General features: G+C 42.2%; 1 protein-coding gene across 1 annotated transcript; it reads left to right on the top strand.

Annotated features, from left to right (window-relative positions):
• Positions 1–22,823: 22,823 nt before the first annotated feature.
• On the top strand, positions 22,824–61,701 carry PNP (purine nucleoside phosphorylase). Its single transcript, XM_070726805.1, has 6 exons — positions 22,824–22,942; positions 51,715–51,884; positions 52,299–52,402; positions 52,800–52,975; positions 57,049–57,239; positions 58,854–61,701. The coding sequence occupies exons 1-6, from the start codon at positions 22,920–22,922 to the stop codon at positions 59,069–59,071; spliced, it is 882 nt and encodes a 293-aa protein (XP_070582906.1). The 5' UTR covers positions 22,824–22,919; the 3' UTR covers positions 59,072–61,701.
• Positions 61,702–72,089: the final 10,388 nt, after the last annotated feature.

The raw sequence follows: 72,089 nt of genomic DNA, 5'->3' as shown, positions 1-72,089 counted from the left end.
TTATTTAGCAACAACGAGATAACAATTTTAGCCCCCTTTTTGGTTGCCGTGTTATTCACGGAATATTGAGAGTTACCTCTATTGTAGTCTCGGTTAGCGGTGGGGTAATTCCTTTGACCCGAGTTGCGGAACGGTCTCCTTTCTCGCGATTGGGGGGGGTGGTTTTGGGGTCGCTGGTATTGTTGTGTGGCAAAAGTTTCTTCTGGTGCCGTTGCCCTGCATGCGATGGCGATGTGGCCTCTCCGGTTGCAACGGCGGCAAGTGGTGTCGCGGAACGGGCATCGATGGCGCTGGTGATTTCCCCGGCAGCCCGCGCAGGGGGCTGGATGAGTAGCTCTAGGGTGTCTCGGTTGGTCTTGCAGGAGGAGGCAGTCGTCCCCGTTGCTAGTTAGCTGGCCGCGGACGTCTGTTCCCATGGCGTTGGGAGACTCGGCGTCGATTTTGGCAATGGTTTCTCGCCTTCCGTGCTCTTTTAATTCTCTTGCCGCTGCGTCGGCTGCTTCCGCGGTTTGCGCTAATTTGATTACGGTTTGTAGAGTCGGCTCGTCTTCGGTGAGGAGTTTACTTCTCACTGTGTGGTTCTTCATGCCGAAAATCAAGGCGTCGGTGAGGCGAGCTTCCGGATCTTGAAACTTGCATTGAGCGAGTACCGTTCGAAGCCGCGTTGTGAATTGGCTTATCGACTCGGTTTCTCTCTGAGCCATCATGTGAAATTGATGTCGGTAAACCACGGCTGGTCTGGTTGGTTTAAAATGGCTCGCTAGTTTCTGTTGAAGGACGTCCCACGCTGTGGCTCTTGCTTGTTCTGGTTCGGTGAGAGTTTGGGCAAGTCTACGGATCTCTGCGCCGCAGTAGTTTAGAAAAATAGCCCGTCTGCGATCGGCTCCGGCGTCCTGCATTCCCGCCGCCTCGAGGAATATCTCGAAGGTGGCCATGTACTCGTCCCAAGTCATTTTCTCGGCATCGAAAAGTTCTGGAGCCTGGCCGATCTGGATTTTGTCCATGTTGCACGCGAAGTTCTTCCGTTCGTTCGTCGCCAGTGAAGTAGACCCAGAGACAGGGTTTGAGCAATCGGTACTTTTATTCAGCTCAGAGAATAAGTGACAGCTCAGCAAGGCAAAGTGACGATTCAGCGAGTACCGACTGGCTCTGCAGGGAGAAGCCGCTTCTTTTATACTTTTGCGGTTCCCGCCAAAGCGAGAGCCGGCCGCGTCTGAGCCAATCAGGAGCGACTTCCTGCTTGGGCTCAGACAGCGCTGGAAAAGAGGAACGAACTATTTACAGCGTTACAAGGTAGCCATTCCAGGATACAACAGTATTGAATGCTGAACTGAAGTCCACAAAGAGGACCCTGGCGTAGGTCATTGGAGATTCAAGATGTTGAAGGTTGTAGTGTAGAGCCATATTAACAGCATCATCTGTTGATCTATTTGCTCGGTATGCAAATTGCAGGGGGTCTAACAGTGGATCCGTGATGGCTTTCAAATGGAACATCACTAGCCTTTCAAAGGTTTTCATAACTACAGATGTTAGAGCAACTGGTCTGTAGTCATTCAGTTCCTTGATGGAGGGCTTCTTTGGCACTGGGATGATAGTCGAGCATTTGAAGCAGGAAGGAACATAGCACAACTCTAGTGATTTGTTGAAGATTTGGGTGAAGATGGGGGCCAATTGTTCAGCACAGACTTTTAAGCAAGAAGGAGTTATCTTGTCTGGGCCTGGTGCTTTTCCAGGCTTCTGTCTGAGAAATAGATCTTTCACTTCCTTTTCTGTGATCACTAGGGGTTGTAAACACAATGGGATGGTTCAGTTGTAGAAGATTTAGCTGTTGTTGGTGTGTCTGGGATGGAGGTTGTGCACATAAGTGGTTGAGGTTTCTTTTCAAACCTTTTCAATAGATTTTTTTCTTTTCAAACCTTTTCAATAGATTTAAACTAAATGTCAACCGCTCTAAACTAGACTGCAAAAAATAGGACTTCAGCAATAGAATAATCAACACCTGGAATGTACTACCTGACTGTGGTTTCTACTCCCAACCCCAAAACTTTTAACCTCAGATTGTCTGCAATTGATCTCTCCCCCTTTCTAAGAGGTCTGTAAGGGACATGCATAAGCACACTATTATGCCTACCCTTCCTGTCCTATTGTCTTCTATCATTACTTTTCTAATATTTTATTTATATAAATTACCATGCTATAATTGTTTGACAAATATAAATAAATATTTAGCTACTTTTAAAATGTGCTGACTTTGGCTCCCAGAATTTCCCCCAATCATTGGTGAAAATTACTGGGGAATTCTGGAAGTTGAAACCCACCTGTTTGGCCCAGTTTCAGAAATTCTGGGATTAAATGGAGGATCGGTAGGATTTAACTATAATTGGTTAAATTGCAATTAAAAGGTTGGTAGGAATTAATTTATGATTGGTTAAACTGCAATTAATTAGGTTGGTAGAATGTAACTTTACCATTGATGAAAATTATCATCCACACCCTCCTAGAAAAATGAAGAGAGCAATGACACGCGTGCCACAGTACAGTACAGCCAGTACAGTGATGGAGGACCTATGACACGCGTGCCACAGTACAGTACAGCCAGTACAGTGATGGAGGACCTATGACAGGCGTGCCACAGTACAGTACAGCCAGTACAGTGATGGAGGACCTATGACAGGCGTGCCACAGTACAGTACAGCCAGTACAGTGATGGAGGACCTATGACACGCGTGCCACAGTACAGTACAGCCAGTACAGTGATGGAGGACCTATGACACGCGTGCCACAGTACAGTACAGCCAGTACAGTGATGGAGGACCTATGACACGCGTGCCACAGTACAGTACAGCCAGTACAGTGATGGAGGACCTATGACATGCGTGCCACAGTACAGTACAGCCAGTACAGTGATGGAGGACCTATGACACGCGTGCCACAGGTGACACGCAGAGCCATATCTGAAGGTACGCGAGCCATTGCCCCATGTCAGCTCCAGTGCCTGATTTTTGGCCGTTTTAGCTCTCCTTGGGCTTTGGAAAAGCTGCTAGTATATCGACTGTGTATAGTAATGGATAGTGATACGGTATTTTTAATCAGGAGGAAAGGGTTTTCCCAGCTCTTTCTGAACCATAGCAATATTGATTGGAAGTAGCATGATACTTTATATTTCAATTAGTGCTACATAGTCCTTAATCTTTATCCACATACCGGAGGCTTTACTCCTTTCTGTGGTATTAAATAATTGGCATGTTTGGCCTCAACATTCATAAATTGGCAAGAGGGTGACACTAATTTGCAGAGAAGCTGTCACCAATTTTGACTTCTCTATTTATTTGGGTCATGTGTTCTTAATAGAGACAAAATTGTTAACCTTACACGTTTATCAGAACATGCAGGAAATGTAGGAAAGAAAAAAACCATGCATTTTAATTGGAGAAGGGTTTTCTGTGATCACGGGAATGAGAGACTAGGCCAGCTATCAATACCGTGGTGTTCTCCTAAATGTACGAGATGACAGCTCCCAACCAGGCTGAGGAAGTTTTGTGTGACTCATTAGCCTTAATCCTAATCTCGGACCAGTTGGAGTTTTATCTGATAATCCCAGACAATTATCTATCCCTATTTCACATGACTCATTAAATAGACATTTTTGTTATAATAATAATAATAATAATAATAATTATTATTATTATTATTATTATTATTATTATTATTATTATTATTTATTGGATTTGTATGCTGTCCCTCTCCGCAGACTCGGGGCGGCTAACAACAGCAGTAAAACAGTACAACAAAATCCAATACTAAAAAAGCAGTTAAAAACCCATTATATAAAAACCAATCATACATACAAACATACCATACATAAAATTGTGAAGGCCTAGGGGGAAAGTGTATCTTAGTTCCCCCATGCCTGGCGGCAGAGGTGGGTTTTAAGCAGCTTACGAAAGGCAAGGAGGGTGGGGGCAATTCTAATCTCTGGGGGGAGTTGGTTCCAGAGGGTCGGGGCTGCCACAGAGAAGGCTCTTCCTCTGGGTCCCGCCAAGCAACATTGTTTGGTTGATGGGACCCGGAGAAGACCCACTTTGTGGGACCTAACTGGTTGCTGGGATTCGTGCGGCAGAAGGCCCGGTGCCATGGAGGTAGTCCTTGATTTACAACAGCTTATACAGGTAGTCCTTGATTTACAACAGCTCATTTAGTGACCATTTAGAGCAGGGATGTCAAATTTGATTTCATTGAAGGCTGCATCATAGTTGTGTTTAACTTGGGGGGGGGGCTGGGGGCATGGCCAGGGGGAGCATGGCCAACTCAACATCATGTCGGGGTGCCTGTGATGGCCCAAGTGCTCTGCTAATGAAAATAGGCTCCCAAGCTCCATTTTCGGCTGCGACAGCTTCCTGCAACCCTCTACCACTAAAAAACAGAGCTCAGAAAGGCTGCCCACAGCCCTCCTGAGCTCTATTTTCTATGGCAGAGGCACCACAGCAGTATCGGGTTCCTACCAATATGGATGAGGATGCCACATAGAAAATTTACAACTATGTCGTCTCCGAACTGATTTAACCGTTGTTCATAAAATCATACATCATAATATACTCCCTGTCAGTGACTACTTCATCTTTCACAACAACAACAACACAAGAGCACATAATAGATACAAACTGAATGTAAATCACTCCAAACTTGACTGCAGAAAATACGATTTCAGCAATAGCAACAGTGCAGTCAGGCAGTAGGGAAAGCAAGTAGGATGCTTGGCTGCATAGCTAGAGGTATAACAAGCAGGAAGAGGGAGATTATGATCCCGCTATATAGAATGCTGGTGAGACCACATTTGGAATACTGTGTTCAGTTCTGGAGACCTCACCTACAAAAAGATATTGACAAAATTGAACGGGTCCAAAGACGGGCTACAAGAATGGTGGAAGGTCTTAAGTATAAAGCGTATCAGGAAAGACTTAATGAACTCAATCTATATAGTCTGGAGGACAGAAGGAAAAGGGGGGACATGATCGAAACATTTAAATATATTAAAGGGTTAAATAAGGTCCAGGAGGGAAGTGTTTTTAATAGGAAAGTGAACACAAGAACAAGGGGACACAATCTGAGGTTAGTTGGGGGAAAGATCAAAAGCAACATGAGAAAATATTATTTTACTGAAAGAGTAGTAGATCCTTGGAACAAACTTCCAGCAGACGTGGTTGGGAAATCCACAGTAACTGAATTTAAACATGCCTGGGATAAACATATATCCATCCTAAGATAAAATACAGAAAATAGTATAAGGGCAGACTAGATGGACCATGGGGTCTTTTTCTGCCGTCAGACTTCTATGTTTCTATGTTTCTAGAGTGGTCACCGCCTGGAACTCATTACCTGTCTTGGTTGTTGCTTCCCCCAACCCCAAAATCTTCAACCTTATATTATCTACAATTGACCTCTCCCCTTTAGATTAGATTTATTGGATTTATATGTCGCCCCTCTCCGTAGACCCTTTCCTAAGAGGTCTGTAAGGGGCGTGCATAAGTGCACTTTTGTGCCTACTGTCTTATTATCCTTTCTATTACTACGTTCTACTTATGTTATGTTATGTTAATATGTGCTATAATACTATACTTGTTTGACAAATAAATAAATAGACAATAGACACACTGGTAGTTGTTGCTACCTACGTTACTGCTGCACTGTGCATGCAGCTTTAGATCTCTGGCATGTTTGCATGTGTGTCCCAGCGCAATTTTGCTTCTGCTCATGTACAGGAAGCAAAATCTCCCCGCATGTGTGTACGAGATTTCTGTGAATTTTTTTTTCTTTTGCACATGCACAGAAGCAAAAAAAACGCAGAAATCTCTCTCTCACGTTCCCTCATGAGAATTTGCTTCCTGCGCATGCGCAGAAGCAAAATCTTGCTGGGACGCACACGCCCGCACGCCAAAGACTTAAAGCTGCACACGCAGTGCACTAGTAGCGGTGGTAGCCGCAACCCCCTCCTGCCCCACAGGCCAGTTCTTCGCTGTTTCCAGGACTGCCTGACAAGCCAGATCTAAGCAGGCCACGGGCCGGATATGGCCCGCCGGCATTGAGTTGCACACCCTTGATTTAGAGTTACAATGGCACTGAAAAAAGTGGCGATCATTTTGCACACTTAATGACCATTGTGGCATCCAATCAAAATTCAGATGCTTGGCAACTGACTCATATTTTTGACGGCTGCAGTGTCCCTAACGAAACTAGACTTACAATCCTGGGTCTTGAAAGCTTAGAACTACGACGCCTTAAACATGATTTAAATATTGCCCACAAGATCATATGTTGCAATGTCCTGCCTATCAAAGACTACTTCAGCTTCAACCACAACAACACAAGAGCACAGAACAGATTCAAGCTTAATTTTAACCACTCCAAACTTGACTGTAAAAAATATGACTTCAGTAATCGTGTTGTTGAAGCATGGAACTCATTACCTGACTCCATAGTATCATCCCCTAACCCCCAACATTTTACCCTTAGACTATCCACGATTGACCTCTCCAGATTCGTAAGAGGTCAGTAAGGGGCGTACATAAGCGCACTAGAGTGCCTTCCATCCCCCGTCCTATAGTGTCTCCTATATCTCGTATTTCTTTTCTACTATATCCTCTATAACAGTGTTTTTCAACCAGTGTGCCGCGGCCCACTAGTGTGCCACGAGACATGATCAGGTGTGCCGCGAAGCTCAGAGAGAGAAAGAAAGCAAGAGAGAGAGAAAGCAAGAGAGAAAGAAAGCAAGAGAGAGAGAGAAAGAGAGGGAAGGAAGGAGAGAGAGAGAAAGGCATAGAGGGAGGAAGGGAGGGAGAGAGAAAGAGAGCAAAAAAGAGAGGAAGGAAGGAAGAGAAAGAAAGGGATGGGGAGAGAGAGAAAGAAAGAGGAAGGAAGGGCGAGAAAGAGGGAGGGAGAGAGAAATAAAGCAAAAGGGAGGAAGAGAGAGAGAATTTTTTTGTCCAAACTGTTTTTTAGCTCCCCCCCCCCCCTGCTCAATGTGCCCCAGGGTTTCATAAATGTAAAAAATGTGCAGCGGCACAAAAAAGGTTGAAATTCACTGCTCTATAACATTCATTGGGTATTATTGTGTATTGGACAAAGTAAGTAAGTAAGTAAGTAAGTAAGTAAGTAAGTAAGTAAGTAAGTATGTATGTATGTATGTATGTATGTATATATATATATATATATATATATATATATATATATATATATATATATATATATATGTTAAAATCCGACATAAGAAAAACATATATATATATACATACATACACACACACACACACACACATTACTGGGGAAATGCAAGTCATACTGCATATAAATTGTTCTTGTAAGTCATGAAGAAGAAATGGTTCTACTCCTTAAATAGGCCCCTTGTTTAGAGAACAGTTTGAAATGCCATTTGCCTTGAGATTTATGGAAACTAATTATATAACTGTTCGAGAGAAGAGGGAGCACATGGCCCCATTAAAAGAGCCTGTCTAAAAAAGACCCATGATTTGCATTATTTCTTTTAACATGATAGAAGAAAATAATTACATGGATCAGGAATACCAGCTGCACATAATTTAAATCAAATTGAGTTACATTTTAATGAAAATTGAATATATATATATATTTAAATCCCTGATTTTACCTGCTTTTTGAAATACTGTATGGTACTGTGTTCTAAAAAACCATTCTTGATTTATTAATTGACATGATGTGCTTAGAAGCAACAGAAGACAAATGGTTTAAACCTTTAATGCTCTCTAGTTAAACTGAATCAAAAAGTTTAGGTCCCTTTGCTAGGGATTCTGGGAGTAATAATATGGGATACCTGTCTGAGGCAAATATTTTTTATAAATAAAGTTCAGGTTTTCTTTTTCCCATATTCTTTCTCTACCTTCAGCAAGATTTTGAAGATGCTGGTAGATTTTGTTTCTCTTCTTAACAATTTCCTTGCTATATCCATTATATCAAGAGTAAGCAATTAATTTCCCCAAGGGGTGGCATGAGAAACTAAGACTGGTTTGGAAGGCCGAATCAATAAACTGAGTTTAATTCTATTCAGCATTAGCATAGTTTTATCGCTTTATAAAGAGCAGTACATTCAAGAAAAAACAAATCTTTTCCAGCCCTATCTAAATGTTTTAACATTTAGCATTAATCATAATGTGGGTGCAACAATTACTTGTGGTCATTCAAAAGAAAAATAAACTCATTGGCCTTGGAAAAAAAAAAGGAAAACCTGAAAATTGTCTATGTTTATTCCCATCCTGCACCTACCTCAATGGACAGAGGAACCTCTTGTACAGGAAGCTTACAGATTCCTATATAAATCTGCAGGCCAACTTCCAACTTCCATCTAGAACATGTAATCAGATTAATATTTATCATGGCAATTAAAAAACAGGATCCACAAACACTGGCTGGCAGTCAAACCGCCATGATCCCAAATCCTTAATCTCTACCCACAGGTCAGTTGGAGCAACACAAAACTCAAAACCATGCTACCATCCACCATGCTCAGGAATTAATTGAACACATTGCACTCCACAAACAATTCCATTAACAGTCACATGGGGTCAAAGTCAGGATTTTGCATTATCCTTGGTCTGGAATGGGTGGGAATCAAGATTTTGCATTGTTGTTGTTGTTGTTATTATTATTATCATCATTATCATTATTATTATTTATATTTGTATGCTGCCCTTCTCTAAAGACTCAGGGCGGCTCACAGAATACAAAAAACAGCATGACAACAAATCTAATAATTAAAATTACTACTAAAAATCCCATATATATTAAAATCAGTCAACCAACTCATTCACAACCATACATTACATCTCACAGACAGGGGAAGGGGGCTTGATCTAATTGCCCCATGCCTGGCGACATAAATGAGTCTTGAGACTCTTGAAAAAGGTGAGGGGGGGCAGTGCGGATCTGATTCCAGAGGCTGCCACAAAGAAGGCTCTTCCCCTGAGCTCCGCCAGACGACATTGTCTGACTGACAAGACCCAGAGAAGGCCAACTCTGTGGGACCTAATCAGTCGCTGGGATTCATGCGGCAGAAGACGGTCCCGTAAGTAATCTGGTCCGATGCCATGTAGGGCTTTATAGGTCATCACCAACACTTCGTATTATGATTGTTCATAGTAAGAACCAATAAAAGAAATTTTTCAAGATTTACTGTTTGCTGGGAAGATGAGTAACTAAAAGTCTACATTTAGTGTACATCTGACTTTGGGGATATTTCTTTTCTTTTTTTAAAATTTCTTTATTGAGTTTTCACTTATAGTTCAAATCACACATTATTCTGTTTTACAGATTATAAACCATCTCTTTTAAAATTCTTATAATAAATTTTTACCTGTTACATTCCATTATATACATTATATTTCATACTTTATATTCTAATATTTATTACATTCAATAACTGGTAAATAAAACTTTTTACAAGGTAGCTGTAGATTGTTTCCATTGTACTGTTGCTTCTTATTATATTGTTTCTATATTCTCTTTTGAACCCATCCATGCCATTTTTGCCGTGTTCGTTTTGATTCCGTGATTTTGTTTCCCTTAATTGAGTTAGTGAGTTCGTCCATCTCCACGCATGCATATATATCTTATCTACATTTAGTGTACATCTGACTTTGGGGATATTTCTTCATAATCAAACAAAAGCAAATTTTCTGTGCAGTTCACACCCCTTGCTCGCTGAATCTGAGTGTCAAAAAAACAAAGCCCTCATTTTGTAATTTAACACCTGTGCTAGTGCCCCCCCTCCCAGTGCCTTCCTCTCGGCTTGGAACTGAATTAGATGGATATTTCTTCCAACACTATATCAGTCTATGCCACATACAAAACTTTCACCAGACCAATCCTTGAATACAGCATCTGTCTAGAACCCACACCACATTTTGGACATAAGCACTCTAGAAAATGTCCAGAGATACTTTATTAGAAGATCCCTTCATTTCTCTGCTTGCAACAGAATACCCTACACAACTAGATTTACAATCCTAGGTTTAGAAAGCTTAGAACTACATCACCTTAAACACGACCTACGCATAGCCCATAAAATCATCTGCTACAACGTCCTTCCTGGCAACGACTTCTTCAGCTTCAACCACAACACTCAAGCACACAGCAGATACAAACTTAAAGTAAACTGCTTCAAACTCGAGTGCAGGAAATACGACTTTAGTAACAAAGTAGTTGATGCATGGAACTCACTACCAGATCCTGTAGTATCATCATCTAACCCCCCAAAACCTAAGAGGTCAGTAAGGGGCATACATAAGGGCACCAGAGTGCCTTCCGTCCCCTGTCCTAATGTTTCTCTTTTATTAGTATCATGTATATAAATATTATTATATCTTTGTATACCACAAATACATACTGTACTTGACAAAACAAATATATAAAAATAAATAAACTGTTTCCCAACTTGGGCAGCAGGATGATATCTCGAATTTCCCAACCTGCATGGCTGGACTCGAAATCCAGACTATCAAGGTTGAGAAAAGATGGTCCAGCCACTCTACACATCTAATAAACTGAACCATTATTCCAGGATCCAATCTGAGTCTGTCACCAGGACCCGAGTTTTTATTCTTGCAAACTTTCAGATTCATGCTGGAACCCATCCTGCTCTCTCTCCAAAATAAGAGACCATGGAGGGGCTTGGAAAAATTAAAACTCTGGTCTGTAGAGATTCTCAGTCCTTCTGATTATGATTGTCCCAAAGGTTCTGTCAGGGTTCCAGAAAACATCCCCAACTTAATAAAACTCCGAGGCTTGAAGTTCCCCAAAGATCCAATTTATTAGAGATGTTATGTTGGCACATCTGTGGAAACTGAATCTGAAAACTTCCAGAGTTTCCCCACCCAGTTGAAAGTTCACATTTCTGCCCTACACCCATAACTGCATCACAAGGTCCGACCAAATCTTCACATTCAGCTGGATACAATCTCCAGGCAATCCCAAGCAGGTGCGGGCAAAAAATGTCCTTGAATGTTGTAATGACTAAGTTTCTATTGCTCCAACAAAAACCCCCCACTCTCAATTTATCAGGCTAAAATCTCTGGCAGTTAGGAAGCAAAAAAAAAAGGGGGGGGAATTCTTCCAAAACTGACAAGTGCTTTTTCTGAAGGCAACTGGACGTTCTCCTCTCATCCATGAAGCTTCTTCAGCTCTGACCTGACAGTGGGGAATGGAAGGATTCACATTCCTTGCAGACAGCTAGTCATTTGCATAATTTTAGAAGGTTGTTGAAGCATTTGGAGGTTTATCTCTATCTTCATAGTCACCTGAATACTAGTGCTCTTAGTCCCTCAGTCTCCTTCCTTTCCCCACTATCCTATCAGAGCTGAAGAAGCTACCTTGATGAGAAGCAACACGTCTTCCAAAAAACCAAGGGGTGGACTGCCCTCCGAACACAGGGGGGGAATGCAGTGGGGTAGCAAAAATGGAGCTCCACCCCAGAGCACTCAATGTAGGGCAACCTGCATAAGCCATGCCCACAGTAAAAAGTTTGGTAGTCCTTCACTGAACAAAAAGTCCAGTTGCCTTCAGAAAAAGAGTAAACTGCTGTAGGTGTTGGGTGTGTTACTTAACTCTCTCTGGTTTTACCAATTTTAGGTAAACCTCTGGCCCCAGTGACCAACTCAGATTAGATTCTGCAACATTATCCTGGAACGTGTGTATTTGCCTTCATTCACAAACCCTTACTGACCAAAGCTTATGCCTTTTAAGATTTGGAGAAAGTGCTGTCAAACTCCTGATTTTGGGGTCCCTTCATAGTTTCATTACAAAGAAGGAACATAAACTCCATCAGCCCTCTTACAGATTAACAGAGTAGGAAGGGATATCGAAGGTCATCTAGTCCAGTGTTTCCCAACCTTGGCAACTTGAAGATATTTGGACTTCAACTCCCAGAATTCCCCAGCCAGCGAATGCTGGCTGGGGAATTCTGGGAGTTGAAGTCCAGGTATCTTCAAGTTGCCAAGGTTGGGAAACACTGATCTAGTCCAACCCTCTGCCCAAACAGGAGACCCTACACCATATCTGTCAAATGGCAGTCCAATCTCTTATTGAAAGCTTCCAGTGATGAAGCTCCCACGACTTCTAAGGGCAAGCTGCTCCATTGACTGACTATTCTCATCCTCAGAAAATTTCTAATTTCCAGGTTGAATCTCCCCATGATCTATTTCATTCATTATTCCTTGACTGGTTTTCAGGTGCCTTGGAAAATAGCTTGAACCCATCCTCTCTGTGGCAGCCCCTCAAATATTGGAACATTGCTATCAGGTCTCCCCTGGTCCTTCTCTTCACTAGACTAGCCATGCCCAGTTACTGCAACAGTTCATCATATGTTTTAGCCAGGGGTGGGTTGCTACCGATGAAGTAGGTGACTGCTCACCAGTAGTGGCTACCAGATTGCATTAGTTAGTTAGTTAGTTGGTTGGTTAGTTAGTTAGTTGTTTGTTTACCTGCCTGCCTGCCTGTCTGTTTGTCGGTTTGTGTTGAAAAGGACCTTGCAGATCATCAAGTCCAACCCCCTGCTCAAGCAGGAAATCCTACACCTTCCCAGCCAGATGGCAGTCCAATCTCCTCTTGAATATGTCCAGAGTTGGGACGTTCACAACTTCGGCTGGCAGGCCGTTCCACTGGTTGATCACTCTGACCATCAGGAAGTTCTTCCGTATTTCTAGTTGGAATCTCTCCTTGGCCAGCTTCCATCTGTTGTTCCTCATCTGGCCTTGTGGTGCCCTGGAAAACAGTGTGACCCCCTCCTCTCTGTAGCAACCCCTTAAGTACCTGTATACAGTAATGGGCAGCCAAAATATTTACTGCCACACTGTGGATGTGGCTTATTTTGTGGGTGTGGCTTAATGACCATGTGACTGGGTAGGAGTGGCTTGCCGGCCATGTGACCAGGTGGGAGTGGCTTCCGGCCATGTGACCAGGTGGGAGTAGCTTGAACAATCATCATTGTTCAAGTGAACTGTTAAGTCCTCGACTTACAACCTTACCAGTGTCGCTCGCTGGGGTGACAATTTGCTTCACATTTCCTGTGCTCTCCTTCCTGGGTCGCCCCCCTGCCTCAGGCTGGGTAGATAGGCAAACGGGTGCTGCCAGAAGCATCAATGCTGCCAGCACCACTTCCACCCAGGCCTTTTGCTTGCACTTCAGGAGGGAGGTGATTGAGTGAGGCTGGAGGGGAGCCAAGAAGGAGGAAAGAGGAAAAAAGCAAGGAGTGCAGCAGCAGCAGGGAAAAAAAGGAGAGCCGAGCTGAGCCCAGTAATCCAGGAAGTGACAACCGCCAATCAGCTGGAGCTATGCACACATCTTCATTTCCGCCGGTGGAATTGCATTCCACCCCGTCCTGCTTGCTGCCCGTCCTTGTCTGTATACTGCTATCATGTCCCCCCTGGCCCTTCTTTTCACTAGACTATCCATGCCCAGTTCCTGCAACTTCTCTTCGTATGTCTTGGTTTCTAGTCCCTTTCTGTACCCTTTCCACAGTTTCTATGTCTCTTTTGAAGTGTGGTGACCAAAACTGAATGCAATACTCCAGGTGTGGTCTTATCAGGGCATTATAGAATCATATTAATACCTTCCTGGTCTTGGAGTGTATCCCCCAGATGATGCAGCTTAAAAATTTGTTGGCCTTTTTTTAGCCACTGCTGCACATTGCTGGCTCATATTTAGCTGGTTATCCACAAGAGTCTGAGATCTCTTTCACAGTCACTACTGCTAAGTGAGGTTCCTCCCAGTCAGTATGTGTGTCTAGGGTTTTTTCCCCTAGGTGAAGGACTTTGCTTTTCTTTTTGCGCACTCCGGTGCCAGCCTTCGGGTGCCACTATGTTTTTTCTTTAATTTTTTGTATTTTTTTATTCCGTGCATGCACAGAAGCAAAATCTTGAAAGAAGATGCTCGTGTACATGATTACAGTGAGTTTTTGCTTCTGCACATGCACGGAAGTAAAAAAAAAGTCACCAAAATCTCTCTCACACGTGCATCCCCTGACAAGATTTTGGCACATTTTTGCTTCCCCACGCATGCGTGGAAGCAAAACCACACTGGGGCGCATACAGATGCATGCGTGTAGCGCACGCACATAAGACTTAACATTTATTTATTTTATTTATTTATTGGATTTTTATGCTGCCCCTCTCTGTAGACTCGGGGCGGCTAACAACATGCTGCATGCGCAACGCATCGGTAGCAGGAGGTAGGAGCAATCCGCACGTTTTTAGCCTCCGGTCTCCTAATCATTTTTGTTGCTCTTCTCTGTACTTTTTCAACATATTTTTTATAGAGTGGTGAGCAAAATTGGATGCAGTATTCTAGGTGTGGTCTTACTAAAGCTTTATAGAGTGGTATTAGTACCTCTCTTGATCCCTGTGGAGTTGCATAGTAGAAATGTCAAGTATTTTGCAAATGTACAAACGGAATAAGATAAGAGGTTTGACCAGGCTGGTTCTTTGCAACATGTCTGCAACAACGTTTGTGTCAGCAGTCCAGAGTCAATCCAGGTAGCAATATTCCCTTTGAACCCAAATGTCAGAGAGCTCTTGCCACCATGGCACAAGGTTATTGGCTTAGCAGCCTAGTTAACATGAAACGCCCTCCAAGTGCCTCCCCAGGGACATATTGGACGCAATCAGGCAACGTGACATTGTTTGCTCTTTGGAAAGACAAGTGTGCACATGGGCCTTTTGTGTATAACCCAAGCCGTTCTTTTCCTTCCCTGCCTCCGATCCCCTATCATTTATTGACTTAGGTTCCTCACTGTAATAAAATAAATATCAAACTGAATAAGGCAGCTGAGGGTGCAATCTTGCTGACTGCGATCTAGCTGATAAGGGGATCATCAAACTTTGATTGAATTGCAAGTTTATGGTCAGTTTTTTCCTGGGGAAGCTCCATCTGTTCCATCCTGCCCTGCCCCATCTTCAAACTAGCCCCATACTTCTAATCGTCAATTTAGGACAATGTGTTTAGTGACCAACATTACAACAGCTCTGAAAAAAGTGACTAGGAGAAGAGGAAGGTTTTTTTAAAAAACATTAGAATGTTGTGATTTTAGAAATGTTTTTAAAGAAAATGTTTTATAATTGGGGGGGGGGAGTATTTTTTCCCTTTAAAGAATCTGAAAGAATACAGTGAATTTTTTTAATACAAGGGTGATAATTTATAAAGATTATTAAGTGTACATGGAAAGGCATATTATTTCAACAGCAAGGAATTATTATTTATTAGATTTGTATGCCGCCCCGAGTCTTCGGAGAGGGGCGGCATACAAATCTAACAAATAATAATAATAATAATAATAACAATAATAATAAAGGAAGGTAAAGCAGAAATTGTTAAATGGATTGCTTTATTAAAAAAGAATATATTTGTTTTTTATTTGGATATCAATTCTGGATTTTGCGCTTGTAATGAAAAAACGAAACAGGTAGTTACATAAATGGCTAGTTATATATTACTGTGCAAAAGTAAAAAGTTTAGGTTGTGATGTTATCTTGTAATGTGCTAAAAAGAGTCAAACACAATGGCTTTTTCTTCTTCTTATACTTCATATTTTCTTCTCCCCTTCTTTTTCCTTCCCTTCCTTTCCTACTTTTATTTTTCTTTCTATTTCATACATTGATAAAACAATAGAAACCATATTAGAAAAAAGTGACTAATGACCATATTTGCCCAAGATGTGGGCATCAATGACCATCCCAAACAAAGCCCATTGAGAAGCTATCAATAAAATTGCAAGCTTCAGTCACACTAATGTCTCACATATTGACTGATTCATATAACAACCACAGTGAGGGCGAGGTTGTAAGTCCATCATGGTCTTGCTTAACAACCACATCACTTAGTGCTGGCCCCTGTCTCAAATAATTTGCAAGCCTGCTTTTGTTCCATTGTACATTTTCTTGATAATAACAACAATAACAAAAATGTCAAATACAGCCTAAACATTTGGCTGGCAAACTCTATCGGAGATGACAATAAATGATAAGAAGCCTGAAAAAAACTTGCAGCCTAATTTTGCTTTGTTATAATCTTGCTATAGAAATTTGTGTGTGTCCCAGCATACCAGTTGGGGAATTCAGGGAGCTGAAATAGACACAATCTAAAATTGTTGAGGTTGAACACTGTTCTAGAACCATAGAGTTCCAGTAGCCCTTGCATTGCCTGCTTCCTAACCTGGCCTTCCTGGGAGGACTGACACCACTCCTCCTTGAACTCTGCTGCCCTGCCCTACCTACCGTTTTCAAGAGGCGGTTCCTCCTTAGCTTGTCCACACACGTCAGAAAGTTCAGTGTGACTGACAGCAGGGTTGTCCTGAATGCTCATTTCGTTGACCCATGTTGGAAGACTAGTCCTCCAACTCATGATGTATCTTGAGATATCGTGCAAGATCATGGTAGAGTCCTTGGGAGGCTGGAATGAGTCAGTATCATATATTATTCATCAGGACTAGTCTGACTGCTAATCAGTTGATAAAACCACACATCCCATTATCTACTGATTCAAATCTGACATATTTGGTAGCTTTGTATTCTGTCCTGGATGTGTGTGATAGACACCAGTGATCCAATCAGCTAAAATGAAGCCCTCAGGTAATCTTTAATTGCAGGCAGGTAGCTATTTATTTATTTATTTATTTATTTGTTTGTTTGTTTATTCCAATACACAATGAGGGTTTTAGTGGGTATATATCTATATACACATAATAAAATACATGATGAAGGTTATAGAGGAGATACTCATAGTAAAATATATCTAAGAAATAATAGAAAAGAAGATATAGTAATAGAACATATCAATGAAAGAATAGAAGGAGATATAGGAATAGAAGAAAGGTATAGGAGATATAGGAGAGATTATATATGTGTGTGTGTATATATATGTATGTATGTATGTATGTATGTATGTATGTATGTATATATATATAAAATAAATAAATAAAATGTTTTTAGCTGAAATTTTAAAATTAAGGGAGACTAGGATGGTACCATTTCGGCCTTGTTCAGGCTTCATCAGCTAGCCACACCCTTCCTTACTGGGATTCGATCTGGCAGCTTCTGCCTTATAAGGCAGAGAATTAACAGTTGAGCCACCAGACCTGATCCCTCCAGCTCTGTACCAGGGAGGGGCTATATGTTTTTTTGGTTTTTTTGGTAGATTTTCATGGGTACAGGTACCACACCCAGCCACCAGTATTTATAGAAGGAAGGCAGCTCAGGTATTGCTGTGTTCGCCCTAGAACAAGGACACAAACACCAGCCTGAAGATGACGAGTGGGACCTCGTCGAAACGTCGCCAGAAATTTCCAAATCCTACACGGGAAGAAACCCGAATATACCAAGACCTCATATATATACATATATATATATATATATATGTGTGTGTGTATATATACATATATATAGACTACAGGAGATACGGTAAATAAAAACTTACAACATCTACAACATCTTACATTGGTTTGATTTTTCCTTTGGTTATTGAGCCTGGGTTGCAACTCAACCTTGTTTTGGGCAATTGCCAGTACGCTGGGCTCTTAAGAATGGACTATACCAGTGTTGACAAACCTTTTAGGTATCGAGAGCTGGAAACCAGAAGAGCAATTCCTGAGCTGAGCTTCCAATTTCCGACATGAACATGTGCATCAAATCACTTGCATATGTAAAAGCCATGCATGGTGGAAAATGGAAGCTCAGCTTCTCATGCATATGCATGCCAGCGAACTGCTCTGGTTTCCGACACTCCCACACGTGCAAAGACATCTCAGAACTTGGAAGAGCAATGGGTGACAGTTGGTGTACCCGAAGACATGGCTCTATGTGCCACTTCCGGCACACATGCTATAGGTTCAGAATTGCCTGGCCTGGTTGGTTTTAATGGCCCATTCTTCCAAATAGTGCCCAGCTAGATGATGGCATCTAATCAACTGTAGCTGGCAATGCAAAGCTAAACAGGGTTGGATTAGGTTAGAAATTATCAAGATCACTAGAAAACAGGGGTGGGCTACTGCCCAGAACACAGTGGGGTAGCAAAAATGGAGCTCCACCTCAGAGCACCCAATTTGCACTGAAAGATGTTGAAAGAAAATGCAAGGTGTCCTGCATAAGCCACAGTGTGGTAGTAAAAATTTTGGTAGCCTTTCACTGCTAGTAAATCTGTATTTTTGAGAAACAAACAAAAAATCCTGGAAGAAAAATACAGGTGGTTCTCGACTTACTAGTTCATTTAGGGACTATTCCAAGTTACAATGACAATGAAAAAAATAATATACCTGTTCCCACAGAACCATTGCAGCATCCTCATGGTCATGAGTTCAGAATTTGGATGCTTGACAATTGTCATGTATATATGACGGTTGCAGTGTTCTAGGGTGATGCAATCACCTTTTGCAACCATCTGACAAGCAAGATTGCTTTGTTAAGGGAGAGAGTTATGAAGTGAGTTATATTCCATTTTACAACCTTAGTTGTTGCTCTTGTTGTTGTTGTTGTTGTTGTTGTTATTATTATTGTTGTTGTTATTATTATATTATTATTATTATTATTATTATTATTATTATTATTATTATTATTATTATTATGTCAATACAACACAGCAAACGAGATCACTATGCTGGATTTCATATTTCATCACCAGTCGGGCACTTCTCAAGCACTTTGGACTGTGTGATGTAACGGCGAATTATGTTTGCCGATCCCAGTAAAGTGGCCTTTTGCAATTGACAGATGGAGATTTTGTCAATTCCAATGGTTTTCAAACGTCCGCTGAGATCCTTTGGCACTGCACCCAGCGTGCCTAGTAACACTAGGACCAATTTCACTGGCTTATGCCACAGTCGTTACAGCTCGATTTTTAGATCTTCGTATTTCACTAATTTCTCTAGCTGCGTCTCAATTCTGCTGTCCCCTGGGATTGCGATGTCGATGATCCATACTTTCTTTTTTCCCACAATCAGGATGTCTGGTGTGTTATGCTTCAGAATTCGGTCAGTCTGAAGTCAGAAGTTCCTCAGTAGTTTTGCTTGCTTTAATTTAAATTATTATTATTATTATTATTATTATTATTATTATTATTATTATTTAGATTTGTATGCCGCCCTTCTCCGAAGACTCGGGGCGGTGTTGCCACAGATGTTAGGTGAATCACTACAATTAAGTTAATAAAGGGTTTTTACAAGTGAATCTGATTCCCCATTGAAGGCAGCAAAAAGTGATCACATGAACCTGGGACATTGCAACCATCATAAATCTTTTTTTAAAATAAATTTTATTTGTTTTTGATCTTTCAACATCTCATGTCATGAGCATTTGCCCCACCTAAGCATCTCTAAAATCCTGAGGCCTTCCCCTCCCCATGACATATAATTCTTATTATTCAAAAAGTGAACTAGTCACACGGAGGAAGCCTAAAAGGCCATTAACTAGGTTTAAACAAGGTTCCAATTGCCCCCATTAAAAATGAAATTGCCCCCATTGAAAATGAAACCACCCTGCTGTGGGGTGTGGGCCCAGTGAAGGGCTAACAAAATTTTTACTACCACACTACCCCTGCATGAACCCCAGGTTGGGAACTAGGGGTCTAAAAACTTATTTATGCCCTCTGGCTTGGGGCTATTAATTACTTGCCCCTTGGCCGACAAACGAAATGTATGTTTGTTGTGTGAATGGGAGTGATTGATTTTTAATAAGTTTGGGTTTTAGATTAGTTAATTTTATAGTTAATTGGATTTAAGATGTTTTCATTTTTTAAAATATGTTGTAAGCTGTCCCGAGTCCACGGAGAGGGGTGGAGTATAATAATATAATATAATTAATATAATATAATATAATTATAATATAATAATATAATATAATTATAATATAATATAATATCACATCACATCATATAACAACACAGCACAACAAACATAACATAACATAACATAAAAAAATAAATTCTGGAGCCAACCGGAACCATAGAGTCTTCTCTTACAATGGCATCCTTTTTCCCCTATCTGTTCTAACTGAAAGCCCTATCAATTGTGGAGCCGACCTTGTCATAGAGTCTTTTCCTGATGCACTGTGCTTTCCCCCTTCCCCATAACTGGAAGCTCCTCTCAAAATTTGATGCCAACTAGCGACATGGAGCCGCAGCAGAGGGATGGAAGAGCCATATGCAGCTGCTCCAGAGCCACGGGTTGCCAACCCCTGGACTAGCCAAACCCAAACTCCGCAGCCATTCTTCTAATTTTCTAATGTGATATGGGAACCCTTTCAATTGGTATAGTTTCAACTTTTCTTCATCTGACTCAACTCACTCTGTCTTCTAAGGAGGATGGGTGAGATCAAACACAAGGTGGGAAAGGTCATTCCCAGAATTGCTTGTATATGATAGGTGTGAATCAGCTGATATTTCAGGTGCATTCTTAACATTTTGTCTTTTAAGTCCCCATGTCTTGGAGAATATGGGCTATAATCTCTGGGAAAATCTCTTTGCAAAGCAGCACGTATTAACGGTGCTTTGGGGGAAAAAAGAACTATTGCACAAAGAGAGCAAATGTAATAAATAAAATAAAATCAACATGCAAGTAGTCCTCACTTTAAGATCACAATTGGGATGAGGAGTTCCACTCACTAAGTGGTTATTAAGTGAATCATTGTGCCTGATTTTACAATTTATTTATTTGCCCTATGAAATTACGCAATCATTGTTTGCTGTTATTAAGCAAATCTGGCTTCCTCCATTGACTTTGCTCAGCAAGAGCTGGCTGTTGTAGGAAGTTAGCACACACACCTTTACTAGGAAAATTATATGCACTGCTCAAAAAAATAAAAGGAACACTTGAAAAACAGAAATATAACTTCACGTAAATCAAACTTCTGTGAAATCAAACAGTCCACTTAGGAAGCCACACTGATTGACAGTCATTTCACATGCTGTTGTGCAAATGGAATAGTTGTGCAAATGAAATATTCAATTCATTCAGATGTATGAAGTGTTATTTCAGTGTTTCCTTTATTTTTTGGAGCAGTATATTTTAGGAAATATTAATAGGATAGAGTATTTCCCCTAAAAGAAATTTGGCCCCCTCTCCACCTTCATCAGTGGGCCATTAAGGTCTCTCTCTCTCTCCTCCTCCTCCTCCTCTCCCACCCGCTTATCATACAAGCATAGTGGTGAGAACAACAACCGTCCCCAAGTCACTTTTTCAACTCTTATATGCGTATACATATACATATATACAGACAGACAGACATACAGTATACACCTCCTCACATTTTGTAAATATTTCAATACTGTATATCTTTTCATGTGACAACACTGATGAAATGACACTTGGTTACAATGCAGAGCAGTGGTTCTCAACATGGGGTCCATGTCCCACAAGGGGCCAATTTTACTTTTAAGGAGGGCAATTGAAAACTTGTTTAAACCAGGTTAATGGCCTTTTAGGCTTCCTCTGCTTGAGTAGGAGTTCACTTTTTGAATAGTAAGGATTGTATGTCACAGGCAGGGGGCATCAGGATTTTAGAGATGCTTAGGTGGCCAAAAATAGGTTGGGAACCACTGATGTATAGAGCTTGTATAACAGTGTAAATGTGCTGTCTCCTCAAAATAATGCAACACACAGCCACTGGAGACGTTGGGAAGGCTTTTAACAAGTTTTGTGGTTTTATTAGTTGAATTTTAGCTAAGTGTGAGTATTACCTACTGTTTGTCTTTACTAGTTGTTGGCTTGCTGTTATGCCCTTTATTAAAAGGGCATTATAAATAAATCATCATCATCATCTAAACTGCTGGCAACAAAAGTGAATACTGTACACCCCTAACTGATAATATCCAAATGTCCATACATATACTGCTCAAAAAATAAAGGGAACACTCAAATAACACATCCTAGATCTGAATGAATGAAATACTGTATTCTCATTGAATATTTTGTTCTGTACGAAATTGAATGTGCACAACAGCATGTGAAATTGATTGTCCATCAGTGTTGCTTCTTAAGTGGACCGTTTGATTTCACAGAAGTTTGATTTAATTGGCGTTATATTGTGTTGTTTAAGTGTTCTCTTTATTTTTTTGAGCAGTGTACATCCACATCCACACATACATTCCTTTGAGAGCAGGCATCAGTTTTATTTTTTAATGTGTGCCAGCGCATTCACTGAAAAAAAAAAGACAATAAAGGTGGTCTTGTTCTATCTGACCTTATTCCCCTAGTATTAGAACCAGTAGGGAGCAAAACTTTCACAATCCCACACCCACGCATAAGCACCGCCTGACGCTCTAAAAATAAAATCGACTTTAAAAAGAAAGACTATTAAAAAACGGGAAGGTTTCCCCCCCCCCCCCGCCCCCGAAAAGTTTAGGCGAGGTGGAAGTGGGGAGGCAAGTTGGGAATTCCCTCTCTCTAAGCAAATCGTTCTGCGGTCGTATTACTCAGATATCTCGGCGTGGATTTCTGGAAGCGGGAGGAAGCAGCTCCATCGTCCACGTGCGTTCGCACGCTCGCCGGCCGCGCGTGTCCGGGAGACTGATCAGTGGAAATCCCGGCTTCGCATCGGCGCTTCCCGGACACTCCCGCCCCCCGCGCGCTTCCAGGCGGGGCCGGGGCCGAGGCGCCTCCGGAGGTGCATGAATGAAGTGGGCGGGGCGTAGCTTTAGGTGTGACGAGAACGCCGGGGTCGCTCGGGGCAACCTTTGTTGCCGGCACAGGGAGCCCCCCTATTGGCCGGCGCGATGATGACGACACGTTCTTTCTGTTTAGAAGGCCGGCCGAGCCTCCGCTCTCCCGCAGAGCGAACGCGATTCCCTGGAGGAACCTTCGGAAGCAGCGGGGAAAGAAAAGAAGAAAGAAAGAAAGAAAGAAAGAAAAACTCGCATCAATGGCCAACCAGCGGGAAGAAAGGTCAGCGTGGGAAGCCTTTCCATTTAACCGGGTTGCTCCGGGGAGGCGGATTGCTGGAGCTGGGTAGAACAATTAAGGGTCTATCTGCATTGATGACTGCCTTCTGGTTTGTGTGTGTGTGCTTGTGTGTCTGGATGACAACTCCCATTATCCCCGGCCGCAGATCGAAGTAGTCATCCGACACGTCTAGATGGCCTCGGGGTGTTGAAAGCGATTTTAAGGAGTCCCGGCTTTTGGGAAGGTGGGGTGTGTGGACGTTTTTCAGTATCTTTTTTTTTAAAGGAAGCAATTCCCCCTAAATTTTTATCTCATGCTTTTAATGCTGTAAAATTTACAAATTAAATAATCTGGGGATAATCCTCGGAAGAGTCTGAGCGGTTGGGTAGATTATAACTGTTATTAGGTACCATTGTGTGTCTGCTATATGGGGTCGCGCCCTTTAGTTGACCTCAAGGCTTTTGATCTCTATAAGGACAGATTTGTGTAATTGTCTCCTTCGTTGATATTCTTCTAGGCAACGTTTCTCAAATCTGGGCAACCTTAAAATGGTGTGGATGTCAACTCCCAGAATTCCCTAGCCAGCCTCTGTAGAATTCTGGGAGTTGAAGTTCGCACATCCTAAATTGAGCAAGCTTGAGAAACATTGGTGTAAGACCACTGTGACTTTTCTTGGTGTCTCCCATCCTAATATATTAAGGTTCTCTCCCCCCTCCAAATCAGTTGTGGTCTGCTGTCTTCTGTGACATTTTCATCATCATACCATGGTAGTAGTAGTGGTAGTAGTAGTAGTAGTAGTAGCAGCAGCTTTTCCATCCAAGCGGTTCATAAACCATGACTTGATACCAGGTCCCAATTTTAATAGTGGATGATTTTAACTTGCCTACTTTTTTGTATGGGGTGGTGGTGTTGCGTTCTCCATCTCCTCTTTTCAGGTATCTATCCCTTATTGTGATTATGGTTCCTTCCTTCTTTGCTGTTGAGCTACAGTCAGCTGTGGGAAAAGAGGTTTCAAGTGGGAATTTGGGGTTTTGCTAGGAAAATAAAATTGAAAAAGGGTCCAGCATAGGAGTTTTAAGAACTGGGCACAAGAGTTGGAAATCGTGGCAAATCAATACATTACTGCTATTGATCAATTACATTCCTGGAGTAGCATAGAAACAGCTATGTAGCTTCTTTAGACTGAAAGATCTTACCCTTCATGTGCCAGATTTAATGTGCATATTTTATCTCACCTGCTTCTTTATTCATAACAGTTATACAGCCATACATACAGTATTTCCAACAGTAAATTGACGTTTGAAATACTGTAGCTCAAATTTCCCATATGTGAGCAGCGGAATTGGTTTTGCCTAGCTTTCCATCACCTACAATAATGTATGCCAGGACTAGCTAGGAATTCTGGGAGTTGAAGTCCTAAAGGATCTCCTTTGAGATTGCAAAGGTTTTTCTGCTTCCATCTGCTGTTTGCAACCTGCAAAGTAAATTAGTGCTGTTGTCAATCTGCTTTAAAATGTATATGTAAATTTGTGTCCCTTAGGGTTTCAAGAAGACATTTGAATTCATGTCTGAAATGACTTTTTGCCTTTGGTGTACTAGTAGGTGCAGTTAGAACATGCAAAGAAAGTAGCAAGGATGAGTGAAAAATTGAGGATCTATTTGAAGTGCGTGTTAATATGATGCCTCATAATGAAAATTTTCTCTGAACTAATTTGAGGAAACTTGAGTCATTTTTAATTTCGAAGGAGACTGAGAATGTCTTTTTATGACTTCAAGTTCCCAGATTGCTCATGTTTTTGATGTGGTTTCTGTATCTTTCTGCCTGTAAAAAATGAAATTATTATTTTACCCCTCACTGTTTGAGAATGGAAAGCCCGAGAATATTGTGGTTTCCAGAGTTGGCTTATGTGGTTTGGACAAAAAAAATATTCTGTATGAGGTTACATTGAACAGGTTCTTATCGCCACTGATTTCTGAGATCATTTTTTTTAAAGATGAAGTTTGATTTCAATTAAGATGCCAATTGTTCCAAACTCTGGAAAGCGAATATAGTAAGATTCTTGTGAAAGAGAAAGATAAGTGGAGAGAAAAGTGAGAAAACCAAATTGTTACATCCCAGTAAGATCCTAAGGCACATTTAATTTTTTTTTAAGTTTACAAGAAGTTCTTCATTTGAAACCCTTTGTTTTAGTGATCTTTCCAAATTACAGTGCAGTGGTACTGAAAAAAGGGACCCTTCTGAAATTTATTCACATGACTCGCTGCAGCATCCCCATGGTCATGTGATCAAAATTTAGGTAATTGTATTTAGGACAGTTGAATAGTCCCGAGTTCACATGAAATGCAAATAAATAAAAAATGTGTTCATTTGTAATCTTCACAGCCAGCTTCTGATCAGCAATGCCAATGGGGCAATCCATTTAATGGCTGCATGTTTCACTTAACGACTTCGCAGTTATTAAGTGAACAAATGAGGCAAAAAAGTTATTAATAAGGGGACAAAATTTAACAACTGCCTTGCCTTGCAATATATTTTGAGGTGCAATTGTAGTCGCAAGTTGAGGACAACCTGTATTTTATGCTTGCACAATTAACCAGGCAATCTTCAACCTTTAGAAAATTCAAACCGAAATTGCCAGTTAAGGATAGGAAAACAAAAGTAGTTTATACTTTATTAGCAATAATAACTAATTGTTTTATCAGGATCTTGAGTATTGATTCTGATATAGCGTCAGAGATTTATCACTGTCCTTGGGGAATCTGCAGCAAGGGAGAAAATACAATAGGTCAAAGAGCAAGAAAGACATAATAATGTTGGCAAGAATTTAGAGTTCAAGGTTTGGCAATCTGGACTCCTGTTCCACTTCTGCCTTCCTGTATCTGTTTAGCCTGGCTTGATATTAAATTTATGGTTAATCCATGTCTGTAGCGAGGAACATCCTAAATGGGTAATATTTAAAAAGAAGAGAAGCAAAGGCTATGGCCGTGACGACAAGCTATAAGGAATTATATAAGCAACTTTGTTCGAGTCTTTTGAATTATTTATTTTGGTTGCAATTGATCTGATGATGCAATGGTTTTCTTAAAACAAAACCAGAAAGCTGACTCTTGAGACTCAGAGTTTGGATTTTAATGACCAAACAGATGTGTTTGTTGTTTGATATTTTTGTTTTTTTAAAATATTTTTAGGAAGAGATTTTTTGTAACAGTAAAAGCAAACTTGCAATATGAGTGGGAGGAAGGAAGGAAGGAAAAATAGGTATCTAAAAGAGAAAAAAAGTAGAAGAAAGGGGAAAAAAAGAGAAAATGTATAAAGGGGTTGCTTCCAATCTTTTTTATACCTGTTACAGATACAGTGGTACCTCTACTTAAGAACTTTTCTGGATAAGAACCGGGTGTTCAAATTTTTTTTGCGTCTTCTTAAGAACCATTTTCTACTTAAGATCCCGATCCCAGAAAAATTTCCCAGGAAATTTGAGAGCGGCATGAAGGCCCAGCCAGTTTCTTGCCATTCCACCCGGGTTTCTCTCTCTGGCGCAGTATATTGGAGGCGTGTGCTCTTCCTCGCTACCTGAGAGTCCCTCTTTTTTTTAACCCTTAAAGCTTTGGATTTTTTTGATTCCCCTCACCTTCTTCCTTCAGCAGAGACTGTCTTCCTCCTCTTCTTCTTCCTCCTCCTCCTCCTCCCATCCAAATTCCAAGCTTTTATTTCTTTCCTAATGGGTTTGCACGCATTATTTGCTTTTACATTGATTCCTATGGGAAAAATTGCTTCTACTTACAAACATTTCTACTTAAGAACCTGGTCATGGAATGAATTAAGTTCTTAAGTAGAGGTACCACTGTACATTTATTGTCTGTCTATCCCATTTTCAGCAAAAAGAACATAAAGGGTTTCCAGCCCTGAATAAATACAATTATGAGCACAGATGCATTTGGAAAATTTCGTGGTTTGAGAACTGGGTATGAGCTGAGGCTCACAATTTTATGGCATCTTTTTGGCTTACCTCATTGGTGAAAGCGGCTATTAAAAAAGATTAGATTTATGAGGTTCCAACTCAGTTGTTGCCCTATAATAGACCAGAATCCTTAATCTAGAAAATAACCTGGTTTATAGTTTTTCTTTTCAAAGGAGCAATGAAAGAAATAATGTACTAAATAAATAACATACTAAATAAATTATTTCTAGTTTGTTTAAAAACTGAAGGTAGCAAAATGAATAAAGCAAAACAGATTATGCACCCACCCAGCTACCTGCTTCAGGGAAATACATAGCTTTGTCAGCAAAATAATGTCTTTGCTTATCATTTTATCTTGGAATAGAATTCTTTATCAGTAATTCAGAATTATGACTTTGCATTTCATGGAACCATAGCCAACATCTCTTCCGATAATGTATTTTATGCAGTCTGGAAGGTTGTAATTGTTTTTTTTAATGCATTAGTAGAAAAGGCAAGAAATGTGAAAACATAACACTTCCAAACTTCTCAAAATGTTGACAGTAAAGGACAGAAGCTTGTCTACCAGTTTTACCAAAGGAATAACTTTCTTGCAACTGGTCCCTGTTAATAGGTAAATGAAGCTGAATAATATTTTGTAAAACATTGGCCTTCCCATTAAAAATGTTTGGGTAAGTAAGCAGTCCTCAGGCAAAGGCATGACTGATGCTTAATATCCAGTTCTCTAGTCATTGTCTTGTCCCATGCAATCTTTGACTCTCTTCAGAACAGTCACATGGAAAAAATGCTGATTTGAAGATCAGGAGATGGACATGGAACTTAGGTTTATAATTTGTGCTGGTATGGAGCCAATTGGTTAGGTATGCTTTTGAATCCAGTAGACTGGCATGACCCAGTGACTGATTGATAGGTCACAGCTGATGGGTCCTAAGTCTTTGCTGAATCATGATATCCACTGGGAATGTCTTGAGCAATTCACCGGCTCCCAATATTGGCCACTGGAAATGAAACATTGGGCCATACAGGGTGAGAACACTTTGCATACTAACTTAACTATAGCAATAAAGCACTGGTGGGTTTCACTTACTTTTGCTACTGGTTCAGGAATGGGAGTGCGCATGCACATAATGCTTTTGCGCATGCACAGAACATCCTTAATGACGTCTGGGCGGGTAGGTGGAGCTTCCTGACGCTACTACTGCTAGCTCGCCTGAACCATGATGTACCGGTAGAAGCCCACCACTGCAATAAAGGATATTTGTTGACCAGAAGGGTCCTTGGTGTTGTCTGAACTTGGTTGTTTTCTTGCAGATGCTTCATTATCCAAACTAGGTATCACCGCTGATGTTACCTAGTTTGGGTAATGAAACATCGGCAAGGAAATAAACCAAGCTCAGAGACACCAAGGACTCCTCCTAACTTAACTCTTCCTAGGATGAAGAAGTGGTTGAAGGAACTAATCTAAGTTGGTCCCTGGTTTAGTCTTCTGATGTTTTGAAGTTGTGCTGGAGCCCTTCTGAAGGGAACTTCTATTTACCAGAATATGTAGAGAAAAGTTATCTGAGGATGGGCTTCAGTTTGAGTCCAAAAATTCGGAAGACAAGATCTCTTGTCCTGATGACCAATACGGATTGGATCCTGCATCATTTGCTTTCAAAAATGGTAGAAGACCCAATATGGAATTGTCCATATTGAGTAAACATGATGCGGGCTATGCTGTTTATGATTTGATAGCTACCAATTTTAAGTTTTGTTTTTTGTTTTAACAAGCCTGGGGTTATAAAAGCAGTCTCTTTCTCATCTTAAATTGGAATAAAACTTGAACATCTTGGCTCCATCTGTTGATTTACTCTGAAGAAGGAAGCCTAAATTAATTCATGCTATTGAAATCTTAAGGCCAGCTTCAGTTCATATCCTTGCATTCACCATTCCCTGGATTGGAAGTTCTCAACAAAAGGCATTTTTCTATTCTTAAATCTGTCTGGGCTGTTGGTTTTTAAGATCGGAAGAGAGAGGTTCTTGATTTCCTCATCTTAAACATTTCCCTGCATTTGGGAGTTGCAATCACAAAACCATTGTGTGTGTTCTGGTATACCTTTGTTTTTACAGCTTTAGGAACCCATTGAAAACTGAAGTGGCTTTTCAATAAGAGTCTTCCTCATGATTCATCATTTCCCCATTGACTAAGTTCTTACAGTGCCCAGTTTACGTAATCCAAAAACACGACTGGGAAATTATGGGTTAGTGTCATTGTTTCTGGCAAGAGAAGGAATAACATCTTTTTGTGTCTTCTACAAGGAGATTGCATCAACTGTCTCAATATGACTTCTTGACTTGTGCCATTGCTCAGTATGGTTAAGTATGGCAACATACATGCTGCTGAGCATGGTTTACTCAAGAAGATGATAACATAAGAACACAAGTGCTTTGTTTCCCCGAAAATAAGACCCTGCCTTATGTTTTTTTAAACCCTGAAATAAGCACTTGACCTTATTGCCATGCACTCAAAATACCAATTGGGTTTATTATCAAGGAATGTCTCATTTTGGGGGAAATAGGGTAGTGTTTTGTTGGATTGGATCTCTGGCCCTTCAGCCTCTCAGTGGATGGTTTTCAGAGGGCATCCTGCTGTTATTGGTATTAGCAATAGCATTTAGACTTATATACGGCTTCACAGTGCTTTACAGCCCTCTTTAAACAGTTTACAGAGAGTAAGCATATTGCCCCCAACAATCTGGGTCCTCATTTTACCCAGCGCAGAAGGATGGAAGGCTGAGTCAACCTTGAGCCTACTGAGATTCGATTTGCCAAACTGCTGGCAGCTGGTTATCAGCTGAAATAGCTTACAGTACTGCACTTTAACCATTGTACCACCGAGGCTCTTAATTGTGGCTGATAGGAAAGGATTCCCATCCTCATAGAGTTCTGGTTGACCTCAGCAGCTTAGATGACGCCATTGCAACCCCTAGATGCGTACTTAGCATACAGTGTCCACGCCTTTCCTCTAAACATGTGGCATTTATATATTCCAGGAAGAAATATCCAGCCTTATTTAGCCAGGGGACCTCCACAAAATTTAATAGTGTCAATTCAGCCCATAATGGAAGGGCTTTTTATTGAGATTCTAGCCATCTTGCCTTCCCTTCCTTAGGGATAACCATGAGGTTTGAATGGCTCAGGTAAGCTGCTGGTTTATATAAATTGGTTATTTTTTATCTCCCAGTTCATTCTTGGGTTGTTTAGACAGCAGTGCCGTCAACATCTGATTTTGATATTAGAGAGGATACTATTGTTAATCACAGGTAGTCCTTATGTATAAGTAATCCTCTACAAATACCTACAATTGAAAACAGAATTTTTGTTGCTAAGGAAGGTGGTTTTTCAGTGAGTCGAGTTTGCTATCATTTTTGTTATGATTGTGAATTGAGTCACTGCAGTTAAATGAATTGAATGTCTATGCCAAGGATCGACAAACCCAGGCGCCTGGTCGCCAGTGGCGCCTAGAAAATGTTGTCTGGCGCCTAGAAAATGTTGCCTGCTGTACTGCAGCGTTTCCCAACCGGTGTGCCGCGAGACATGGCCAGGTGTGCCGCTAAGCTCCAGCTGGGCGGGGCGCTGCCGGTACTTCCGTCCTGGGGCTCCCGCTCGCAGCTGTCCCCCGCCTCCTGCTCGATGCCGCGGTTTTCGGCGCTCTCCTGCTGGGCGCCAAAGAAGGAAGGCAGGAAGAAGGAGAGCTTTATTCTTCGCGCCTTTTCCCCGCCTTCCTTCTTTGGGACCCAGCAGGAGAGCGCCGAAAACCGCGGCATCGAGCAGGAGCCGGTTGACAGCTGTGAGCGGGAGCCCCAAGAGGAAGTACCGGCAGCACCCCGCCCAGCTGGAGCTTCTCCTGCGTCGACGGCAAGTTTCCTTTGTGGCCCGGCGGGAGGGCACTGGCGATGGGAGCGGGGGGCGGGGGCGGCCACAGTGGCCGCAGGCAGTCGTGGGGAGATGGCGGCGGCGAGAGGGAGCGCTCTCTCTCTCTCTCTCAGCTGACTGCAAGCGGGAGCCCTGACGGTGGCGGTTGGACGTGCTGCTAGACGTCGTACATGCTGGCGCTGCGGGCCTGGCATATACGGTGTCCAGCAGCATGTCCAGCTGCCGCCGTCAGGGCTCCCGCTTGCAGTCAGCTGAGAGAGAGAGAGAGAAAGAAAGAAAGAGAGACATATAAGAGAGGCAGAGAGAGAGAGAAAGAGAGACATAGCAAGAGAGGCAGAGAAAGAGACAGAGCAAGAAAGAGAGGCAGAGAAAGAGACAGAGAGAAAGAGAGACATAGCAAGAGAGGCAGAGAGAGAGAGACAGAGCAAGAAAGAGACGCAGAGAAAGAGACATAGCAAGAGAGGCAGAGAGAGAGAAAAAGAAAGAGAGACATAGCAAGAGAAAAAGAGAGACTTAGCAAGAGAGGCACAGAGAGAGAGAGAAAGAGAAAGAAAGAGAGACATAGCAAGAGAGACAGAGAGAGAGAGAGAAAGAGAAAGAAAGAGAGATAGCAAGAGAGGCAAAGAGAAAGAAAGAGACATATAGCAAGACAGTGAAAGAGAGAGAGAGAGCAAGAGAGAGAGAAAAGCAAGAAAGAGATAGCAAGAGAGACAGAGAGAGAGAGAGAGCAAAGGAGAGAGAAAGACATAGAGGAAGGGAAGGAGGGAGAGAGAAAGAGAGCAAAAAGAGAGAAAGAAAGAGGGATGGAGAGAGAGAAAGAAGGGAAGGAAGGAAAAGAGAAAGAGGGAGAAATAGAGCGAAAGGGAGGAAGAGAGAGGGTTTTTTTGTCCAAACTTTTCTTTAGCCCCCCCCCCCCCCGCCCCCCCCCCCTTTCAGTGTTCCCCGGGATTTTGAAAATATGAATAATGTGCCGCGGCTCAAAAAAGGTTGGGAAACACTGCTGTACTGTATGTATACAGTATATTTTTCCCGCCTTGTGTTTACGCCCAGAAATGGTACATCTTGGCTTCCGTAGCTCCGCCCATCAACCTCGGAGCGAGCTGCTTTCCCAGCGTCCCCTGCGCTTGCGTGCGTCTCTCCCTCCCCCCCTTGCCTCCATTCCGCCTCCTACTCGAACCCCTTCACTCCCCCCCACCGCACACAGACGCTCCGATCTTGGCCGCTCACCCGCCTTCGGAGAGAAGCGGAAGCCCCTCCCCTCCCGGCGTGAGGTTTTGTTCATTCCTCCTCCGGCCGCGTGCGCGGTGACTTCCGACCAGTAACCCCTCCTCCCCCCTCCCCCCCTCACCCGCGTCCCCGGCCCGGTCTCCCTTTCCTTCTTCTCTGTTTCGGTTTCTGACTAACGGTCTCCCCTCGGATCCCGACGGGAGTACAGCAGAGCCGGCTCGGCGGAGCCAGGCCTGCGCCGGGGGGGAGGGGGTGAAAGCGATGTCAGGTGGAGACTCGGCAAAAAAACAAGTTTGCTTAAAAAAAATTCTGGCTCCTAAATTTTTTGGCTGGCTCCTAGATTCTGAACAACTTTGTCGACCCCTGGTCTATGCAAATTCTCAGTCATTCAGGTCATTGTTGTCCCAAGGGTGCTTTTTTCAAAAGGCATTTGGATTTCCTTTGCTTTTCCTTGAAGATGTTTTGCTTCTCCTCCAAGAAGCTTCTTCAGGCACGGCCTGGATGACCGAGAATCTCTATAGACCAAGGGTAGGCAAAGTTGGCTCTTCTATGACTTGTGGACCTCAACTCCCAGAATTCCTGAGCCAATAATGCCAGCTCAGGAATTCTGGGAGTTGAAGTCCATATGTCATAGAAGAGCCAACTTTGCCTACCCCTGCATAGACATTTTAAGCTATGCAGAATTGAAGAAGCTTCTTGGGTGAGAAGCGAAACATCTTCAAGGAATCAAAGAGAAACTCCAGTTGCCTCTTGAAAAAGCACCTTTGGGTCTTCCAAGAGACCTTGACCACTTTTTAACTTTTAGACTCAGGCATCGCTCTCCATTGGAGACCTCTTAAGCGTTGACCCAAGCCTTGTTGAAACCAAGTCTTTTCACACTGCCTGTTTCACAAGAAAAGGTATGACGAATGCTTGGGACAGGATCAAAGCTCCAGTCCGCAAACAGTCTCAAATAAAGTTCTTGTCCCGGTGAGCAAGCGGGACTTCTTGTTCCTGTTCTGAGTGCGTGCACAAGTACACGGAAGGCTGTGCTGCAACACAAATTCCTTTTTGGTAGACTAGGAACCAATGAGGCATTTTCCTGGCTCACACACCCTTCAGGAGATCAGCCAATCAGGAGCTACAGATGCCAAAGGAGCCTCTGTTTTTTTCTTCCTCCTATACCAATTGTAGAAGGAAGTTTTATGAGGCAAAGTCAGGTGCTCTGCCTTCATTGGGGGTAGTTATGGGTTTCTTACACCCTCATATATTTTATTTTATTTTATGGTTCCTTATTAGAACCTATAATTTTCTGTTTTATGGTGCCCTAAAGACACTTTGCATCATCAGCCTGGGCACATAATCCTCTCCAAGTTTCAGTAATCCAGATTCTTACAGCATCTAGAGGTCATAAAATGGGGCCAAACCCACTTACTTACTTACTTACTTACTTACTTACTTATTTATTTGATTTCTATGCTGCCCCTCTCCGAAGACTCGGGGTGGTTTACAATATAATGAAGTAGTATAGGGTTTCCTGCCTAAGCAGGGGGTTGGATTAGAAGACTTCCAAGGTCACTTCCAACTTGTTGTTGTTGTTGTTGTTGTTGTTGTTATAAATAACAATAAAATAGACTAAAAAAAGACTTTTTTTAACCAGAGAGGTATTAACACTCCACTACATCCTGGTCAGACCACATCTGGAGTACTGCATCCGGTCACCTCACCTCAAAAGAGACATCGAAACTCTGGAGAAGGGGCAGAAAAGAGCAACCAAAATGATTAGGGGACTCAAAACCACCTGGTCAGACCACCTCTTTAAACGGTTTACAGAGAGTAAGCATATTGCCCCCAACAATCTGGGTCCTCATTTTACCCAGCGCAGAAGGATGGAAGGCTGAGTCAACCTTGAGCCTACAGAGATTCGATTTGCCAAACTGCTGGCAGCTGGTTATCAGCTGAAATAGCTTACAGTACTGCACTTTAACCATTATACCACCGAGGCTCTTAATTGTGGCTGATAGGAAAGGATTCCCATCCTCATAGAGTTCTGGTTGACCTCAGCAGCTTAGATGATGCCATTGCAACCCTTAGATGCCTACTTAGCATACAGTGTCCACGCCTTTCCTCTAAACATGTGGCATTTATATATTCCAGGAAGAAATATCCAGCCTTATTTAGCGAGGGGACCTCCACAAAATTTAATAGTGTCAATTCAGCCCATAATGGAAGGGCTTTTTATTGAGATTCTAGCCATCTTGCCTTCCCTTCCTTAGGGATAGCCATGAGGTTTGAATGGCTCAAGTAAGCTGCCGGTTTATATAAAGTGGTTATTTTTATCTCCCAGTTCATTCTTGGGTTGTTTAGATGGCAGTGCCATCAACATCTGATTTTGATATTAGAGAGGATACTATTGTTAATCACAGGTAGTCCTTATGTATAGGTAATCCTCTACAAATACCCACAATTGAAAACAGAATTTTTGTTGCTAAGGAAGGTGGTTTTTCAGTGAGTCACGGATGATTTTGCTATCATTTTTGTTATGATTGTGAAGTGAGTCACTGCAGTTAAATGAATTGAATGTCTAAGGAATGTCCAGGTCATTGAATGTCTATGCAAATTCTCAGTCGTCCAGGTCATTGTTGTCCCAAGGGTGCTTTTTTCAAAAGGCATTTGGATTTCCTTTGCTTTTCCTTGAAGATGTTTTGCTTCTCCTCCAAAAAGCTTCTTCAGGCACAGCCTGGATGACCGAGAATCTCTATAGACCAACGGTAGGCAAAGTTGGCTCTTCTATGACTTGTGGACCTCAACTCCCAGAATTCCTGAGCCAATAATGCCAGCTCAGGAATTCTGGGAGTTGAAGTCCATATGTCATAGAAGAGCCAACTTTGCCTACCCCTGCATAGACATTTTAAGCTATGCAGAATTGAAGAAGCTTCTTGGGTGAGAAGCGAAACATCTTCAAGGAATCAAAGAGAAACTCCAGTTGCCTCTTGAAAAAGCACCTTTGGGTCTCCCAAGAGACCTTGACCACTTTTTAACTTTTAGACTCAGGCATCGCTCTCCATTGGAGACCTCTTAAGCGTTGACCCAAGCCTTGTTGAAACCAAGTCTTTTCACACTGCCTGTTTCACAAGAAAAGGTATGACGAATGCTTGGGACAGGATCAAAGCTCCAGTCCGCAAACAGTCTCAAATAAAGTTCTTGTCCCGGTGAGCAAGCGGGACTTCTTGTTCCTGTTCTGAGTGCGTGCACAAGTACACGGAAGGCTGTGCTGCAACACAAATTCCTTTTTGGTAGACTAGGAACCAATGAGGCATTTTCCTGGCTCACACACCCTTCAGGAGATCAGCCAATCAGGAGCTACAGATGCCAAAGGAGCCTCTGTTTTTTTCTTCCTCCTGTACCAATTGTAGAAGGAAGTTTTATGAGGCAAAGTCAGGTGCTCTGCCTTCATTGGGGGTAGTTATGGGTTTCTTACACCCTCATATATTTTATTTTATTTTATAGTTCCTTATTAGAACCTATAATTTTCTGTTTTATGGTGCCCTAAGGACACTTTGCATCACCAGCCTGGGCACATAATCCTCTCAAAGTTTCAGTAATCCAGATTCTTACAGCATCTAGAGGTCATAAAATGGGGCCAAACCCACTTACTTACTTACTTACTTACTTACTTACTTACTTATTTATTTGATTTCTATGCTGCCCCTCTCCGAAGACTCGGGGTGGTTTACAATATAATGAAGTAGTATAGGGTTTCCTGCCTAAGCAGGGGGTTGGATTAGAAGACTTCCAAGGTCACTTCCAACTTGTTGTTGTTGTTGTTGTTGTTGTTGTTGTTATAAATAACAATAAAATAGACTAAAAAAAGACTTTTTTTAACCAGAGAGGTATTAATAACACTCCACTACATCCTGGTCAGACCACATCTGGAGTACTGCATCCGGTCACCTCACCTCAAAAGAGACATCGAAACTCTGGAGAAGGGGCAGAAAAGAGCAACCAAAATGATTAGGGGACTCAAAACCAAGACTTACGAAAGAGAGATTGCGGGAATTGGGCATGGATAGCCTAGAGAAAAGGAGGGCTAGAGGGGACATGATAGCAGTATACAAATATATGATGGGTTGCCACAGAGAGGAGGGGATCACTCTATTCCCCAGGGCACCAGAAGGCCGGACGAGGAACAACGGCTGGAAGCTGACCAAGGAGAGATTCAACCTGGAAATAAGGAAGAACTTCCTGATGGTCAGGACAATCAACCAGTGGAACAGCCTGCCTATGGAGGTTGTAACCTCCCCAACTCTGGACACTTTCAAGAGGCGATTGGACTGCTAACTGGCTGGGGTGCTATAGGATTTCCTGCTCAGGCATGGGGTTGGACTTGATGACCTGCATGGTCCCTTTCAACTCTTATCAATCAATCAATCAATCAATCAATCAATCAATCAATCAATCAAAATACAATGACAGATCCAATTAATTAACTAAATAACTAACCTAAAATCCCTAATATTTTAAAAATCTGTCTTTCCTTCTCTGTTCTTGCTCTTCTATAATTCAGTGACAATCTGGATTTTCCTGTCTTGAATAATCTCTGATGCTGACAGTAATATCTGCCACTGAACACGGAAAGAAGAAGGAAAGATTTACACAATATGCATACTGTACTTTGTTTGCTAACATGATGTACTTTCTGGATTTGCATAATAATTTACAGAAACTGAACAGGATGGGTTCTCTTACAAATGGAAAAAAGACTAAAAGGGAAGTGGGTATGTCTAGTTTGATTAAAGGTTGTCACAGGTTGTCACAAAGAAGAGAGAGTCAAACTATTATCCAAAGCACCTGAGGGTAGAACAAGAAGTAATGGGTGGAAACTAAACAAGGAAGGAAGCAACTTAGAACTAAGGAGAAATTTCCTGACAGTTAGAACAATTAACCAGTGAAACAGTTTGCCTCCAGAAGTTGTGAATGTTCCAACACTGGGAGTTTTAAAGAAGATGTTGGATAACCATTTGTCTGAAGTATATAGCATTTCCTGCCTAATCAGGGGTTAGACTAGAAGCCCTCCAAGGTCCCTTCCAACTCAGTGGTTGTTATTGTTGTTGTTATTAATTATTATTATAAAAGTTCAAAACAACTCATATTATGTAAATACAGGTAGTCTTCCATTTAATGACCTAGCTAATTAAAATGAAGCATAGCTTCATTTTATGACCTTCCTTGCCATAGTTAAATGACTCATGTGCACTTGTTAAATTGGCAACATAGTTGTTAAGTGAATCTGACTTCTGCACTGATTTAGCATGTCAGAAGCTCACAAAAACTGATTATATGTCCTCAGGACATTGCTACTATCATACATATGACCTAGTTGCCAAGTAGTATCCGAAATTTTGATCATGGGAATGCTGCAGTGGTCATTAAGTGTAAAAAATGGTCATAAGCACTGTTATAACTTTGAACACTTACTAAGTGAATTGTTTTAAGTTGAGGAGAGTACCTGTATAGTGCTAATTGTATCATTTTTAACAGGTTTCATTAAATCTGTCATTCAGCTATGAGGAATGTAGCTTCGGCTGGAACAATGTGGGGTTCCCCCCCCCCGGTTGTTTGTAAGAATTGGTGGTTAGTGGGCAAACTGCGACCAAAGACAACATAATGTCTGTATCTCTGTGGGAGAGAGAGAGAGAGAGAAACAGAGTTTAATGAGCATCAAGGTAGATTAATTGATAGGTTCTTTCTTGTCATCTGCTCCCTAATCACACACACGCACACACAAATTGATTTTCCCAGCACTTTATTGTGCTTGTGCTGATATTAATCTTGAAAGTGGCAAAGCTTTGTTGTAAGACGTGTGACTCAGCTTGGGGACGTGACTTTGAGGCGGATTCACTTCCAACCTGATCTAGCTTCGGCCCTGCCTCTAGAGCAGTGATGCCAGAAGTGGCGTGCACAGCCATCTCTCCAGGAATGCCAGCTGTCACTCGTTGCTCTTCAAGTGGGGAAACAACCCATTTCTGGCCTCTTGAGGGCCTCCGGGGGAAGGGACGTTTTCTACCCTCCCCAGGGGCCTAGAAAGGCTCTGGAGCTTGGGGAGAGCAAAAAACGTGCCTTCCTTGCCTTCTCCGGAGTCTGAAAACAGGCTGTTTCCTGACTCCCAGTGGGCCCAGAAGGCCCAAAAATCAGCTGGCTGACACCCACGTGCGCCGGACCTGAGCTCACATCCCACCAATGTGGCTCTGTGTGGCACGTGTGCCATAGTTTCACCATCACGGTCATAGAAGACAGAAGAAAAAGGCGGGGGGGGGGGGAAAGGAGACTCCCCCTCCACACCTATAGCAGCCAATCACAGCATGGATTACCTCACGCAGGAGCCAGCACTCTTCAACCAATCAACTATGACCGTGTGTTCTGACTCACTGCACAACATCACTGCTCCAGCTATTAAATTTAAATATTGTAACATATTGTCCAGGGCAGGGCTAGGCAACGTTGGCTCTTCTATGACTTGTGGACTTCAATTCCCAGAATTCCTGAGCCAATCATGCTGGCTCAAGAATTCTGGGAATTGAAGTCCACATGTCGTATAAGAGCCAACTTTGCCTACCTCTGGTCCAGGGGATTGGGATTGTAATTCCCAGAATTCTCCAGTCAACGGTGCATTGCAGTGACAACTGCTCCGAAAAGCACAAGTTTGGAAAAAGCAAATTTAATCAAACATTTCCTGTGCAGGTGCAAGATAAATTCCAATGGAGTGATGCCATCTCCACCCACAAATCCTCAACATGCCATATCTCTCTGAGAAGGTTTTGCCCAACACTTGGATAGTCCTCAATTTATGACCAAAATTAAGACCAAAATATTCTGTGGCTAAGCAAGACAATTGTTCATTGGGTTTTGCCACATTTTTTGATCACGGTTGTTAAGTGAATTGTTGCAGTTGTTATGTTAGCCGCACAATGATTAGGTGAATCTGCCTTCCCCACTGACTTTACTTGTTAGAAGGTTCCCAAAAGCAATCCATTACCCTGGGATATTGCAACCATCGTAAATAAAAGCCAATGGCCAAACATCCAAATTTTGATTGTGTGACCATGGAGAGGCTGCAAACATTGTAAGGATGAAAAATGGTAATCGGCCACTTTTCTTTTAGTTCCGCAGTAGCTTTGAATGATCTCTAAACCAGTGTTTCCCAACCTTGGCAACTTGAAGATATTTGGACTTCAACTCCAAGAATTCCTCAGCCAGCGTTTGCTGGCTGGGGAATTCTGGGAGTTGAAGTCCAAATATCTTCAAGTTGCCAAGGTTGGGAAACACTGCTCTAAACAAATAGTTATAAATTGAAGACTACCTGTATCTACCTGCCAATCTTGTGAGGTAGTCTAGATAAGCACACCCAGAAGTACAAACTCTAACTTTACTCTAAGTTTACATTAATATGATCTTGTAACTTTGCTCCTTCCACCTAGGGAAAGTCACTTCTGGATGTTTGCCATTTCCTTCTTTAGGCCCAGCTTATCTTATCTGCCTCTTTTTATCTGCCTCCTGTCTAATCTGCAGTTCTTCCTTCTATTGCCAAGGTCATTCCCAGGTAACATTACATCACTTACTCAGTCTCTCCCCATATTATCCAATAGGTACCCACCTACTTACACCTCCGGGGAAGTGAGGAAAGACTCACACTCTGGTCAGCACTTTATTCTCCTGTTCTGCCCCAGCTATGGACCACAAAAACCCCAACACACATAAATTCTGTACAAATCTTACTTTATTAATTAAGGACTATTAATGAGCTTTCTTAGTAGTGATCAAAAAAGGCAGTTTAAAGCTGACTTTTCTGAACACTGGCTGTTAATTTAAGTTCATGAATTTAAACATGCCTGGGATAAACATATATCCATCCTAAGATAAAATACAGAAAATAGTATAAGGGCAGACTAGATGGACCATGAGGTCTTTTTCTGCCGTCAGACTTCTATGTTTCTATGTTTCTATGTTTCTATGTTTCATTAATAGCCAGCACGAGTCCACGGAATGATAACTCAAGTCTGAGCAAACAGATTCTGCAAGCTTATGGTGATTGGCAAAACGCCCAGAAGCAGTTTGCAGGAAAAATGCCAAGAGAGTGAAAAAGAGCCAATCAGAGTCAAGACACAAAGGAATATTGATGAATGTTGTTTCCTGAAAATTGCTTCCTTCGTTGTCATCCTTTGAATGGGCTAGGGGAGTGGCCAATTAGCCCCAAGCCTTACTCCCAAGAAGACCTCCTCTTGAGGCACCATTTCTGCCTTTTGGCAGCTCAATGCCCATGCATTGAGAATAGACTCCTCCTCTTCTTTCTCATCACTGATGGGAGCTGAAGGCTGAAGAATAGTTTTTATCCATGGGCTGTCAGACTTCTGATTGATGTATGGGGTAGGGGTGATGTGCAACAAGTTCATGTGGAGTAGTAGGGTCGTGTGTTTGTTAGTAGGATTCATTGGGTCAGAGATTTTGTGTATTTTACTGTGAGTTGTATTGAGGCTACACGAAGGGAGGCTCAGCCAATCTCATTGTACACATGTTGTACTATTGACAATAAAGGTTTGGATTTGATTTCATCCAGCTTTATTATGCATCAATGAGCTGGAGAAAACACCACTCCAATCTACAATTTACTCCAATAAATTGTATGTTAAACAATTCCTTTTTCCTAATACCCACTTTAAGCTGTGAGTTACGCTAAGTTGCAATCAGTAAAGTCCTTCAGGAAATGAGTAAAGGCAGTCGGCAGCTTACTACCACAATTGTGCCCCCAATTTTTTGTTGCTGAGTGGGACAGTGGCTAATTGAGTTTTGCCCCATTTTACAACCTTTCTTGCCACAGTTGTTAAGTGAATCACTGCAGTTCTTCAGTTAGTAATTGTAAAGTGAATCTGGCTACCCCATTTGCTTGAAAGAAGGTCCCCAAAAGTGATCACATGGATCTTGCAATCGTGATAAATATGAGCCAGTTGCCAAGTGTCCAAATTTTGATCCCATGACTGATGAAAAGGTCATGTTATGTTTCTCAGAGCCCTTGTAATTTCAAATGGTCACTAAAACAAAAGGTCGTAAGTCGAGGTTTATCTGAATTTATGGGATCTTTCTGTTGGCTAGGAACAAAGTAAACTGTTTCTCCTGATCAGTTGGCAACCGTCCCAGTTTTACAGGAATAAAGCTTCCTGTAAAAATAACACAGGAAGCCAATTGCTTCTGGAGCCAAGCAATAGTACTGAATATGGTATTATCTGGGGAGAGAACCACCCTTGGTGTACTTCTGAGTACATTATATTAGATAACTTTGCTGGATAGAGCTATAGCTGGTGCTTACCTAGTCCAGACAGCTTCAATAAATATTGAAGAATATTTATCCAAAGGAGACAAAAAATAGAAGAATATTTATCCAAAGAAAAATTAACAAACCCCAGTGCATAATATTGTATTTAGAAAAAGGGAGTTGGCTTGAAAATATCAAGGAATGCTTTACTGAACCACTTCTTTTTTTAAAGGTTTTTCCATTGTCTGTCCCCGCCTGAACCTTGCCTTTTCTTGACCTCTAGTGTAAAATTGTCCCAGATTATTATGGATTAGGCCTCATGCCATGTATTACAGTATTATTATTTTTTATTATTATTATTATTTATTGGATTTATATGCCGCCCCTCTCCGAAAACTCGGGGCGGCTAACAACAATCATAAACAGTGTACAATAATAATTCAATACTAAAAGCAAATTAAAAAACCCTTAATATAAAAAACCAAACATACATACAAACATACCATGCATACAATTGTAAAGGCCTATTATTATTATTATTATTATTATTATTATTATTATTATTATTAATTAGATTTGTATGCATGGCAGCAGAGGTGGGTTTTAAGTAGCTTACGAAAGGCAAGGAGGGTGGGGGCAATTCTAATCTCTGAGGGGAGTTGGTTTCAGAGGGCCGGGGCTGCCACAGAGAAGGCTCTTCCCCTGGGTCCCGCCAAGCGGCATTGTTTAGTTGACGGGACCCGGAGAAGACCCACTCTGTGGGACCTAACCGGTCACTGGGATTCGTGCCGTAGAAGGCGGTCCCTAAGGTAATGTAGGTCTTTATAGGTCATTACCAACACTTTGAATTGCGTCTGGAAACCAATCGGCAACCAATGCAGTCCTTGGAGTGTTGGAGAAACATGTGCATGACTAGGAAGGCCCATGACCGCTCGCGTGGCTGTATTTTGCACAATTTGAAGTTTCCGAACACTCTTCAAAGATATCCCCATGTAGAGAGCCGGCAGTGATGGCTGTCTTGCCACGCGCTCAAACTGTTTCCCCGGTTGCCGCGTCTTGAAAGCGGCTGGCAACAAACCCTCTGTGCATGCGTAAAGGCTCCTATGCATGTGCAGAGGGTCAGTATCTGGATGTAATGCTTATTTTCAAACCAGTAGGGAAGGTAAGAGAAACCCACCCCTGGTCTGAGTGTTAAGGAAGAATGCAAATATCAGTGGGAAAACTTCCCATGCTCTTATTTTTCAATGACCTTCAATCGGATTAACGCCCTCATGATGTGACAAGGAAGGAGCCTCATGATCCTCACAAGGAAATCTGCTTCTATTTGCTCTGCATGAGCAAAAAATATAACATAACTGTCCAGTGTTGATTATTCAGGGTGCGGGGTCAGTTTGCAGTGCAAATAATTTTTTAAAAGTGCTTTTGTTTTAGGTCTATTTTATTAAATGCTGCCCGTAGTCACATGGCGGGAGATTATGATGCAGCTAGTCCTCAATTTACAACCACAACTGAGTCTAAGTTTTTAAGTGAGACATTTGTTAAGTAAATTTTGCCCTATTTTATGACCTTTCTTGCCACAGTTTTTAAGTGAATCACTGCAGGTTATCAAGGACTTCCTCCTTGATTTTGCTTACCAGAAGGAGATATAAAAGGGGAATCACATGACTTTGGGGCATGCAATGGAACCGGTATCCGAGCATGCAAATGTTGATCATGTGGAACTGTAATTTTCCCTTCTCCTCTTCAGCATCCACTGCTTGCTGTATCAAGGTCACCCAGTTGGGAAAGAAAGGCCACTGCATTACCAACCTAGACCATTCTCAAAACATCTTGCATGAATTTGATTGGTTGGAAGTGAGTAGTGATAGGAGTGAAAAATTGAACTCAGGGATTTGGGTGTGCGATTCTCAGTTCCACCTTTGCATCGCTGCAAGGCACTTGACTTCTAATAAAACTATACCTTTCTCAACAAATGGAGCCAAGGGTCGTTTCTATTTAGAGGTTTTAACATTGCCACAAGCTTTCCCTATTCCTTGATTTGTGACATTCGTTCAGAAACTGGTTGAAGTTACAAGGGCACTGAAAAAAGTGATTTATGATTGTTACAACGGTCAGAGCAACTGATCACTGGTCCTCACACTTCTGACAATCTTGTGGTTAAAAAAATGGAGGCCTAGAAACATAGAAGTCTGACGGCAGAAAAAGACCTCATGGTCCATCTAGTCTGCCCTTATACTATTTTCTGTACTTTATCTTAAAATACAATGGCAACCGGCATGGCTTATGGCAACCGGCATGGCTTATGACAAGTAAAGTCAGTGTTTGTGTGGGGAGGGGAGCTGGAAAGCTGGATTCCTTTAACATCTGCAAGATTCTCTTAACAACTACTTAGTGAACATGGCAAAAAGGTTATAAACTTCCAGCCGATGTGGTTGATAAATCCACAGTCACTGAATGTAAACATGCCTGGGATAAACATATATCCATCCTAAGATAAAATACAGGAAATAGTATAAGGGCAGACTAGATGGACCATGAGGTCTTTTTCTGCCGGCCGTCTTCTATATTTCTATAAACCTGGCCATGACTAATTTAACATCTACCTTCTTAGCATCAGAAATTCTAGTCGTAAGTTGGAGACTAGCTGTATCCCTTCTCTGTCACCGCACCTGCTTTTGGGAATAATATTCCCTCAAATAATGTCACTCTTCCCCGGTAAATGTTCTAAGAATCTTAAAATATGTTCCCCGGACGAGGGGTGGGGTGCTTCTTAAGCTTTGTTGATTGTGGGTTTGTTTGTTTTTTAAAGAAATACATGAGGTGTGGTTGTCCAGTTATGTAACGTTTCCTCGTAACTATTTCTCAGCTAAAAGCCTGGTGGAAGCATTTTGCAATCAGCCAGTTTCTAAATACAGTAAATAATCATAGTGACAACAGTAGCTTTTTATTCTTTTTTATGTTTAGTTTAAGGTTTTTAAGGAAGGCAATTTTGAATTTAAGAGTTCAGATGAATCCCGGGATACTGGGCTGCATTTCCATCTGCAAGTCCTACTATTTGTGTGTGTTTGTGCGCGTGTGATATTGTGTTTGCATGTTTACCTAAATGATAAACAAAAGTGCATCTGATTAGGTGCAGAGAGCCTTCCGCTCCTAATCACAGGCAAATTATTGTGATTTTAAATGCATGGAATGCAGGTAGTTCTCGACTTGCAGTCATTAGTTTAGTGGCTGTTCAAAATTACAATGGCACTGAGAAAAGTGACTTACAAATTTTTTCACACTTATGACTTTTGCAGCATCCCCAGGATCATATGATCAATATTTGGACCTTTGGCAGCTGGGCATATAAATTATGATGCTTGCTGTGCGTCCTGGGGTTGTGCGATTCCCATTTTGCGACCTTCTGACGAGTGAAGTCATTGGGATTCACTTAACAACCCTGTTACTAACTTGACAACTGCAAGGACTGGCTTAACAACTGTGGCAAGAAAGATTGCCAGAATGGGGCAAAAGTCACTTAGCAACTGTCTCGCTTAGCAACAGAAAGTTTAGGCTCAATTGCAGCTGTAAATAATAATAATAAAAATTATAATAATAATTTATTAGACTTGTATGCCGCCCCTCTGCAAAAACTCAGGGCAGCTCACAACAGCAAAAGAACAATACAATACAAATCTAACAATTAAAAACTATAACTAAAAACCCGCTATCATTAAAAACAATCAATACAATACAGTCACAACCACACATAACTCTCAATGGTCAGAAAAGGGGATACATTAATTGCCCCATGCCTGGCGACATCTTCAGGGTCTTGCGGAAGGCGAGGAGGGTGGGGGCAGAGGACCATCTGTATTGGCTTGCATGAACTGTAAGGGAGAAATGAAATTTTACCTTTCCATCCCCAGAATGACATAAGGCAACAACTAAGCCAATGCAGTCCTAACCCCCCCCCCCTAAAAAAAAAATCAGTCCAGAAACTTACTACTGCCTTTGCTCAGCACTGGCATGAAATAAAGCCATTTCTGAACTGTTCTTTCCTCCCTTCGCTCTTCTTTTCTTTTGCAGTAGCCAAGATCTTATTTCCAGGAAGATGAAAAGGGTATAAATTAAAATGCCTGATTTATGCGCTATGATTCCTTTTGATTCATTTCTTTCCAGGTGACTGATGTGCACATGTTCTCTTTGTGAAGCCAATTTACTTTGGCACGCTGCATATGGCACACAGGGTAATTGTGGGTGTGTATAATAGTTTTGGACAAAATCTTGATTTAAATTTCTTCCTGCTTGGATGTGCAGGAGGTGCCTCCAAAAGGCGTTGGCTACCAATTGTGCTCCACGGGTAGATGTGGGCAGGGTTAAACAAAGAAACATAGAAGAGTGATGGCAGAAAAAGACCTCATGGTCCATCTAGTCTTCCCTTATACTATTTCCTGTATTTTATCTTAGGATGGATATAGGTTTATCCCAGGCATGTTTAAATTCAGTTACTGCGGATTTACCAACCACGTCTGCTGGAAGTTTATTCCAAGCATCTACTACTCTTTCATTCAAATAATATTTTCTCACGTTGCTTCTGATCTTTCCCCCAACTAACCTTAGATGGTGCCCCCTTGTTCTTGTGTTCAATTTCCTATTAAAAACCCTTTACAGAGTGGTTTACAGAGTCAGCACTTTTCCCACAACAATCTGAGTCCCCATTTTATGCGCCTTGGAAGGATGGAATTATCCTATTAAAAACACTTCCCTCCTAAACCTTATTTAACCCTTGAACATATTTAAATGTTTCAATCATGTCCCCCCTTTCCCTTCTGTCCTCCAGACTAAAGTTCATTGAGTTCATTAAGTCTTTCCTGATCATTTTTATGCTTAAGACCTTCCACCATTCTTGTAGCCCGTCTTTGGACCCGTTCAATTTTATCAATATCTTTTTGTAGGTGAGGTCTCCAGAACTGTGTAGAACTACTCTTAATGTGTAAACGTAGCTGTTTCTGCATACGAAAAGGGTATGCCTCAGATGTGGTGTTCCACTCATGTTCTCTACCAATTAGCAAATGTGAGCTTGCATGCACTGTCTGCACTCTCATGTACCCTGTCCATGTGAGTGTATGGCCTTCCGTGCAAGCATATGGCTTGCACATGCGGCTTGTATGCATGCACGCGGCTACAAAATGTGCCTGCATAGGATGGCAAAGCCCTGGGGCAGGAACCAGTTGAAACCGGCTGAATAACACCTCAGTGGCATGTTACATTGTCAGCTGCGTTCCAGTTCTGAACTTCCAGAAATATGGCTCAATTTCCAAAGGCAACACAGGGAGATAATAAATAAATCCCACTCTTTCAAGATCTGGCTGGACTTGGAAAAAGTTAAATAGGATGGGAATTGCTTAATCCTTGGATGGGAGGCTACTGTGAAAGCCTCAGAGGAGAAAATCAAGAAAACTGTCCAGTTGAAGAATAATAATAATAATAATAATAATAATAATAATAATAATAATAATAATTATTATTATTATTATTATTATTATTATTATTATTATTATTATTATTATTAATTAGATTTGTATGCCACGAACTACATACCTGTATGCATGAAAATCTACGAATATATATATATTCGTAGATTCGACACAAAATGTAACCCTTCCCTGGTACAGAGCTGAAGGGATTGGATACTGTAGCCTAGAGGATAATTCTCTGCCTTACAAGGCAAAGGTTGCAGGTTCATGTCCCAGTGGGTATGGCTAGCTGATGAGGCCAAAATAAGGCCGAAATAGATCTATCCTAGTCTCCCTTAATTTTCAAATTCAGCTTAAACATGTGACACATACAGATAGAATTGTCGGCTATCAATAAAATTAACTGCCTTGGAAATGGCCCTGGGTTGGGCCGAGAGGCAAAAAAAGGAGCTGTGATGTTCCTTCAATATACCAGGGTGATTCGACACAAAATGTAACCCTTCCCTGGTACAGAGCTGAAGGGATTGGATACTGTAGCCTAGAGGATAATTCTCTGCCTTCTGAGGTGGGTAAAGTGAGGACCCGGATTGTGGGGGCAATATGCTGGCTCTGTTAAGAAGCGCTATTGCTAACATGTTGTAAGCCGCCCTGAGTCTAAGGAGAAGGGCGGCATAAAAATCAAATGAATAAATAAATAAATAGTATGTATGTATGTATGTATGTATGTATGTATGTATGTATGTATATGTATATGTATATCTAAAAAACAAGTATATGCCAAGACCACCATATATATACATGTATACATAAATAATACAAACACACACATACATATATTCATACATACACACAGACACACACATACAGAGAGAGAGAGACAGGGAGGGAGAGAGAGGGAGGGAGGGAGGGAGAGAGGAGTATGTATTTAAAACAATATTTCTCAAGCATGGCAATTTTAAGAGGTGTGGACTTCAAGTTCCAGAATTCTGGGAATTGAAGTCCACACCTCTTAAAGTTGAAAAACACTGCTCTAAAAACACCAGGAGAAATTTGGCCCTAAGATTTTATTTACCTTCCAAAATCCCCTCAAACAAGCTTCTCCTTCACTTCTTTGGCCTAAATTTGATGTGTGCCAGTTCTCTTGATTTGAGACTTTGGGTCTGATTGATGTTTCCAATATTGGGGGCTCCCACGGACCAGCTGGAATTTTGGCTTTGCAAAATGTGATGGTGCAAAACAAGGGTAGCTTTTTTGACTTGGGTGTTTGAGCATACATTCACTGGAAAGTGTGTGTGTGTGTGTGTGTGTGTGTGTGTGTGTGTGTGTGTCTGGTGGAAAAATACTTGAGCTTTGGTTATCAAGCCAGTTTGCCCAGAGGAAATTTTTCAACGCATGAATACACTGTGTCTCTGTCCACATGGTGTGTGTTTGTGTGTGTGTGTATGTTTATGTACACTGGTAGATATATTAAACACAAGAAAAGTATTTTGTACACAATTAAAAGGCTAGTAAAACATAAAAAGAAAAGCTGGAAAAAAGAAAGATATAGAAAAGTGGCATTAAAAAAATGAGAGACAAGAAAAGGCTAAGAAAAAATATATATCTAAAAATAAAAGTAAAGAAATGATTTCTAATCTTCTTTGCAGCAGGAAGAAGCCATAATGATTGTCATTTTCCTAAATTATATATCAAAGTTCCCTTCTTCCTATAAACGTATCTTTTTAATCAGTAAACTTCCAACTCAGCACTTTATTTCTGCCACTTTCAGTGTGTGCGTACGCGCCCACCCACCCACCTACAAAGTCTGTAAAGATTTTCCACTCTTCCATAAAAATACAATTATACAACTGCTGTTCTCTCTCTAATCAAACTGGTCACCTCTACCGTTTTTTGCAAACTCAGCTACCTTCACCACCTAGCCTTCCATTGTGGTTATTTCTGTATTCTTCCATCTTTCTGCGTACAATAAACTCACTGCAGTTCGTATATAAAACCAATTGTGCAGGAATTTTTTCTAGAGCTTTTCCGTAGTTTCATGGATTGAAATGGCCCAGGAAGAAATGCAAAGATTTGCAGAAAAAGAAGAGAGAGGAGTGGGGGGGGGGGGGGGGGGGTGTGAATGGAGAGTGGGAGAGAGAATTTTTTATTTAAAGAAGTATTAAAGATGAACAAATAAACACATAAGATGAGCCAATAAAAAGTCTCCTTTCTTTGAACTCTGGATCAACTAAGAATCTCTAGCTTGTTACACGATTTAGGAAAGATTTGTTTCAGGTCCATCTCCCCTCTATCACTTTTCTGTGAAGTTCACCGGTCTGTTTGGAATGTTTGAAAGTTCAAATTGCGGGTGAAATGCTACTGGTTCAGTCCGGTTTGGGTGTACCAGTAGGAGCAGCGGCTGATGGTTCGGAAAACCAATAGTGGCAGCAGCGGGTGCCACCATTTTCTTGTTTTTAACTCTGCACATGTGTGGAGGGTGAAAAAGCACGCGCTATGGCGCACAAATCTCGCACTCCTGAACTGGTAGGGAAGATAAATAGATTTCATCACTGGTTCAAATGTTTACAAGTGTATCCCTTGATTGATTGATTGATTGATTGATTGATTGGATTGGATTTGTATGCCGCCCCTCTCCGTAGCCTCACAATGATCACAATAGGGACAGTAAAATTCATCATTAAGGGATGTGATTGTTAAATGAAACATCAGATGACTGTATCCTATTTTGCAAAAATAAAAATGTAGTAGTTGTTAAGTGAGACATCAGAGCTGCAACTTTCTCTGCTGGCTTCCATGTGGTTGCAAGCCAGGTGGGACGGTCACAAAGTGGTGATCTTGTGATTGTGATGCACAGTCCTCTAAGCACACCATCGCATGACTGCCCCAGGGATGATGCAACAGTGAAAGCATGAAAATTGGCCTTAAGTCACATTTCACAGTGCTGTCATAAGTTACTTTGAACGCGTGCTAAAGAAATAGTTGTAAGCTGTGGATTGTTTGCATTTTGAATGCAGGGAGTGCTCGGCTTACGACCATTTGTTTAGTGTTAGCACTGAAAAAAGTGACTTATGACCATATTTCACACTCAGGACCATTGTAGCATCCCTGTAGTCATATCAAAATTTGCACGCTTGGCAATTGGCTCATATTTATGGTGGTTGCAGCGCCCAAGGAGATCTAATCAGCTTTTGTGATCTTCTAATAAGCAAAATCAATGGGGAAGCCAGATTCACTTAACAACCATATTACTTACTTGACAGCTGTAATGTAAATTAACAACGATGGCATGAAATGTAAAATGCTGTAGAAAGCCCTGCCCGCCCCGAGAATGATATATTTTGGGGAATATTAAAAAGAGGCAGAATATTATATTTCCCCAAAGGCAAAATGGAGAAACATGTTCTTAAAGTCAGAAAATAAGCAGCCCCAGGCACTGCACACCAATACAACAAGACACAAGAACAGTTTTTCCCTGAACGCCATCATTCTGCTAAACAAATAATTCCCTCACCACTGTCAAACTATTCACCAAGGCTGCATTACTATTACTGTTAGTCTTCTCATAGTTCCTATCACCCATCTCCTCCCACTTCTGAGTGTAACTTGTTGCTTGTATCCTTATGATTTATATTAATATTGATTGTTTCCTGATTGCTTATTTATACCCTATGGCAATCATTAGGTGTTGTACCTCATGATTTAGACAAATGTCTCTTGTCTTTTATGTATACTGAGAGCATATGCACCAAGGACAAATTCCTTGTGTGTCCAATCCCCCTAACCAATAAAGAATTATATTCTATTCCATTCTATTCTATTCTATGAGGACCCGGATTGTGGGGGCAATATGCTGGCTCTGTTAAAAAAAGTGCTATTGCTAACATGTTGTAAGCCGCCCCGAGTCTAAGGAGAAGGACGGCATAAAAATTGAATGAATGAATGAATAAATAAATAAATATTCTATTCTATTCTATTCTATTCTATTCTATTCTATACTATTCTGCCCTGCCCTGCCCCGCCCCGCCCCACCCTACCCTATTTTATCCTATCCTATTCTTGCCGTAGGAAAATCTCCTCAAGCATTAGAGACTGGTCTTTTAGAATGGAGATTTTATATCTATTCATAAAGACTGTCCCAATCTATTCATGACAAAATGCCCTCAGCATAGTGATGGGATTAAGAATTAACCCCCTCCAACCCCCACTCCAAATTCTAAGGACATGAGATGACATGACAGAAATTCTTTAGGGCATAACAGGATTAACAAACCACCACTGGAATAGTAAAAGACACAAGGCTAACTACGTTGCACAACCCCCAGGAGCATCTCGATCACCAAACCCCAGAATTCTGTAAAGATCCATCCACTCACTCGGCCATTTTGTCAGCCACCTCAGAAACATGTGGTTGTCACTGATGTGTCTTCCACCAATGGCAGAACTCACATAACAGCTGTCTCGCTTAGTAGCTGAAATTTTGGGCTCAGTGGTGGTTGAGGACTATCTCTAGTCACCAAGGTCTCTGTGATGTCTGGTACGAACAGGTGGAATATGAGCATAATGAAAATATTTGAAATAAATCCTTAAGGGGGGCGATTACTAATGTACTGTGTATGAATTGAGTTTTCCTAATGCGTCACTGTTGGAGAAACAACTGGAGAGTAATGTGGCTTTTCCCCCCCCTCATGTCACATATTATTTTGACAGCTGAGTCATTCCTTTCCTTCCTTTCTCGACTGGTTGGTGCGCTTGCTTGCCACCTCCCATTCTGCTTCTTCAAAAACACAGTTTCTTTTAATGTGGTTTCTTTGGAATCCAAACTAAACATCCTTCCATAGAGTTTCGTGTGCATATTTGCTGCCACCTACTGGTGAATCCTCAGTCCTGTAAGCAAAACAATTGTATCACCTCAATCTTTTCTTGTTTCAGATACACCTATGAGGATTGTCAGAGGACGGCAGATTGGCTCCTGAGTAAAACCAAGCATCGACCCCGAGTGGCTATCATCTGTGGCTCAGGACTTGGTGGTCTGGCTGACCTCCTGAAGGACCAAGTGCTGTTTGAATATGCTAAGATACCCAACTTTCCTCAAAGCACAGGTAATAGCCAGGGAGTGTAATTTTCATGCAGAACACCAGGTGGCAGCGTAGAAACATAGAAACATAGAAGACTGACGGCAGAAAAAGACCTTCTGGTCCATCTAGTCTGCCCTTATACTATTTTCTGTATTTTATCTTAGGATGGATATGTGTTTATCCCAGGCATGTTTAAATTCAGTTACTGTGGATTTATCTACCACGTCTGCTGGAAGTTTGTTCCAAGGATCTACTACTCTTTCAGTAAAATAATATTTTCTCATGTTGCTTTTGATCTTTCCCCCAACTAACTTCAGATTGTGTCCCCAGTATCATGTAGCGTAAACCTACATGATACTGTACAGAGAAACTGCAGTGCAACAAATTGGCCACAGGTGGCTTCTGCAAAGTAACTTTATTTTCTTTTTCTTATTAAAGTTGTAGGCCATGCTGGCAAGCTGGTGTTTGGAAACTTGAGTGGGACGCCGACTGTGGTGATGCAAGGGCGCTTCCATATGTATGAAGGCTACCCACTATGGAAGGTGAGTTGCTGAACTCCATTTCAAAACTAAGATGTTGATCCAATTGTAATTTGAGAAACTGTGGAAAACCAGTGAAATATAATTAAAGGACCTTGTCAGTAGTGGGTTTCCGTTACCTTCGCTACTGGTTCAGAACTGTGAATGCGCACACACTTCTGCACATGCCCAGATTGTCCGTGATTACATCCGGGTGGGTGGGCGGAACTTCCTGCCGCCACCCCTATTGGTTTGTCCACTCCTGGATCAAATGAGTGCACTCAAAGATACATTTCAGCATTATCAGTCCAAATTTTTAAAAAGAAAAAGAAAAGGAAGTTTCTACGGTGAACTGAGGCTACGCCCATTCTCTCAGCGAATCTCCTCCAAAGTGATTTTTTGTTTTGTTTCTTCCTTCTAGGTGACGTTCCCAGTTCGGATCTTCCACCTGCTTGGGGTTGAAACCATGATTGTCACCAATGCGGCTGGGGGGCTCAATCCTGCCTTCAAAGTGGGGGACATCATGTTGATCCGAGATCACATCAACATGCCTGGGTTTGCTGGCCAGAACCCTTTGGTGGGACCAAATGATGACAGGTAACGTGGGCTTCTTGTTTCTCTTGCATTCTTTTTCTTGACTGCTCACTGGACTGCCAGCGAGAATAGAAAACAGTTTCTTTACAGGTCTTAAGAGTCTGCTTCCAGAGCACTTTTGAAATTGGACTACCAATAGTCCTTGATTTACCGCATTTTTCAGAATATAAGATGCACCTTTTTCCTCCTTAAAAGAGGCTGAAAATTTGGGTGCATCTTATATTTGGATGTAGCTTTTTTTCAGCCCTAACGATCTTCCCAGTTCTTACCTTGCAGAGTCTTTCATTGTTTCTCTCTGTGAAGAATTTTTTCTAAGCCCTAAGTCTTTGCAGTTTTTTTTCCCATTGCTCTATTTGCTCCAAATGTTTCTTTCCATGTGCTAATGATGTTCCCAGCTCTTACTGGCTTGCAAGCTCTTTCATTGTTACTCTCTCCAAAAAAAGTTTTTTTAAAGCCCTTAACTAGGGGATAAAATAATGTGCTAGCCAGATGAATACCTAGTAAGCATATTATTTTCCCTATTTTCCTCCCCAAAAGCTAAGGTGCATCTTATACTCTGAAAAATACAGTACAGTACATCAACAGTTGGGACCAGCATTTCTGTCACTATAGTGGAACGTAGCCTGGAATCCCAGGAGGGGTGGAACAGCTTCCAAGCAGGCAATAAGACAGTGGAGGTTGACCAGACATTCTAAGTTCTTTTATCTCTTTGCCTTCTTAAAGGCATTGCCTTCCTCCTAGGATTCCAGACTACATTCCGTGCACCCCCGCATTAGATTGGGTTCTGCGCCTGTGCACCAAGCGAAATTGTGTAAAGACACTTGAGTGAGCCATTTTTGCCGATTCTTTTGCTTCTGCACATGCGTGGAAGCAAAAATATCAGCAAAACTCACCCAAATCTCACTTGCGTGCACGTCCTCACACAATATTTTGCTTTCTGCACATGTGCAGAATGCAAATCGCCAGTGACAGCCTTGGAAGGCACACCAGTAACGTCGAAGACGGCAGTCCTTCACTGGCCCGGAGACTACCGGTCTGCCTGCTAGCTTACAGCATTAGGGCCATATATTCAGTGTCCATGACTGCTTTCTCAGCCTTTATAAACAGAACAACGGATAAAAGATATACAGTGATCCCCCGCTCGTTGCGAGGGTTCCGTTCCAGGAGCCCCCGCAACGAGCGGGTTTTCGCGAAGTAGCGATGCGGAAGTAAAAACACCATCTGCGCATGTGCAGATGGTGTTTTTACTCCCACAGCGCTAGCGAGGAGCCGAAGATTGGGGGCGGCGCGGCTGTTTGCCGCCGGCATGGGGGGCTTCCTAGCAGCCCCCCAAACCCGGGTTGGGGGTCCGGGGGGCGCTGTCTCTCGGCGCTTTTGGAGTCCGGGAGCGAATTCGCTCCCGGACTCGGCTCGAAAGCGCCGAGAGACAGCGTGGACAGGCCCGTTCCTTGGCGCTGTCTCTCGGCGCTTTCGAGCCGAGTCCGGGAGCGAACTCGCTCCCGGACTCGGCTCGAAAGCGCCGAGAGACAGCGTGGACAGGCCCGTTCCTTGGCGCTGTCTCTCGGCGCTTTCGAGCCGAGTCCGGGAGCGAACTCGCTCCCGGACTCGGCTCGAAAGCGCCGAGAGACAGCGTGGACAGGCCCGTTCCTTGGCGCTGTCTCTCGGCGCTTTCGAGCCGAGTCCGGGAGCGAGTTCGCTCCCGGACTCGGCTCGAAAGCGCCGAGAGACAGCGTGGACAGGCCCGTTCCTTGGCGCTGTCTCTCGGCGATTTCGGTCTGTTTAATTGTGGTGGTGGTTGGGGGGGAGAGTTTGTGTGCGCCTGCGCGCGCGGGGGGGGGTGCTAACCGGCTTTTGCAAAACGGAGGAATTTCGCCGGCTATGGCATAGTGGGCGAAAGGAACGCTAGGTCAATGGGGACGCGGCTGCTTGAGGGGAGGGGGAAACCTTTGTCCAAGGGGACCCAGAAAGCGACCCCGCGGAGACGAGGCCGACCGCGAATAGATTTTTTATTTCCCCAAGCCGGGTTAAAGAAACTGCCGGCGTTTTGGGCTTTGCCGCCCTGAAAGACGCGCTTTTGTACCGCAGGCGTGGGTGCTTTCGGGAGTCGAGCTAGTGCAGGGGCCGAGTTGGTTGGGAATCGATGGAACATCAGGATCCCGAGCCTCTGTATGCGCAATCGGGGGCTTGGGGCAGGTAGCTCGCGACCGGCGGCACACGAAAGCGCCGAGAGACAGCGTGGACAGGCCCGTTCCTTGGCGCTGTCTCTCGGCGCTTTCGAGCCGAGTCCGGGAGCGAATTCGCTCCCGGACTTGGCTCGAAAGCGCCGAGAGACAGCGTGGACAGGCCCGTTCCTTGGCGCTGTCTCTCGGCGCTTTCGAGCTGAGTCCGGGAGCGAATTCGCTTCAGGACTCAGCTCGAAAGCGGCGAGAATGAACGGCGTGGGCGGGCGAAGGGCGGGCGGCAGCGAGGAGTTTGCGTGGGCGGTGGGGAAACTCCTCGCTGACGCCAGCAAGAGGGGGAAGACCCAGGAAAGCCACCCAGCAGCTGATCTCCCGGTTGCCATCTACGCATGCGTGCCCATAGAAAAAACGCACGCATGCGTAGATGGTATTTTGACTTCCGGGTTTAAAAATCGCGAAGTACCCTGTTCGCAATGGTTGGGGACGCAATAAACGGGGGATCACTGTACTGCAATTCGATTTAGAATTAAAACCAGAGACCTATCTTCTAGGGCTTGTTAGAGGGCAATGCGTAAAATCAAAATACTACTTGATCATCCATATTGTAAGAAAAATTCCCCAGACCATGAGAATAAAAGCTAAAAATCTTTATTAACCACATGATATATATATCATAGAAACATTTATCAAACATAACATATATCAAACATAACATAAAGATCCCAAAGATACCAGCGTGATAATATCACACCAGGACCAATTGAAGTCACGGAAAAGTACCCGTGTACCTCAAAAGGTAAAGTACCTAACTTCAAGAATCATCTTTTATAGTATTTTCATATCTGGTTTACACCCCCTTCCTCCTGTCCATATATGGAGCTGTCTTGCATCCAATTTCATCATAGTTCCTTTGGAATTCTCTAGATTAATCCATCAAGTTATTGTCCTGTTTTTATGAATGTTTCTTGGCCTAAAAAATAGGATTTCTTCATCTTGATACAGGATGTAAACATGTTATTGTACTGTTTGTTTTTCTGGCAAGGACTGCTGTCCAAAAGGTCGGAAGTTTAGTACTCTAATAAGAGTGTTCTGTATCTATCTAGGCCTTAGATGCCTAGATTCTATAGGTAATTCTCACACATATAATAAATGCAGCGAGATTAGCCTATGCACAAATGTGGAAAGATAATAACCTCCCAACATTTAATATGATTATAAACAAACTTATGGATTGCGCTGAAATGTCCAGGCTCACTTTTGAACTACAAAATAAACAAGAGAAAGACTTTTACACAATTTGGGAAAAATTTTATGAATGGCTTGAAACCAGAAGAAATAACTAATCAACAAGTAAATCAACAAGTAAATCAACAAGTAAATAATCAACAAGTAAATAATCAACAAGTAAATCAACAAGTAAATAATATATGGATATAATTGATAACTATAAATAACACAATAAAAATGTAAACAATTGAAATATGGATTAGATAAAGCAACAAGGAGATATAGAGAGTTTGCTTTTTGATTCCCCAGGAATGCAAACAAAATGGAAATGATGTTCTATGTAACTATTTTCCTCTCTTTTTCTATTTTCTTTCTTTCTCTTCTATTTTCTTTTCTCTCTTTTTCTCTCCATGTCCACCTTTCTTGTTTCTTTTTCTTCTCTTTTGCTAGGTTTTTCCTTTTTCTTCTTCTCCCTACCCTTTCTTTTCTTTCTCTTAAATACATGTTTGTAATAGTCGTTTACTATTCTTTTTGAATTGTATTGTTTTTCTATTTGGAAATAAAAACTTATTAAAAAAACAATTAAAAAAAACAGAACAATGGGCTATTTTTCAGATGCAAAGAAAGGAACACAACTCCATTGACTCCTTTTTGTGTTGATTTCCGCAGGTTCGGCGTTCGGTTTCCAGCCATGTCGGATGCCTACAATGAAGAGTTGAGAAAGCTGGCGGTCAAGGTGGCTTCTGAAATTGGCTGTTCCGGCTGCATGAGAGAGGGGGTGTACTGCGCCCTGGGAGGCCCCAGCTACGAGACCATCGCTGAATGCCAGTTCCTGCAGAGACTGGGTGTCGATGCTGTCGGTCAGTCAAGGATAGAGATAAGGGGAAATGTTCCTCCTGGGGCAGTGATGGCGAAGCTACGGCACGCATGCCACAGGTGGCGCACAGAGCCGAATCTGAGGGCAAGCAAGGCCTTGCCTGTGTTAGCTCCAGAGCTCATGCCCAAGCTGCCCAACTGAGTTTTGACCTTTTCAGCCAGGCTCACTAGGCTACAGAGCCAAATCTGAGGGCAAGCGAGGCCTTGCCTGTGTTAGCTCCAGAGCGCATGCACACACTGCCCAACTGAGTTTTGCATTATAGGTGTGGGCACCTGCGCACACGCTTTTGGCATCCAAACGAGATTTGGTTTCTGCACATGCACAGAAAATCTTATATCTTATAAAATCTTATGTGAGGCCGCGCGCACGAGCGAGATTTTGTCAATTTTGGTAATGACCTATAAAGCCCTACATGGCATCAGACCAGAATATCTTCAGGACTGCCTTCTGCCACACGAGTCCCAGTGGCTGATTAGGTCCCACAGAGTTTGCCTTCTCCGGGTGCCGTCGACTAAACAATGCCATCTGGCGGGTCCCAGGGGAAGAGCCTTCTCTGTGGTGGCCCCGGCCCTCTGGAATCAACTCCCCCCAGAGATTTGAATTGCCTCTCTGTCTTCCGCAAGATGTTAAAGAACCACTTATGTCGCCAGGTATGGGAGAACTGATTTCCCACCCCTCCTTTGTTGATTTATAGCACTTGAGAATGGTATGATTGTGTTGTATTGATTTTTTTAATATTAAGGGATTTTAACTTCAGTTTTACTAGTACAGTAGTACCTTGTGATACGAACCCCTCGTCATACGAACTTTTTGAGATACGAACCCGGTGTTCGGAATTTTTTTGCCTCTTACAAACTTTTTTCACCTTACAAACCCGCTGCCGCGAACGCCGAAACTGGAAGTTAGGCAAAGTTCGGGTTCGGGTTCGGAAGGCCGCTGAGAAGCACCGGCGCCCAGCTGTCACCTTCTGAAACAGCCGGGGGGCCTCGGCATTCTCACAAACCTGGAAGTTCGGCAAAAGTTCGGGTTCGGCTTTGGGAGAATGCTGAGAAGTGCCGCCGCCCAGCTGTCACCTTTGCAGAATAGCCTGGAGATGTCAGCCGTCCGGGAGGCTCAAATGGAGGTGGGGAATCCCAATAGGGAATTCCAGGGGCGGAGCTTTGACGTCACGGAGACGTCCTTCCTGGAGTCCATGTTTTGGCCGGCCAGGAAGGACGTCTCCGTGACGTCAAAGCTCTGCTTTTTTGGCATGCGCAGAAGCAAAGAATAGATGAAACCATATTTTTGGCATGCGCAGAAGCAAGGAATAGGTGAAAATTGCCAAAATCTCACTCACGCGAGCATACTTGAATGAGATTTTGCTTGCTGCGTATGCGTAGAAGCCAAATCTCACACAGGGGTGTATCGGGGCGCACAGCTGCGCATACATCCCGGAATTTCCTACCTGGACGGAGGAGCTGAGTGCACCAGCCGCTGCCCACCACTGAGTGCATTGTCCTCTTCTTCCTTCTCTAGTTTTGTGGAGTGTTGAGAGAGCTGTGTCTTTCTGACCCTGTTGAACTTGTTCCTCTAATCTTTCCCTCTTTCCTTCCTCCAGGCATGAGCACTGTCCCCGAGGTCATTGTGGCCCGTCACTGCGGCCTCCGAGTGTTTGGCTTCTCCCTCATCACCAATAAAGCCGTTCTGGACTATGACACCAAAGAGAAGGCCAACCACGAGGAAGTCTTGGAAGCCAGCCGCCAAAGCGCCCGCACCCTTGAGAAGTTGGTCTCCGTGATGGTGCAACGCATCGAACCTAACAACAATCTGGCCTAGGCGCCATCCAGCTCACAATCGTCCACGTGATTTTGGGCAAGGAGAGAGTATGCTTCTTATTAAATCCTGCTGCTAAGATTCCTACTCTGGGATGATGCAGACATTTTGGTCTGGGACTTTGCCAGAGTGGAATTAATATCCTCCTAATCCTGCCTACTGTCCGCCTCTGACCAAGAAATCCATTTTTATCTGCCTGTTTTTGTCCTTCGACGTGTTGCTTCTGCATGTGGTCAGTTCCTTTCCCTTCCATCTCATCTGTTCTCTGTGAAAGTCCTACAGAAATCTCCGATAGAGCAGACCACGATGGAGCAGAATCACTTCACCTCTTTTCATTTCAAAATAGTTGTTTTCTCATCAGGAACCTAGCAAGAGATAGCAGCTTGTTTTGTTTTTAAGGTGCCATTTTGTTTCCGGTTATAGCTTTTGGTTCAGTTTTCCGAATCCTACAGTTGTTATTGGAGGAGAGTCAGAGACCACTAAATCCAATCTTTTAGATATTTGGGTCTTCTCCTGTGCTTGGGCATTTTGAACAGAAAGTCTTAACCGCTATGCAATAACGTGTTTGGCCTCTCGTTTCCATACTTGAAATTTTATTCATTTATTTCTCCTTGCAAGTGTTCTTTGGTCCTTGAGGTTATCTGTTGAAGCTGCATGTTAATGTCTTGGATTAACTGGTTTACAACTTCAGTTGTGCTCCAAAGAAGCTGTTGAATTGGTTGAATTCATTATCTTCAGGCAATAAGCTGGCAAGATCATATACTTGCAAAATGTAGATGATGTCAATAAGTGAAAGTTAAGGTTTTTTTTGTCAAATTTAACCCATCTGAATGTCCCTCCACAGCAACTAGAATAAAAGACCCTCCTGCATATAAAAATTAAATACAACCCGTGATGGTTAGAACTCAGAATTGCTAGCATCCTATGTTGGGGAACTTTTTTTTCTGAGTGGAAGGGCCTTCAGAAATGTCTAACCCCCTAAATTTGAATCTCTTTGGTAAGGGTCTGTAGAGATTCTCAATCATTCAGGTCATGGTTGTTCCAAAGGTGCTTTTTTCAAGAGGGAACTGGACTTTCTTTTTCCTTGAAGACATTTTAGTTCAGAACTGAAGAAGCTTCTTGGCGGAGAAGCAAAAACATCAGGAAAATCAAAGTCCAATTTCCTCTTGAAAAAAGCATTTTTGGGGCTCTTGGAAGGCGAAATCTGTAAGAAGTAGGCGAAGGCCTGCTCAGTTGTGTCTCATTGTCTTTTAGGATCACGGTCACATGTTCATGTTCAAGGAAAATTAGGCATCCTTGTATGTTTTTCTCTCTTAGTTTCCAGATCTATCATGTTCCCAATCCGGGGATGAATGGGAGATTAAGAATAGATTTCCAGTTCTGTTAGAAGACAAGCAGTGTGACTGGATCATTGAAGTTGCTGGTGCGCAGTTTTCGCAAGCAGCTAATAGTCTTGAGAATCCCAAATTAATTAAGTGACCCAGAGCATCAGGAGAAAACTTCATGTTCGGCTCTATCCAAAGATTCATTTGCACCTAGCTATTTTCAGGTGCAGGTAGTGGAGCCAATTTCTCTTCTGTCATAGTTGGGGAAATGGAATTCTTTAGTTTGTTACTGTTGTTAATCATATCTTTTTAGCCTAATAATTCTGCCTTTCTGCAGGGCAAACACAGGGAGGCAAATTATGACGTGCAGTGATGATATGTCATTTTGACATCATTGTGGCTTGTTTCAAATGCTGGTGCTGCTCACGGTTCTTGTTTGGAGCTCCCAGTATGCATCTTCATATGAAGGAGTATATCTACAGGTGTGGTGGAAATGTCTTCTTCTAATATAGTCCTAGGATTCAGCAGCTTTTTCTGATTTAAGAAGGAATTGTTTCTGCTGCGGTATACTATTACTTTCCTAAATTTGTTACATTCTGGGATGAATACACTCATTAGGGACAGAGATATTCGAGAGGAGATCTACCGATTTGAAAGTTTATGGCTCAGAGTTTTGCAAACAGATATGAACACTAGGGAACCGATCAATTGTGAAATCATTCTGGTGCGTTCTCATTTTTCCATGATGTGCAAAACTTTCCTGGTGGAATTTTTGCAAGAGAGAGATAGAGACAGAGAGAGAGAAGTCAATTGCAGCTTCAGCTCTGTATATTTAGTTTCCCTTTGAGGCATAGTTGCAAAGCCCAGTTGAAAATCTTGGCTTAAAGGATACCTTCTAGGCACCGAAATTCAGACAGACACACACACCCCGCTCCCCCAATACAGTCAGTTAGCTTTTTCTATTGTGTAAAGGTACTATTCCAAAATACAGTTTTGATTTCTGCTGGTAAATCCTCTTTCTCCACCCCCCTTCCATTACCTTTCTGAATCCCTCTTTTCTCTCCATTCATCCTGGACTCAAAAACAGGATCTTTCCATCTTTCAAATCACACTGAGGAATCCAAAGCAGAGGAAGTTGATGACGAACGGGGGCTCACTAAGCCTGAATGTTTCAAATTAGAAATAATGAATATATTTTTTTAGATGATCCGCAATCTGCACTTTTTATTTTATTTAAACTACTGTATTGAAACCCTCCTTTTATTAATTCTAATGCAACTAAATAATAAAATTAAGTTGGAATGAGAAGACGGTTGTGGTTTGTACCAATCCTTTATGGTAAGATGGTGAAGAAAAAGAGAAAACATTTGCGACATTTCCTGAGCAATTTCTATTCAGGTTTCCAAATTCCCCAGCATTTCAGTTCAACAAAAAAGGAGTGGTGGTGTGTGTGTTTATTTGCTGGATTCCATGAATAGATAGTCCTCAATTTACAACCATTTGTTTAGTGACTGTTTGAAGTTACGACACCATTGAAAAAAGTGACTTATAACTCTTTTTCATGCTTAGAACCATTGCAGAATTACTAGGGTCATGTGATCAAATTTCAGATGCTTGGCAACTAGCTCATATTTAAGATGGTTGCAATGCCCCAGGATCATGTGATCACCTTTTGTGACCACCTGACAAGCAAAGTCAATGACAGATTCACTTAACAACCCTGTTACTAACAACTGCAATGATTCACTTAACAACTGTGGTAATAAAAGTTGTAAAATGGGGCTAAACTTACTTAAAAATTGTCTGGCTGAGCAACATAAATTAATTGTGGTCGTATGTCAAGAACATTTCTGTGTTTAAAACCACTTTCTCCTTCTTCAGTTAAAGAATTTGTTCTCTCTGCAGGCTCTTGCACATTGGACAATAATTCAGAAATTTCCCCTCAATATCCAATAGTTATTTATTTTTAATCATTTAACTTGAGAGATTATAATTGGGACATAGCATAGGTATCCATAAGGAACCAGTCTAGAAGAAGTTACCCCGGGTCATACCTTTCCTTCTTCAGATCCTGATTGGTAGATGTTTTCCACAGCTGCTGGCTGGTGAAGCAGGATGCTAAAAAATGAAACCTTGTTTAGAAGTCTACAGAAGCTTGCTCTTCAATCAGAACCCACCATTCAATCAAGACTCGAGAGAGATTTGTGAGTTGGCAAGGGGAATTAACATTTCATGCCATCTGACTCAGATGGAGAGTAGAGTTTTCTGAGATGCGTTCATACTTACAATCCTCTGATTTATGGCTAATAGCTTGGTTTGTCCAACCCGTGAAATCAAACCCTGGCTTACACAATAGCAATAGGACTTACATACCGCTTCCCAGTGCTTTTACAGTCCTCTCTAAGCGATTCACAGAGTCCGCATATTGGTCCCAACAATCTGGGTCCTCATTTTAGCGACCTTGGAAGGATGTATGTATGGTATGCTTGTGTGTATGTTTGCTTTTAATAATGGGGCTTTTGGTGTTTCTTTTAAATTATTAAATTTCCTATATATTGTTTATTATTGCTGTGAGCTGCCCCGAGTATGGAGAGGGGCGGCATACAAATCTAATAAACGAAGGAACGAACGAATGAATGAATCAGCTTTGAGCCAGTCAAGATTGAACTGCTGGCAGGCGGCAGAACAAGCCTGCAATACTGCATTCTAGCTACAGTGCCACCACAGTTCTTACAAATCGTAATGGTTGCAGTTACAAAGCTAAATCAGGCCTATGACAGCTTAACAGGGTTAGCTAAGCTTCAGAAAACCTCACCTGTTATACTTGTCTCCATTCTTTCCCTTTCTGAGAGCATGAACCCCATTAAATCGTTCCCTAAGCAAACCTATGTGCCTCTCAACTGACACCTTACTCATAGTAATCCTAAGCATAGTTTATTGATTAATCCACCCTTGGCTTATGCATAATTATATCTTATAAATCACAATGCCAGGATTTAAAACATAGTAATCACTGAATGCGTCAGACTCCATCTGTAGTGCTGTGTCCAGTCCTGGGCACCATGTTTCACACAAACACACACACACACACACACACACACAAGTCAGTGAATTGGAGATATACGAAGACATCTGGAATGAGGAAGAATTAGAAGATCTGGGTATGTTTTGTCTACAGAAGAGACCCCTGAAGGAATTTCTTGAAATAATGTTCAACTTTCTGAATGGTTGTTACTCAAAAAACGGAGTTGGATTTATTCTCTGCCCTAGAACTAATGCACCATTAAGCTTGGTTAGATAATTAGAGAAAATTCCTGATTGAATGAATTGAAGAACTCGAAGGGTTGATGAAACTGAAAAGTTCAGGGCCTCGCTCTTGGCTAAATTCATCATCGAGACTTTCTTGTGGGATACAGAACCACTGGACCTTCCAGGACCAGGCACCTAGAGGGATCCCACCAACTGGTGAAATCCAGTCTTTAAGAGAAGATCCCAAAGGTGCTTTTTTTCAGGAAGCAACTGGATTTTATTGCTTTTTTTTCCTTTTGAAGACATTTTGCTTGTCAACAAAGAAGCCTCTTCAATTCTGACAGGATAGTAGGGTATGGAAGCGTTCTGTCGGGCTCTCTGGTAGACTCCTCCCAAAAATTCACAGGTACAAATTTCAGACACACACACGTTTGAAAATTCAAAACAATGTTCTTTATAATGAAAATTCACATAAACTAAGCCCTCTTTTGGTATAGCGAAGAGCACTCGTCTCCAAACAAACTGGTAATTTGTACAAGTCCCTTATCAGTTCTGTGACACTTAGCTTGCAGCTGTGAGGTAATTCACAGTCCTTCTTTCACAAAGTGAAACACACTTTGCTCTGGTTTAGCTTCAAAGTGGGGAAAAATCAGCACACAAAAAGTCAAAGTCAGTAAAGCAGTCACGAAACACAACGATCAGATAATCCTCCACAATGGCCAAACCCACAGGCTGCTATTTATAGCAGCGTCACTAATTACCACAGCCCCACCCAACCACAGGTGGCCTCATTTTCTTTGATAATAATCTCTCAGTTTTTTGTTGCCTATGCATCGCTCTCCGCATGCGTGGCTGTATCATTAACTCTTGTTCTGAATCCAAGGAGGAGCTAGATAATTGATCTCCTTCTGAGCTGTCTGCCCCACTCTCCTCCCTGTCACTCATGTCTTCTTGGTCAGAGGAGCCTTCATCATCAGATTCCACTGGGGGGGGGGCAAAACAGGCCTGCAGCATGTGGATGTCTCACCCACATCCACAGTCCTTGGGGCAGGAGCTGGGCCAGAGCTAACCACAACAGGAAGGATTTATATTCTTTGCAGACAACTGCTCATTTGCTTTCCCCACTATCCTGTCAGAGCAGAGGAAGCTTCTTGGATGAGAAGCTAAATGTCTTCAAAAGAAAAACAAGAAAGTCCAATTGCCTCCTGAAAAAAGCATGACCTGGATGACTGAGACTCGCTACAGAGCTATACAATTTGGGATGAACAGCCTTTTTGTGGGAGTAGGAATGGATTTCCAAAGGAAAAATTGCATATTGCAAGAACCAGAAGCACTGCTTAGGTGACATCGAGGACACAGATAAACCTCCAAGTGCTTCAACTACCCTCTAAAACAGTGGTTCTCAACCAGGGGTCAGGACCCCTTTGGGGGTGTCGAACGACCATTTCACAGGGGTCGCCTAAGACCATGGGAAAAAGACAAATTTCCCATGGTGTTGGGAACTAAAGCGTCTATTCTGGTACCTTGGAACATATTTTTACAATCCGACCAATCAGGTGTTCATGGTGGTGGTGTCCCTCTGACGTTCCTGCCAATCAGCTTCAAGCTCTGTTGGGAGAGTTGGCGCTAGACGTATGATTGGGGGTCACCACAACATGAGGAAGGGCCGCGGCCATACTTCCCTCTAAGCTGAGCAGTGAGCAATCGCTCACTTAAAAATCATCATCAACTCAGAGTTTTCCAAACCTGCCCAGAAGCCGAGAGGGAAAGAGTGAGAGGGAATGAGAGAGAGGGGAAGAGAGGAAGAGAGAGAAACAGAAAAAAGAGAAGAAGGAAAAGAGAAAGAAAAAGAATGGGAGTAAGGAAGAGAGAAAGAAAATCAATCTAGTTTGAAACTAGCTCAACTATTTAAGTGGCATTTTGATATTGATAGAGTTGCCCTATTATGAGCTCACTGTTATAGACACACAGTACAGTATTTTATTTTGAAATTCTCTGAGGCAAAACAGGGTGGGTTTTTTATTTATTTGTTTGTTTGTTTGTTTGTTTATTTATTTAATATTTCTGTGCCGCCCAGTCCCGAAGGGACTGCCGCTCAGACACTATACTTTTCCACCCCGCCCCCCCCAAAATTAGAGGGAACACTGGCCGCGGCATTAGAAAGGTTGAGAACCACTGCCCTAAAAGGATGCGGATTACCAGCTGTCTATAAGGAATATAAACCTTTCCATTCCCCATTCTCCTGTCAAAGCTGAAGAAGCTTCTTGGATGACAAGTGAAATGTCTTCAAAAGAAAGACCAGAAAGTCCAGTTGCCTCCTAAAAAAGCATCCTTGGGACAACCATGACCTGGATGACTGAGAATCTCTACAGGTTTTGGAAATGTATGAGTGTGATGAGCCCAAGGTTTCTGAAAGACAAAAATAGTTTGGCCAGGTAAGAGTTATTTTAGAAGCTGTACCATGCCCGATACCAAGTGTACAGTGGTGGGCTCCTACGGGAACAGTCAGGAACGCAGTACCAGTAGCAAAAGTTTGGTCAGGTACACAGTACCGGTAGCAAAAGTTTGATTTTTTTTTCTTTTTTTCCCTTCTGGGCTCTGGGTATATTTTTCCTATCACAGTAAATGAGGTTAAATGTGTATAATTTTAGAAGAGCTGTGTGCGCGTGTGTGCGTGTACATACACTTTATATAGTAGATAATCAGGGGTGGGCTACTGCCCGGATGGGGGGCAACGCAGTGGGGTAGTGAAAATGGAGCTCCACCCCAGAACACCCAATTTGCACTGGAACAAAATGCATAAGCCACGCCCATAGTGTGGTAGTAAAAATTTAGGTAGCCCATCACTGCAAGTGTACCATATCAAACTTCATCCAGAATTTTATTTGTTAGGCATAACTAAGCGGAATTATAGAAAAGATATTTTGTATTTAGTAGTTCATATTTTAACAGCGGCCAGGATAGTTTATGCACAAAATTGGAAGGGGGAAAATACCCCCCCAAAAGAAGAGGTAATAAAAAAAAAAATTGGACTGTGCAGAGATGGATATGATGACAAGAAGGTTGAATGACCAAGAAGAATCTGAATTTTATACTATTTGGAATAAAGTTTATAAGTGGATAGATAAAAATAAAAATTGAACAATATGAGAAATGTATGAACATACCAAAATGATTTTATATTTTCTCTTTTTTTAATTAACTTAATTTCTACATTATTAGAAAGTTTGAACAATATTCTTCTTTTCATTTAGATTAATACGTTGAATTAATGAATTAGAATATATTCTTTTTCTATATTAAAAATGAATCTTCTAAGATGAGAGGGGTAACTGTAACCCCTACTGTGTGTTAAATGTTTGTTAGTTTGTGTGTGAATTTTAAGAAAATTAATAAAGTTTATATATATATAAAAACTTCATCCTACCCATCAACATTTTCTGATATAGACCAGTCTCCAAAGTGGAGACAGCATCCCCAAATAAAGACCCTTATAAACCAGCCTGAGACTAAAAATCATGGGCCAGAGAAGTCCCCCATAAAGAAACCCCTGAGTAATAGTGTTGTCACTAGCAAATCCTTTCAACCCAGGACTATTTGGTTAGCTTTGTTGGTGCTTTTGACACAAATACAGATATTGTGGTTGCTATTCCAGTAACTGGGTGTGGGAGTGGATAGACCTGTTTTGGCTAGGAAGAATACCAAAGTCGTGATTTTTATAGGGCTCACTCGCTTTTCAAACTCAATAGTTGCTCAAAGCCCCATGAACACAAAATGCAGTTTACCAAAGGCCACCAACATGCCTAGGCTGGAGGGATCCATTGTGTCCAGCAGAGGAAGGTGAGACCAGGGCCACACCCATCGGGCCCCCTGAGGTCAACCACAACCCTGATGCGGCACTCATTGAATACCCCTGTCCTTGAGGTTCCTGCTGCTGTGCTCACTGTTCTTGCCCAGGTTGCTTATGGTGTGTGCAGGAGGGCCCAGAGTGTGGCCAAGCTAAGGTGCTGTAGGCTGGTCTTCTGCTGTTTCCAGGGTGGCTACAAGGGCCAGAAGTAACCACCTCGTAGGCTGGATCTAGCTCCTGGCGGGCCTTGAGTTAGACCCCCCTGTCCTAAATGGACACAGAGGGATAGATAAAACCAAAGGAAGGGTAAGGTAAATTTTTACTTTAGGATTGAAAATATAAGATCCTGTGACATTTGCCAGAATGTGGGAAACGTAGAGCAATCACAAACATCTTGGAATCTACCTAGTCTAAAGCATCTTGGGCAAAGCAATACAGAATTGTTTGGAAAGGTGCATTAGATTGTTGGAAACACCCCTCCCCCCTGAGAAACATAGAAACATAGAAGTCTGACGGCAGAAAAAGACCTCATGGTCCATCTAGTCTGCCCTTATACTATTTTCTGTATTTTATCTTACAATGGATATATGTTTATCCCAGGCATGTTTAAATTCAGTTACTGTGGATTTATCTACCATGACTGCTGGAAGTTTGTTCCAAGGATCTACTACTCTTTCAGTAAAATAATATTTTCTCACGTTGCTTTTGATCTTTCCCTCAACTAACTTCAGATTGTGTCCCCTTGTTCTTGTGTTCACTTTCCTATTAAAAACACTTCCCTCCTGGACCTTATTTAACCCTTAAACATATTTAAATGTTTCGATCATGTCCCCACTTTTCCTTCTGTCCTCCAGACCAGTGATTTTCAACCTTTTTTGAGCCATGGCACATTTTTTACATTTACAAAATCCTGGGGCACACCACCAACCAAAAGGACACAAAACGACACTCTAAGACACTCTCCTCTCTTTTTCCATCCCTGTCTCCTCCCCCTCTTCTCTCTGTGTGTGCGTGTGTGTGTGTGCGTGCGTATATACATACTCTTGAACCATTTCCAAAAACAGGTGAGGGCTGGGGGGGGTTTCTCTCTAATTTTTTGGGTGCTTTTTATCATATGCTTTAAATCAAGAGTCACTTCTCTCTCTCTCTCTTGTTTCTCTTTCTTTCCTCTCATTCTCTGTCTCAATCATTTTCTCATTTCCCTTTTTTCCTCCCCTTTTTGCTCATTTTTTATCTCTCTCTCCCTTCCTCTCCTTTTCTCTCTCTCTCTCTCTCTCTTGCTTTCTTTCTATCTCAATCTTGCTTGCTTTCTCTCTTTCTCTCTCTCACTTGCTTTCTCTCTCTTTCACTCTTTCTTTCTTTCTCTCTTTCTCTCTCTCACTTCCTTTCTCTCTCTTTCACTCTTTCTTTCTTTCTCTCTCTTTTCTCTCTCTCTTGCTTTCTCTCTCTCTCTCACTCTTTCTTTCTCTCTCTCTCTAAGCAAAAAGTTGTGAGACCAGAACCTGAGCTTCCTTCTTCGCGGCACACCTGACCATGTCTCGCGGCACACTAGTGTGCCACGGCACACTGGTTGAAAAACACTGCTCCAGACTATACAGATTAAGTTCATTAAGTCTTTCCTGATACGTTTTATGCTTAAGACCTTCCACCATTCTTGTAGCCCATCTTTGGACCCGTTCAATTTTGTCAATATCTTTTTGTAGGTGAGCTCTCCAGAACTGAACACAGTATCCCAAATGTGAATGAAATATTTTGGGGAATATTAAAGGAGGCAGAATATTATATTTCCCCAAAGGAGAAATAGAGAAACATGCTTTTAAAGGCTTCCTGCTACAGCAGTGGTTCTCAAGCAGTGAAGGGCTACCAAAATTTTTACTACCACACTGTGGTTGTGGCTTATGCAGGACGCCTTGTATTTTCTTTCAACATCTTTCAGTGTAAATTGGGTGCTCTGGGGTAGAGCTCCATTTTCTGTACCCCACTGCGCCCCCCCCCAATCTGGGAAGTAGCCCCCCCCTGTTCTCAACCGTTCTAATGCCGCAAAACTTTAATACAGTCCTCATACTTTAGTGACCCCCAACCATAAGTCCAGTGCCAATTGTCCCAGCAGAGCTTAAAGATGATTGGCAAGAAGTCAGAAGGAATACTCTCACTGTAAAAGCCTGACTGGTCAGATTGAAAAAATATATTCCAAGGCACCAGAATAGAAGCTTTAGTTCCTAACACCATGGGAAATTTGTCATCACCTAAGACCCCTGTGAAACGGTCCTCCGATCCCCAAAAGGGTCCTGACTCCCAGGCTGGGAACCACTGTATAGGAAAACTCAAGCGGCCTCAAGCAGAATCCTGAAGTTTTTAGAGAAGGAAATTTTGTGCCATTAAGGAATCCAGTCCAGCAAATGAACAAACAAGAGTTACAGCTCCCAAAGAAGGCTGCAGATGATGGGATTAAGAATGTACATCCCCCCCATGCCCCACCCAAATTCTAAGGACACTAAATTGTTCCGGGTAGTGAAAAGTGAAACTGATTGTTGGCAGCTCCAGAAGGATCACTCGAAATTGAGTGAGTGGGCAACAAAGTGGCAAATGTATTTTAACTTAAACAAGTACAAAGTTATGCATATCGGGACAAAGAACCCCAATTATACCTACCAACTGATGGGGACCAAGCTTTCTGAGACAAACCAAGAAAGAGATCTTGGGGTTTTGGTGGACAGCTCAATGAAGATGTCAACCCAGTGCGCAGCAGCAGTAAAAAAAGCAAATTCTATGTTTGGCATGATAGGAAGGGAATCGAAAATAAGTCAGTAAGTGTTGTTTTGCCTCTGTACAAATCGATGTTGAGACCACACTTGGAGTACTGTGTACAGTTCTGGTCACCACACCTCAAGAAGGATATAATGGAACTGGAAAAGGTGCAAAAAAGGGCAATAAGAATGATCAAGGAAATGGAGAACCTCCCTTATGAAATCAGGTTGCAACATCTTGTTCTCTTCAGCCTTGAAAGATGGCGTTTAAGGGGTGACTTGATCGAAGTGTAGAAAATCATGCATCGGATAGAAAAGGTGGATAGAGAAAAATTCTTTTCTCTATCAAACAATACTAGGACGAGGGGGCACTCCCTAAAGCTCATAGGTAAGAAAGTGAGGACAAATAAATGGAAATATTTCTTCACCCAGAGGGTCGTTGGTTTATGGAATTCACTTCCAGAAGAGGTCATGACAGCTGTCAGCCTGGATAGCTTCAAGGCAGGATTAGACAGATTCACGGATGCCAAGTGTATCGGTGGTTATTGAAACGGATGTCCATGTGCCACCTCTATGTTGGTTGAGGCAGGCAGGATTCCCTTGAGTACTATTTGTTGGGGGTCAAGAGGGTTTTGCCTTCTCTTTCTGCTCAAGATCCCCATGTACGATTGATGGGCCACTGTGTGACACAGAATGCTGGACTCGATGGGCTTTGGCCTGATTCAGCATGGCTCTTCTTATGTTCTTATTTTCTTAAGGACAGGACATGACCTTTAGGACATAATAGGATTAACCCACCACCACTGAAATAGTAAAGGACACAGGACTCACTTTATTACCCAAATCCTTGGAGCATCTCAATCACAAAGCCCCAGAACCCCATAAAGATCCATCCAAGCAGCCATTTTGTCAGCCACCCAGAAACAAGTTACTTGTCACTGAAGTTTCTGGAAACCAAATCAAGAGAGTTGTTCTTTCCTTGTAGCCAGCTCCATTGATTTTTTTTTTGTTTCTCCTGTCTTGGAACCAGGCTGGATTTTTCTTCCCACAAGATCATTTGGTATCTCAGCAATTTTCAGAAAAACCAATATCCTTATCAGGTGGCTACCCAACCTCTTCTTGAAACATTCTAGAGATGGAAGTACTGTATCTAGAACAGTGATGGTGAATCTATGGCCCATATCTGCCCACATGTGAGTCGTTGCCTTAGCTCAGTTCCAGCATGCATGTGTGCACTGGCCAGCTGATTTTTGGCTCACACAGAGGCTCTGGGAGGGCATTTTTGGCTTCTATAGGGCCTCCTGGGGGATGTGGGAGGGCATTTTCACCCTCCTCAGGCTCCAGAGGCTTTCCTGGGTGAAAAATGGGCCTACTGGGCCCAAGGGAAGTTGAGAAATGGGCTATTTCTGGCCTCCAGAGGGCCTCGGTGGGGGGCAGAGGAGGCAATTTTCACCCTCCCAGGCATTGAATTATGGATGTCGGCATTTGCACAGGTGCAATAATGTCTCCCATGCGCTTTTGGCACCCGAAAGAAAAAACGGTTCACCATCACTGATCTAGAACATCAGTAAACTGTTCTACTGTTTTATGGATCAAATAATAAGGAAGTTTTTCCTCATTTTTGGTAAAAAAATTGGGAAGCTGTAACTTGCACTCAACGATTCAAATCTAGTGAGGGTAGAACAAGAAGCAATGGATGAAAGGTGAACAAGGAGAGAAGCAACTTAGAACTAAGGAGAAACTTCCTGACAGTTAGAACTATTAATCAGTGGAACAGCTTGCCTCCAAAAGTTATGAATGCTCCAACATTGGAAGTTTTTAAGCAGATGTTGGATAACCATCTTTCTGAAGTA

This window comes from Erythrolamprus reginae, chromosome Z (assembly GCF_031021105.1).
Source record: "Erythrolamprus reginae isolate rEryReg1 chromosome Z, rEryReg1.hap1, whole genome shotgun sequence".
Taxonomy (NCBI): domain Eukaryota; kingdom Metazoa; phylum Chordata; class Lepidosauria; order Squamata; family Dipsadidae; genus Erythrolamprus; species Erythrolamprus reginae.
Note: the sequence above shows the minus strand (reverse complement) of the source record. Positions and strands in the feature narration are given on the sequence as shown.

Excerpts from the sequence above, each read along its gene's own strand:
- PNP (XM_070726805.1), top strand. The coding sequence starts at position 22,920 with ATGGCCAACCAGCGGGAAGAAAG. Across the intron at positions 52,976-57,048 it reads GTGGGACCAAATGATGACAG|GTTCGGCGTTCGGTTTCCAG; the intron begins GTAACGTGGGCT and ends TGATTTCCGCAG. Across the intron at positions 57,240-58,853 it reads ACTGGGTGTCGATGCTGTCG|GCATGAGCACTGTCCCCGAG; the intron begins GTCAGTCAAGGA and ends TCCTTCCTCCAG.